The sequence below is a fragment of the Hemitrygon akajei genome, chromosome 15, assembly GCF_048418815.1.
Source record: "Hemitrygon akajei chromosome 15, sHemAka1.3, whole genome shotgun sequence".
Classification (NCBI taxonomy): domain Eukaryota; kingdom Metazoa; phylum Chordata; class Chondrichthyes; order Myliobatiformes; family Dasyatidae; genus Hemitrygon; species Hemitrygon akajei.
Window position 1 is genome coordinate 26,463,181 of NC_133138.1, and position 72,089 is coordinate 26,535,269.

The following is a 72,089-nucleotide window of genomic DNA, read 5'->3' on the forward strand; positions in this document are numbered from 1 at the left end:
TGATGTAGCCTGAGAAAAATGCACACTCAGGACAACGAATATTTCTTGGGACGTTAATTCCTTTATGTGTTTCAGATGTTTTAATGCAGAAAGAGGGTATCAAAATAAAAACAACACAATGAATTTAAAAACAGTTCCTGCTGTTACAATCTCAGCTTAATTTTGGTCCACACACTTGTTTATCAACCAGTTACATATAAATAAAACAAAATATACAAAACCAATATGGCAGTGGCAATTCTAAAAGGCAATACAAACAACATTAGACTCCCACCAACCATGTGATACAAAGCATCATAAATACCAATAAATACATCTCATCTTAGCTAAGAGCTATATTCACTTTGGCACACAATGTGCTTAACTTCCAAACATATATAGGTTAGACCCTGAAACAAGTCCTCGCTTATGCTATGTGAACAGAGACCAAATTGAATTGAATTGACTTTATTACTTACATCCTTCATTTACATGAGGAGTAAACATCTTTACGTTACGTCTTCATCTAAATGTGCAATTTATAGGAATTATAATAAATAATATGTACAACAGGACAGTCAATATAGCATTGAAATACAATTGTGTCAGCATGAATTAATCAGTCTGATGGCCTGGTAGAAGGAGCTATCCCGGAGCCTGTTGGTCCTGGCTTTTATGCTGCGGTACCAATTCCCAGATGGTAGCAGCTGGAACAGTTTGTGGTTGGGGTGACTCGTGCCCCCAATGATCCTACAGGCCCTTTTTTACACACCTGTCTTTGTAAATGTCCTGGATAGTGGGAAGTTCACATTTACGGATGCACTGGGCTGTCCGCAGTACAGTTCCCATACCAGGCAGTGATGCAGCCAGTCAGGATGCTCTCTTTTCTTTTCAAGACAGACAAGATGTGATTTTTGCAGAGCCTGGCACCTTTATACTTAACCTTAGGCAAATTCCTGAGATAAGTAAAGGGAAAATTAAAAGATACCTAGTCACAGCACGTGTGCTAATACTTAGCCAATGTAAAATGAAAAGGTGATAAACCGTTATGCAACTGCTATACTGCTTCTCTACCAGTAGGTGGCGGCAAACATCACATATTGTGAAAATATACGTGTCAGAAAATACAAATTGTGTGTTAATAAAACTACAAATTTAGTCTTTCTAAAAACCTTATTAAAAGCATAAAAAACAAATGTTTTTAGAGAAGGCGCAATTTGGGCTCTTTTAGGGGAATGAGGCAGAACAGGCAATTAAAGTGTCAACAGAGAAGCATTTTGGGACAGACACCATAATAATTTGAGTTTTAAAATAAATATGGAAACAGTTCAGACTGGTGCACAAATTAAAGTCCTTGAGCCAAGGCTGAACTAGAAGTCAATAGGTAGGAACTTGCAAATTTTGATTGGGGAAGTGTCTGCAGTTAATTTGAGGCTTTAAAAAGTGAGATGGGAGAATTCAGTGACAATATGATCTTGACAGAGTGAAGGCAAACTTGGCAGGATTAGGGAACCCTGGCTGGACAAGCAGCAAGGTAACATAACGGTTAGCACACTGCTTTCACGCCAGCGCTCACCCATCGGCGTTTAACTCCCACTACTGCCCGTAAGGAATATGTAAGCTCCCTCCATGATAGTGTGTGTTTTTAACCCATATTCCAAAGGTGTCTGGCTAGGGTTAAGGAATTGTGTCCATGCTGTCCTGGTGCTGGATGCATGGCCACATTTGTGGAATGCCCAGAGCAATCCTCACTGATTTGATTCAACATAATCAATATATTTCACTGTATGTTTCAATATTTTGATGTACATGTGACAAAAAAGCTAATCCTTATCTTTATTTCTTTCCCTTATCTTTATGAAGGAACATTGAGGCTCTAGTCAGGAAAGAGAATAGGCACAGCGTAGGGAATAGACAGCTAGGATTAATTTTGAAGATTTTGAAGAGGTGTAGGAGAACACTTAAGGAAACCCAGAAGGTAAAAAGGGCATGAAATTGCTTGGGAATTACAGTCCTCCTATTGAGAAATGGATTTATCTGTATGTGGATATTTCTTATCTACAGTTACCTTGGAGATGTTCATGGAAATTTAAGACAAGGGAGACGTATGGTCACGACCTGGAACATATCTGCAGGACAAAAGAAGAAGTGCTGGAGGACTGAGAACAGATTGAAGTGGAGAAACCTCCTGGGCCTGAACAAACGTATCCTAGGATATTGTGAGAAGCAATGCAAGAAATTACAGGAATACTGACAGAGATATTGGTATCATATTTAACCATGGGGTTAGTACCAGAAACTTGGAGCGTGCCTAATGATTTGCCTTTATATGGGAAGTTCTGCAGGGATAATTCAGGGGACTGCTGGGCAGTGAGATTATCATCTGTGGTGAGAAGGTTACTGGATTGGATTCGGAGGGATTCGATCTTCCAGCATTGGAAAGGCAAGGAATAATTGGGGATGGTCGGCATGGTTTTGTGCATGAGATATCAAGCTTCACAAACTGGACTAAGTTTTTTGAACAGATGACTAAGAGGATTGAAAAGGGCAGGGCAGAGAATGTTGTCTACATAGATTTTAGCAAGATTTTTGATAAGGCACCATATTTAGACATACCTGAAATGTTAAATCACATGTTGTGACTAAAACTGAGCCACGGAGAAGATGTAAATGGGAAATTTCTAAAGTCTTTTTTCACACAGAGAACGAGGGAGAGAGAGAGAGAGAGAGAGAGAGAGAGAGAGAGTGTGTGTGTGTGTGTGTGTGTGTGCTGGAGAATCCAAGAAATCTCACTCTCATGATTCATTTTATTCTCCTTCAACACAAAGATAACGAACCATTAACTACAGTTTCAATTGCTATAATCATCTATTAATATACGAAATATAGTCCAGCCAATCTACAAAATTACACATTTACAATGGCAGTGCATCCCAGCTGGCAGACCCATTTGAATATTCAATACTGGTACCTGTTCAAAAGTCTCTGAGTACAAACTGCAGACACCCAACATACAGGATTATCTCTTTTGCAGTCGAGGTCCAGCTCCAGCTTAACCTTGACCTCACCACCACTCTCCAATCTGGGTCTCCACCATCACACCTTGGTTCCTCAGAACCTCCATCCTCCTCCCACTGCAATCCTCTCCCTTACTCTGACACCTCCAACTTGCCACTCCTCTTCAATCCCAGCTCTAATCCTCATGTGTCTTCACCATTGCTTCCGACCTTTGCCTCTCTGAGGCTGAGCATTTTGTCCTCACCAAGGGCCTTCCCTTTGTCCCGCTTCACCTCAAACTCAGTGAGATCCACAGCTACCATGACACCGGGATCTTCTCCTGTTGTCTCCGTCTCCGATCCTATTTCGCTGGAAAGAATTCCACACCCCGCAGAGATGACCCCCTTCTCATGCCTCCAACCCTACTGCTCTGCTTGGACTCCCCGTTCTGGTTTTCTGCCTGCTCCGGATCTTTTTATCTCTAATTGCTAATGAGAAATCAACCTTACCACACTCCGAATGCACTGCCCTCCACTCTATCAATCCCGCAGACAAAGGGGGTGCTATTGTAGTGTGGCATACTGACACCTACCTTGCTGGCACCAGGCAGCAACTCTCATAACTAACCCTTGAGGAGGACCTCTCTCTCTGGACCTTCAGAAAACTGGTTCCAAAACCATCACTGACCTCACCAACTCTGGAGAACTCCCATCCGCTGCCACGAAACTCATGGTTTCTTTCCTCACACTCCTCTTCCTTTCCTTTCCAGGATATCAGAGATGTACTCCTTCTTCAAGGAATGGGGTTTCCCACCATTGATATTGCCCTCACCGTATCTCTTCCATTTCCCAAACATCCATGCTCACCCCATCTTCCCACCACCTGAATGGTGACGGGGTTCCTTTTCTGCTTACCTACCACCCCGCGAGCCTCTGCAGCCAACACAACATCCCCCATCTCCACAGGAGTCCTACTACCAAACGTAAGCAACCCTCTCACCCTTGCCTCGAAATGAGTTAGCTATTCGGTAAAATCAGGCAGTACTGTAGCTATAGGGGCTCGATAGTCAGGGGGCCAGAAAGGAATTTCTGTGGCCACAAAAGTGACACCAGGATGGAGTGTTGTCTCCCGGATGCTAGGGCCATGATGTATCGGAGTGGCTGCAGGACATTCTCAAGGGGGAGGGGAAACGGCCAGAGGTTGTGGGACATATTGGCACCAATGACATAAGCAGAAAAGGGAAAGAGGTCCTTTGCAGCGAGTATAAAGAGGCTGAAGAGAAGGACATCAGCTTACTCCCTGTGCCACAGGCTAGTGCAGTAGGGAATGGGGCAATAACACGGAAGAAGGAGTGGCTGAGGAGATGGTGCAGGGGGCAGGGTTTCATGTTCTTGGATCACTGGAACCTTTTCTGGGGAAGGGGTGACCTGTACAAGAGGGACGGGTTGCACCTGAACTGAAGGAAAGCCAATATCCTGGCCGGGAAGTTTGCGGATGCTACTCAGGAGTTTAAACTAGTTTTACAGGCAGCTGGGAACTGGAGCCCCAGGTCACTAAGGGAAGGATCAGACCAGAAGCTAGATATCAGGAAAAGTATTGAGAGGCAAAATTGAAATAACTGGTATGTTGGGTCAAATAGTTGGAAGTGTGTGTATTTTAATACTTGGTGTATAATGGGTGAGGGTGATGAACTTAAAGCATAGATCAGTACGTGGAACTACGATGAAGCATGGTTGAGAGAGGGGCAGGCATGGGTGATTAACATATGAGGTTTTTGAAGTTTTACAAAAGATAGAGAAGGAGGTAAAATGAAGAGGAGTTGCACTACAAACCAGGGACAGCTGCACTCAGGGAAGACATAATGGAGGGGTCAGACACTGAGTCCATTTTGGTAGAAATCAGGAGTAGGAAGGGTGCAATCATAGTCATGAGAGTGTACTGCAGACCCCCTAATAACCACCAGGACATTAGAGAACAGATATAAAATCATAGAGTCATAGCACAGTACAGACACAGGCCCTTTGGCCCATGTTGAAACTATTTAAATTGCCTACTCCCATTGACCAGCACTGGGACCATACCTCTCCATACTGCAAATATTCAAGTACTTACCCAAACTTCTCTTAAAAGTTGAAATCGAGCTTGCATGCACCACTTGTGCTGGCAGCTCATTCCAGACTGTCACGACCCTTTGAGTGAAGAAGTAATCAGATTAAGGAAATGTGTAAAAATAATAGGGTTGTTGTCAAGGGGGATTTCAAATTCCCTAATATAAACTGGGACCTAAAAAAGACATATTTCGGGAATCATATATGGTCTCCAAGTAGTATTCAAAATGTGGGATTGAGATAGCAAGGGGTTTAGATGGGACCAAATTTGTTAAGTGTATCCAGGAAGATTTCTTGCATCAAAATGTGGACAGTCTGACGAGAGGAGGTGCCGTACTGGATATGGTGTTGAGTAATGAGCCTGGCCTGTTGACTGTCCTTTCAGTGGGTGAATAGTTAGGCAGCCACAACTCCTTAACTGTCTGGATAGCTATAGATAAGGATAGGTATGGTCCCTGGGGAAGAGTTTAAATTTGGACTAAGGCAAGCTACGAGGGCATATGAGGCAGGCGCTAAGAAACGTTAATTGGGTACACCTTTTGTCTGGCAAGTCCACATCAGACATGCTGAGGGTGTTTAAAGATCCATTGCACAGAGTACAGGAAAGGTATGTTCCTGTTAGGAGGAAGGGCTGGGATGGACCTTGGATGTCCAGAGAGGTGATGAACTTAGTCAAGATGAAAAAGGAGAAGTATGTAAAGCTTCGGAAGTTAGGATCAAACAAAGCATATGAGCTCTATAAAGAACTCAGGAAATAACTATAGAAGGGAATTAGGAAAGCCAGGAAGGGCAATGAAAAGTCATTGGTAAGTAGGATTAAGGTGAATCTCAAGATATTCTATACGTACATCTGGAGCAAGAGGATAGCTAGGAGACCACTCAAGGATTAAAGGAGAATATTTGCTTGGATGCAGAGAATGTGAGTGAAGTGGTTAATGAGTACTTCAATATTTACCAAGGAAAAGGATATGAGGGACCAGGAGATCAGTACTGAGTGTTGTTACGTATCCCGTAACTGGATCACTTACCAGCAAAGATAGAGAGGTCCGTTGAAGTCTGATGGCACTATTTTTCAGAAGTTTTTATTTATAAAGGGGCACAAAAGTAAGGTTAATTCAAACATTCAGATAACATACGTCATCAATACTCAATCTAAAGCGCAAGTATAGTAATAATCAATAAGAAATAAGCTCTATCGTTGTCTAGGGGTAATATATTGTCCGATGTAAATATAAAAGTCTCTTGAGGTCACTGCAGTTACCGTCTTTTAGCAGCTGCCGTCTTTTGGGTGTCGCGGTGGTGCACTTTGTTGGAGAGAGAGAGAAATAGGCATAGAATGGAACAGTTACCCGGCGGGTTTTCCAACCTTTATGAGTTCGATCTGTCGGAGTCTCGTTGGGGGGGGGGGGGGGGGGGGGTGGCCGTTCACTTGTGGCCTCTCCTGTAGCTAAAGCCGTTCTTCCGTGGTGAGGTCGCCAATCCCAGGTAAGGAAAGGACGCACACGAGCCCCCCACCGGCTGTCACTATTAAACGCTGTCACAGGATTTCTAGCGTGTCTTCTGGTGCGTCTCTGGAGTACCTCCTCCTGCAGTCTCCTTTTTATCATGGCTGGCAGATTTGTAAATGTCAATCAAGGTAGGGTGATACAATCCCCACCCCACATTGCCCGAGGGTGTCCATGTCCCTGATAGCTGGCAGGTACTATAGAGTTGCAATTCACACAGGTGTCTCTAAGAACAATGGTCAAATACGTTGCATTGTCTTTCATTTCCTGGGTCCAAGACCCGAATTAATAGCGATCTTGTGATTCTCCGGAAGCAGGGGGCTGGTCCCGCACCCTTCGGCCCCTCAAAGCTGTGGTACATTCATAACAGTGTATAAATACATTAGATATCAAGGAGGAGGAAGTGTTGGGCCTCCTAATGTGTATTAAGGTGGATGTCTCCATGCCCTGATGGGATTTACCCCAGGTTATTGAAGGAGGCAAGAGATGAGATTGCTAGGCCTTCGACCAGTATCTTTGTGTCCTCTCTAGCCATTGGCAAGGTTCCAGAGGACTTGTGAGTGGACTTCAGTGAAGACTGAAGCAAAGTACTTATTAAATTCATCTGCCATTTCTTTGGCCCCCATTACTACCTCACCAGCATCATTTTCCAGTGATCCAATATTAACCCTCACCCCCTTTTATTCTTTATATAACTGAAAAAGCTTTTAATATCTTGCTTTATGTTATTGGCTAGTTTGCTCTCATATTTCATTTTTTCCTTCTTATGGCTTTCTTAGTTGCCTTTTGTTGGATTTGAAAAACTGTCCAATCATTCAACTTCCCGCTCATTTTTGCTACCTTTCTTTGGCTTTTACGCAGTCCTAGCCACTGTTGCCTAGCCCTGCCATTTGAGAACTTCTTCTGTGGGACATATCTATCTGCACCTTGTGAACTATTCTCAGAAACTTCAGCCATCTCTGCTCTGCAGTCATCCCTGCCAATGTCCTCTTCCAATCCACCTGTGCAAGCTCCTCTCTCATGCCTCTGTAATTCACTTTATTCCATTGCAATACTGATACATGGGACTTATGCTTCTCCCTCTCAAATTGCAGAATGAATTCAATCTTATTATGATCACTGCCTCCTAAGGGTTCCTTTACATTAAGCTCCCTAATAAGATCTGGGTTATTAAGCAACACCCAATCTAAGATGGCCTTTCCCCATGTAGGCTCAAGCTCAAGCTGCTCTAAAAAACCATGTCATAGGCATTCAAGAAATTCCCTCCCTTGCAATCCAGCACTAACCTGATTTTCCCAATCCCCTTGCATAGTGAAGTCCCCCATTACAAACGTGACATTACCCTTATCACGTGTCCTTCCCAGCTCCCTTTGCTATCTCAATCCCACATTTTGAATGCTACTTGGAGACCATATATGATTCCCGAAATATGTCTTTTTTCACTTTGCAGTTTCTTAACTCCACCCACAAAGATTCAACGTTCTCTGACCCTATGTCACCTCTTTCTAAAGATGTAATTCCATCTCTTACCAACAGAGCCACACCACTGCCTATGCCTTCCTGCCTATCCTTTTGATACAAAGTATATGCTTTGATGTTAATCCCCCAACTATGGCCTTTCGACCATGACTCAGTGATGCCCACAACATCATACCAACCAACCTCTAATTGCACCATGAGTTCATCCACCTTATTCTAAATGTTACACATAATTAAATGCAGCACCCTCAGTCCTATATTTTTCACCCTTATGAGTTTTGCCTCTGTGGAACAACTCAACTCTTTGCTCTGTCTGCATTGGCTTGTCCTTCTTTACATAATATTACATATTACACCATCTACTTGTTAACCTGCTGGCTCATCTTCAGCTCTATGATCCCGGTTCCCATCCCCCTGCTACAGTAGTTTAAACCACTCCTAACAGCTCTAGCAAACCTGCCTGCAAGGATATCGATTCCCTCAGATTCAAGTGAGACCCATCGCTTTTGTACAGGTCAAACCTGCCCCAGAAGAGGTCCCAATTATCTAGAAATCTGAATCCCTGCCCCTACTCCAATTCTTCAGCCATGCATGTATCCACCACCTCACTCTATTCCAATCCTCACTGTTGCATGGCACAGGAAGCAAGCCCGAGATTGCTATCTTTGATGTCCTGCTCCTCAACTTCCTTCCTAACTCCCTGTATTCTGCTTTCAGGACCTTCTCCCTTTTTCTACCTATATCATTCTTATCAATGTGTACCACGACTTCCGGCTGTTCACCCTCCCTTTTCAGGATATTGTGGACGTGTTCAGAAACATCGTAGACCCTGACAGCTGGGAGGCAGGCTACCATCCATGTTTCCTTTTCGCAGCCACAGAATCACCTATCTGTCCCCCAACTACAGAGTCTCTATTACTGCTGCCATCCTCTCCAGTTTCCTGCCCTTCTGATCCATGGGGCAGACTCTGTGCCAGAGGCACAGCTACTGTTGCTTCCCCCAGGTAGGTTCCCCCCCCCAACAGTACTCAAATGCAGGACTTATCAGTGAGAGGACAGCCACAGGGGTGCTCTCCACTATCTGAGGATCTCCCTTTCCTACCTGACAATCACCCATTTATCTGTCTCCTGGGGTGACCACCTCCCTGTAGCTCTTGTCTATCACCGCTTTACTTTCCCTAACAGTTCAAAGAAGATGAGTAAACCTCGCAGAGCACTGAGCTTAACCAGCCTGTACCTTGCTCCAGCCCCAACACCTTGACCTTTTAGATCTGACCTAACGCATAAATCATCCAAACCTCAGGCCATTCCTCACTCTCAGGACTGGGCTCTGAGGCTTTGCCAGATTCTCAGGCCAGAGCTCCACCACTGCGATTCAGGCTGTAGCTGGCCTTTCCAATTTGACGGTGTTTAAATCAGTCAAATTTTGGGTTGTTCCTTGCTCTCGGACCCAGGCCCTACTGCTTTATTTCGTTCTTGGACCTGGGTCCTGCCGCCTCGATTTGGCTCATACCCAACCTTTCCAATTCAGCCTGGTGCTTAAATCTAAACCTTGGGCCTTTCCTCGTTCTCAAGCCCAGGCCCAAACCCTGCGTCTCGACCCTAACTCATCTCTGCTTGCCTCATAGAAACATAGAAAACCTACAGCACAATACAGGCCCTTCGGCCCCCAAAGTTGTGCTGACCATGTCCCTACCTTAGAAATTACTAGGCTTACCTATAGCCCTCTATTTTACTAAGCTACATGTACCTATCCAAAAGTCTCTTAAAAGACCCTATCGTATCCGCCTCCACAGCTATTGCCGGCAGCCCATTCCTCGCACTCATCACTCTCTGAGTAAGAAACTTAGCCCTGACATCTCCTCTGTACCTACTCCCCAGCACATTAAACCTCTGTCCTCTTGTGGCAACCATTTCACCCCTGGCAAAAAGCCTCTGACTATCTACATGATCAATGCCTCTCATCATCTTATACACCTCTATCAGGTCACCTCTCATCCTCCGTCGCTCCAAGGAGAAAAGGCCAAGTTCACTCAACCTATTCTCATAAGGCATGCTCCCCAATTCAGACAACATCCTTGTAAATCTCCTCTGCACCCTTTCTATGGCTTCCACACCCTTCTTGTAGTGAGGTGACCAGAACTGAGCACAGTATTTCAACTGGGGTCTGATCAGGGTCCTATATAGCTGCAACATTACCTCTCGGCTCCTAAATTCAATTCCATGATTGATAAAGGCCAATATACCGTATACCTTCTTAACCACAGCCTCACCTCGGTTCTGCCACATGGGATTGCCTACAAGTCCTCTCCAGCAAAGGCCAAGCAATGGCTCGTTTTTAGCTCCTGGGCCTGGGCTCTGCCACCTTGATTTGGCCCGTACACGCCACTGCACAGCCATCTTGCACAGCCTCAGAATAGAAGATGACCTTTCAGAAAAGAGATGAGGAGGAATTTCTTTAGCCAGTGAGTGGTGAACCTGAGGAATTCATTGCCACAGATGGCTGTGGTAGTGAAGTCATTGAGTATATTTAAAACAGAATCTGATTGGTTCCTGTTACTAAGGGGATTAAAGATTATAAGGAAGAAGGCAGGAAAATGGAGATCAAAGGGAAAATAAATCAGCCATAATGGAGCATTTGGCCTAATAGTGGTACCTTTTGGTGTGAATCCCCCTCAGAGTTAAGCCCAGCATTCTGTACCATAGTTATATAATTGCACATTGGGACCAAATCTGCTCCCTAGCATCTTTTTGATGGTCGGGGACTGACCTCAACATGTCAGTTTTCAATAGTTGCACAGCTTCTGAAGGAGCATAATGCATAAGATGTCCTGCTAATATTGTGGGTTCACTGTGGTTGAATACTTTGCCCTAATGTCCTTTAAATTTCCCAGTTAGTTTACTTAAAGCAAGAAACAAAGGAATGACAAGGCCTTAAAACAATTGGTCCCAGAACTGAATCTTTTGTTACCAATAAATGGAACAATGTCAACAGATGTTCAGGAAGAACATTCCAATCGAACAACAAGTGGTAAAATATGCAAAATATCCATGCGGTGATTGGCTGTAGTCATAGAGAAATTATTACATCCTTGTAGCAGTAGCTATAAAGCTAAGTCTAGCCACCAAGGTTTGATTTCCTACTTTTGAGGCTCTACGTCGAGGAGAAGATGGCGCTTTCCTTTGCTGTCTTTTTGTTGTCTCTTCTCCTGCTCCACCAGCCAAGTGGTATAAGTATAAAATTAAACAAAACTTGTAACAAAAAAGCTGAGGAATGTACTTGAAAGTTAATGCTGTCACAGAAGAGAATTTGTCAAGGGCAAGTTGGGGCTGCTGAAGCTCATTTCTGAGGAATGCTAATTCATTTATTACACCGATTAACTCCAATGTTTTTTGCCGAAGGTAATGGGGAAATAGATTTAATGATGGGCTGTGCAGTCATCTTACAGCTCCAATAGTGATTCTGGTCTCTGTTGTGCATTTTGTAAGTGGTCCCTGTGAGTGTGTGAATTTCCCCTGAGCGCTTGAGCAAAGATGTGCTGGTAAGTACATTTGTGGCTCCTTCAAGTTGCCCCTAATGAAGGGGGGGGGGGGGGGGTGTGTGTGTGTGTGTGTGTGTGTGTGTGTGTGTGTGTGTGTGTGTGTGTGTGTGTGTGTGTGTGTGTGTGTGTGTGTGTGTGTGTGTGTGTGTGTGTGAGAGAGAGAGAGAGAGTTGGGTTAGGGAGTGGTGGTAGTTGATAGGTTATGCAGAACAGGATTAGTTCATAGAGAAATACTGAAGGAATGGGATTGACAGGATTGCACTGGCTCGGGCAGAATGGCTTCTGTCTATTTTGTGAAAAAATATGAAAATTATAAGCTTGTGTTTATGATAAAAAATAATATCCAAAAAGAGATAGCATGAATTTGTGAACTCCTTTTCTCTTGCTGTTTAGATGGCCTTACCTGGGAAAACTGCAGGAGTGATGACCAGATTGTCACATTGAAAACCATTTCTGTTCAACCAGATCCCATTAGTTTAGCGGGGCAAATCTCAGTCGAAGGCTCTGCCTATTTGGAGAGATCCATTTCATTTCTGAAGGTAAATAATAATTTATTGATTGAACACAATTAAAACAACCCTGCACACTTATCTGTTCAGTGGTGTCCGTTAATGAATGAATAATGCGTAAACTACAGATTATTAAAATTGCGTTTTCAAAATTCTTTGCAACCAGACCATTCAGTCTGGTGTGACAACAAGCCTTATATTCCATCTTGGTAGCCTCCAATCTGATGGAATGAATATCAGTTTCTCCTTATGGTAAAACAAACTCCACCCCTCTTCTTCTAAGAGGCCTCTTATCTCTTCTCACCTACCTATCAACTCTCCCTGGTGCCCCTCTTCCTTCCCTTTCTCCTATGGTCCACTCTCCACTCTTAACAGAATATCCTTCCTCTCCCGCCCTTTAGTTTTCCCTCCCACATGGCTTCACCTATCACCTTACAACTATCCTTCTTTCCCTCCTCCCACCTTTATATTCTGGCATCTTCTATTCTTTCTAGTCCTGAAGAAGGGTCTTGGCCCAGAACATTGATTGTTTATTCATTTCCATAGATGCTGTCTGACCTGCTGATTTCCCCCAGTTCCTTCTCTTGCCTTAAGACTCTGCTGTCTAGTAATTGACATCCCCTCCTTGAGAAAAACAATTGGAATTGAAATTGGAACTGGTTTATAGTTGGCAAATGTACTGACATAGAGTGAAAAGGTTGTTCCGCATACTGTTCATATAGAGTAGATCAAATCATTAGATGAGCACTGAGTAGTACAAGGAAATAAATAATAATAAAATGCAAAATAAAGTGTAACAGTGACAGAGAAAGTGCAGAGCAGGTGGACAATAAGGTGCAAGATCATAATAAAGTAGACTGTGAGGTCAAGAGTTCATCTTATTGTTCTAAGGAACTATTCTGTAATCTGAGAACAGTGGGATATAAGCTGTCCTTGAGCCTGCTGGTGCATTCTTTCAGGCTTTTGTATCTTCTGCCCAATAGGGAGGGTGAAGAGAGAATGTGTGGGCTGGGTGGCTATTTGACTATGCTGGCCGTGTTACTGAAGCAACGGGAAGGATCGACAGAGTTCACGGAGTGGAGGCTGGTTGCGGTGATATGCTGAGCTCTCTGCAGTTTCTTGTAGTCATCACCTCAGCAGTTGCCAGACCAGGCCATCACGTTTTCTGTGGTGCATTGGTAAAAATTGGTGGAGATAACCCAATTTCTTTAGCTTCCTGAGGAATTAGAGGCACTGTTGAGTTTTCTTGGCTGTGGCATCAACATGCTTTGACAAGGGCAGACTATTGGTGATGGTCACTCCTCGGAACTTGAAGCTCTCAACCCTGTTAACCTCAACACTGCTGATGTGGACAGGAACATGTGCACCCCCCCCCCCCCCCCCAGAAGATTTGGCTAGCTCTTTTGTTTGTTGCCGAATCTGTTGTGCTGCTATATCTGTGGTTGTGCCACCCTGCCCCAGCACTCCTTCTGTTCCACTTTTCCCACAGCCCTCTACCCTCTCTCTCCGCTCCACATTGAGCAATACAGGTCTTGGGCACCCTAGGTCTTTCTATGTGCTTAAAGCTTCTGCACAGTACTGGTTAAGGTTAGTAAATTTTAGACATGCTGTGTTGCAGCCAGAAGCATGGCAGCATTTGCTGGTGACTGTTGCAAGTGACGCACTTCACTCAGTGGTTCGAAGTTTCAACGTACATGCGACAAATATTGCTAACCTTTATAAAGGAAGTGCTAGCTGATGTTGTGGGAATATAAAGTAATCCACTGTGAAAAAGGTTGATTTTATATTTTTCCACAATCCATCCACATGCATTTGCTTATCAAATATAATTACTTGTAATCTGGGAAATGCATAACTGAGTTATTGAAACTGAGTATTTATTGTGAACAATTATACCGGCAATGAATTGGAATTTGGTGGGGGAATTATGTGTTTGACCAAAATCATGCAAAGTCAATGCAGTCAAAAGACAATTGGAAGAATAGAGGACACAAAGTACTAAAGATATGCCCCTGTCTTCAGAAAAAAATGCAAAAGTGGAGAATGGCTACGTGCAAATTACACTCAGTGATCACTTTATTAGTTACAGCTGCTCATTAATGCAAATATCTAATCAGCCAATCAAGTGGCAGCCACAGCCACTCAATGCATAAAAGCATGCAGACATGGTCAAGAGGTTCAGTTGTTGTTCAGACCAAACATTGAAATGGGAAGAAATGTGATCCAAGTGACTTTGCCTATGGTATGATTGTTGGTGCCAGAATTTGTGGTTTAAGTATCTCAGAAGCTAATAAACTCTTCTCTGGCTTCCAGCTGAGTACAGGTATTGATCATAACTGACATTTCGATGACAAACTCTGCCACCTTCATCAGGGAAGGTGCCCCGGTATGTCAAGTCTCCTGGGTATGTCAAGTCTCGTGGTATTTACACCCCCTTAGTCCTTCCCTCCTGATTGGTTAGTTCTCATCCAATCTGGTTTCTGCTCTCCCACCTTGTTTACAATTGAATTTCAGTTCTTATTTGGAGTGAGACCTTTGTCTGTGTTAAAATTCTTTTCCTCTAGTTTTATTTCAAAAGTTTCCCTCACCAAGCGGTCCCAAAAGTCTTTGGTGCGGCACAGTAGTTTTGTGCTGTCAAAGTTAATCCTAAGGCCATTTCAAATGCAGTGTTCTGCTACCCAATTTCTCCTGGTAACCCAAATGGATGCATCTCCTCGGCTCCATGATGCAGTTGAGGATATTGACTCCTGTGACTTCTATGCAAAACCGTCTCTAGTATTTAAAGAGAATGATGCGAGATGATGCGAGAATGATCCACCCCTGTGCCCAATAAAGTGGCCACTGATTGTATGTACATAATATCAATGTCAGTCACTTACAATAATAAGCTTGAAGCTTGGTTAATCCAATTACCTTCATTTGGCTGGTTATGCCATTGTCACCTTATACAGGCTGTTAGAAAAATATAGGTGACTGTTTCTAAATTATTCTGTTAAATAGGAATGATTGGAACTGCTGACTGTATTGCTTAGTGACCTCTGTATCTTTCAAGTCAAGTCAAGTCAACTTTTTATTGTCATTTTGACCATAACTGCTGGTGCAGTGCATAGTAAAAATGAGACAACGTTTTTCAGAACCATGGTTTACATGACACAGTACAAAAAACTAGACTGAACTATGTAATAATAAAAAAAACACAGAGAAAGCTATACTAGACCACAGACCTACACTGGACTGCATAAAGTGCACAAAAACAGTGCAGACATTATAATAAACAGGACAGTAGGGCAAGGTGTCAGTCCAGGCTTTGGGGATTGAGGAGTCTGATAGCTTGGGGGAAGAAACTGTTACATAGTCTGGTCGTGAGAGCCTGAATGCTTCGGAGCCTTTTCCCAGATGGCAGGAAGGAGAAGAGATTGTATGAGGGGTGCATGGGGTCCTTCATAATGCTGTTTCCTTTACGGATGCAGCGTGTAGTGTAAATGTTCGTAATGACGGGAAGATAGACCCCGATGATCTTCTCAGCTGACCTCACTATCTGCTGCAGGGTCTTGCGATCCCAGATGGTGCAATTTCTGAACCAGGCAGTGATGCAGCTGTTCAGGATGTTCTCAATACAACCCCTGTAGAATGTGATGAGGATGGGGTGTTGGGAGATGGACTTTCCTCAGCCTTCGCAAAAATTAGAGACACTGCTGGGCTTTCTTTGCTATGGAGCTGGTGTTGAGGGACCAGGTGAGATTCTCCGTCAGGTGAACACCAAGAAATTTGGTGCTCTTTACAATCTTTACCAAGGAGCCGTCGATGTTCAGCGGGGAGTCTTTGCTCCGTGCCCTCCTGAAGTCAACAACCATCCCTTTTGTTTTGTTCACATTAAGAGACAGGTTGTTGGCTCTGCACCAGTCCGTTAGTCTCTGTAAGCTGACTCGTCCTTCTTGCTGATGAGACCCACCACAGTGGTGTCATCGGCGAACTTGATGATATGGTTCGAGCTGTGTGTTGCAGCACAGTCATGGGTCAGCAGAGTGAACAGCAGTGGACTGAGCACACAGCCCTGGGGGGCCCCCGTGCTCAGTGTGATGGTGTTGGAGGTGCTGCTCCCGATCCAGACTGACTGAGGTCTCCCAGTCAGGAAGTCTAGGATCCAGTTGCAGAGGGAGGTGTTCAGGTCCAATAGGCTCAGCTTTCCAATCAGTTTCTGAGGGATGATTGTGTTGAATGCTGAACTGAAGTCTATGAACAGCATCCGAACGTATGTGTCTTTTTTGTCCAGGTGGGTTAGGGCCAGGTGGAGGATGGTGGCAATGGCGTCATCTGTTGAGCGGCTGGGACAGTACACAAACTGCAGGGGGTCCAGTGAGGGGGGCAGCAGGGTCTTGATATGCCTCATGACGAGCCTCTCGAAACACTTTGCAACGGGACGGTAGTCATTTAGGCAGGACACTGAAGACTTCTTCGGCACGGGGACGATGGTGGCGGCCTTGAAGCACATTGGAACAGTGGCGCTGCTCAGGGAGATGTTGAAGATGTCAGTGAGAACATCTGCTAGCTGGTCTGCACATCCTCTGAGCACTCTACCAGGAATATTGTCTGGTCCAGCATCCTTCCGTGGGTTGACCCTGCACAGGGTTCTTCTCACGTCAGCCACGGAGAGACACAGCACCTGGTCATTCACAGGAGGGGTGGACTTCCTCGCCGCCACATCATTTTCCACCTCAAACCGGGCGTAGAAGTTATTCAGCGCATTTGGGAGGGAGGCATCACCTGCACAGTCAGGTGATGTTGTCTTGTAATTGGTGATGTCCTGGATGCCCTTCCACATGCGCCGCGTGTCGCCGCTGTCCTAGAAGTGACTGTGGATTAGCTGGGCGTGTACACGCTTTGCCCCTCTGATGGCTCGGGACAGTTGTGTGTATTATTTTCAATATACCCAATGACTTGGCTTCCACAGCTGACTGTGGAAATGAATTCCACAGATTTACCACCTTCTGGCTAAAGAAAATCTTCTTCATAGGTTTGAAAGAGATTCCCAGTTTCATCCTTCCAAATTCCAGCAAGTACGTACTCAGAACCATCACATGCTCCTCAAGCATTTCATCCCTAAAATCATTCTTGTAAACATCCTCTGAATCCCCTCCACATCCATTATTAGATATTGTAGTCCTCTCAAATTGAATGTTAACATTGTATTTACCTTCCTTACTTCTGACTCAACCTGCAAGTTAACCTTTCGAGAATCCTGCATTAGGATTCCCAAGTCCCCTTGCACCTCCGACTCCTTCAACCTTATTTACATCTTTCCTGTAGGTCAGCGATCAAAACTACACACAGTACTCCAAATTAGGCCTCACCAATGTCTTATACAACTTCAACATAACCTCCCTACTCCTGTACTCAATACTTTGATTTATGAAGGCCAATGTGCCAAAAGTTTTCTTTACAACCCGATCTACCTGCCTAATAACAACAAGCTTGCTCAGAACTTACTCAGAACATCCATGGCTTCTGGTTAGCGCGTATAGTGATGGTCTTGGACAGAGTAACATCATCAATGCACTTGCTGATGTAGCTGGTCACTGATGCTGTGTACTCCTCTAAGTTGGTAGAGTCGCCATCGGTTGCAGCCTCCTTGAACATGTGCCAGTCAGTGTGCTCAAAGCAGTCTTGAAGAGTAGAGATGGCTCCTGCTGGCCAGGTTTTCACCTGCTTCTGAACTGGTCTGGAGTGCCTGACGAGCGGTCTGTATGCTGGGATTAGCATAACAGAGATGTGGTCTGAGTATCCGAGGTGGGGGCGGGGCTCCACCCGGTACGCATCGGGGATGTTTGTGTAAACCAGGTCCAATGCGTTCTCCCCCCTCGTTGCAAAGTCCACATACAGATGGAATTTGGGGAGCACTGACTTAAGGTTCGCGTGGTTAAAATCACTGGCGACAATAAACAGACCATCAGGGTGTGCATTCGCTAATAGCCCCGTACAGTTCATAGAGCGCCTCCTTAGCATTAGCGCTGGGGGGAATGTAGACACCGAATATAAGGACAGAGGTGAATTCCCGTGGCAAATAAAATGGTCTGCATCGAACTGCCACAAACTCCACTAGAGATGAGCAGTGTCTGGAACCCAGCACAGAGTTCTTACACCATTCCGTGTCGATATAAACACAGACACCGCCACCGCGGACCTTACCGGAGACAGCTGCATCTCTGTCCGAACAAAACAAAGCTAGCCCGTCTAGCTGGATGGCAGCGTCCGAAATCCCATCAGTGAGCCATGTCTCTGTGAAGACATACGCGGAGCAAACTCTGTACTCCGGCCGAGTATTACGTTGGAGTTGGATGTAGTCCATTTTATTGTCCAGGGAGCGGACATTGGAGAGCAGAATGGACGGGAGAGCCGGCCGGCTAGGGTTTGCTTTGAGCCTGGCACGGACCCCTGCCCGTTTGCCTCGCTTCTGCTTCCTTGCACATCGCTTTCGACGTCTCCATCTCAGGCTCCCAACATCAGGCAAGTCCGAGGAATGTAGGCCCGTTCCCCTCAGAAAGCCGACGTCGCGTAATTCAGCCAGCAGATCTTTGTGGAGGTTTGTTTTTGGGCGATCTCTGTATTGTAGTAGTATCTGGCGATGGTAGATAGCCGCTCTGTTATCCATGTGCCCTAATCGAAAATTGTGTATCAAACTTAAAATAGAAAATTAAATTAAAGTAACACCAGGTCTGAAAGGCCGCTGCTGCCGTGCCACACCACCTCAGTTTACAAAATTTGTCTGTGTTGCAACTGAATTGAGAATACAATATGCCATTTAGACTTGATTTTGCCCTACAAACCGTGCTGCCTAGTAACCACCAGTTTAACCCTAGCCTAATCATGGGATGATTTATAATGATCAATCAACCTACCAACTGGTATATTTTGGGGATATGGGAGAGAATTGGAGCACCCTGAGAAAACCTACGTGGTCATGGGGAGAACATATAGACTCCCTATAGATGGCGGCAGGAGTTGAACTCAGATCGCTGGTACTATAACTCTTTGTAAAGCACCACTCATCTGTCCTGTCTCAAATAACTCTAACTAACTATTTTTGTTTTTTTGTTTGTGGTTTTATCTCATGCTTTTAATTATTCAGAATGTAATGTCCAGCTATGTGAATTTTTTTAAATGTTTTGTTTCATTTAAGATTTTAAAAAAAGGAAAACTATGAATTAGTGACGCTACGTTCTGTTACTCCAGCCTGAGTACACAGTGAACTCTACATATCTTTGGGTAATTTTGGCTTGCCAAGTTCATTTAAGTCTCACGACTGTTCCTCTATGACATTAGCTTCAGGACTCAGCTATTCTTTCTAGAATGACACATCTTTTAGACTTTTATTCTATTTAAACATTTAGACACAAGGCACAGATCTTGCAATTACTTCAGTAACCTCCAGTACACGTTATTGGTTGCTGATCCCATAGAGTACATCAGACTTTCAGAATTCCAGCACTGCATTCTTAGTGTCATGTTTTTCCGAGCCATCTGCCCCCAATGAAAAGCATGCTAGCCAATGTCAATGCACCTGATCAGATGGGAGAGTGGGAAACTGGAGAGAAACATGCTCCCAACTCTGTATTTTCCATTCTTCCAAAGAGGATTTATTCCATTTGAAATGCAGTCTATATGTCTTCTTCCTCCTTCTTTTCCATTCCTTGTAATCTGTAAGGAGCTTCCTGCCACTATCTGTAAGGAGTTTCTATTCTCAGCCCGAAACGTCAACTGTATATTCCCTTCCATTGATGCCACCTACCTTGCTCAGTCCCTCCAGTATTTTGTATGTTAATTTAGTTGCCTGATCTCTTTGTTTCATCATCTTGCATTTGCTCATTAACACTGTAACACTTTATGGTCTAAACCAGATCACAACACCTAATTCCCGTGCGCCCTTTGAAGATATCATGTGCCTTGATGTACCAGCTGTTCCTTTGAACAGTTAAAACTAATATTAACAGAATTCATTTAACATCACAAATTCATCCTGTGATAGAAAACTGTAATGAAATATATTTCATTTTGGTGTTTGGCACAGAATATCTTTAAACTGAATTCAGTGGTATTAATACTGACCAAAACAATGTGCATAGAACACAATGGCTGGCTATGTCAGTCAAAAGATCTCTCAGTACTGTAAACCTCTGGTTAATGGAATAAGAAAACAATACCATAAGATATTGGAGCAGAATTGGGCCGTTTGGGACATCGAGTCTTCTCTACCTTTCCATCTCGGCAGATCTAATTTTCCTCTCAGCTCTAATATCTTGCCTTCTCCCTGTATCCCTTCATGTGTTGATCAATCAAGAATCTATCAGCCTTTGTCTTAAGATTTACATAAGGACTTGGCCTTCACTGAATTCCACAGATTGATCACCCTCTGGCTAAAGAAATTCTTCCCCATCTCCGTTTTGAAAGAACACCCCTCTATACTGAGATTTTGTCCTCTGGTCTTAGACTCTCCCGCTATAGGAAACATCCTCTCCACATCCACTTTATCAAGGCCTTTCACCATTGGATAGGTTTCAATGAGGTCACCCCTCATTCTTCTGAATTCTAGTGAATACAGGCCCAGAGCCCTCAGATGCTCTTCATAAGACAAGCCATTCAATCCTGAAATCATTTTTTGAATCTTCTTTAAACCCTCTCCAGTTTCAGCACAGTCTTTCAAAGATAAGCAGCCTAAAGCTGCTCATAATTCTCCAAGTGAGTCCTTGCTGGTGCTTTATAAAGTCTCAACATTACACCCTTACTTTTATATTCCTGTCCCTTTGAAATAAATGCTAACATTGTATTTGCTTTCCTCACCACAGACTCAAGCTACAAATTAACCTTTTGTGAATTTAGCACAAGGACTTCCAAGTTTTTGTTCTCCATTTTGAATAAAGTCATCCCTTTCAAACTCCCTATATTCTCCTTTCAGGACCTTTTCCCTTTCCCTACCTATGTCATTGGTACCGATATGTACCACGACCTCTGGCTCCTCACCCTCCCACTTCAGGATATCTTGGACGCGATCAGAAACATACTAGACCCTGGCACCAGGGAGGCAAACTACCATCTGGGTCTCCTGACTGTCTCCTGAATATAAAAGTGGATAAGTCTCCGAGTCCTGACAGGATATTCCCTAGGACCTTGAGGGAAGTTAGTGTACAAATAGCAGGGGCTGTGACAGAAATATTTCAAATGTCATTAGAAACAGGGATGGTGCTGGAGGATTGGGGTATTGCTCATGTTGTTCCATTGTTCAAAAAGGGTTCTAAGAGTAAGCCCAGCAATTGTCGGCCTGTAGGTTTGATGTCAGTGGTGGGTAAATTAACGGAAAGTATTCTTGGAGATGGTATATATAATTATCTGGATAGACAGGGTCTAATTAGGAACAGTCAACATGGATTTGTGTGTGGAAGGTCATGTTTGACAAACCTTTTTGAATTTTTTTAAGAGGTTACTAGGAAAGTTGATGAGGGTAAAGCAGTGGATGTTGTCTATATGGACTTTGGTAAGGCCTTTGACAAGGTTCTGCATGGAAGGTTAGTTAGGAAGGTTCAATCGTTAGGTATTAATATTGAAGTAGTAAAATGGATTCAACAGTGGCTGGATGGGAGATGCCAGAGAGTAGTGGTGGATAACTGTTTGTCGGGTTGGAGGCCAGTGACTAGTGGTGTGCCTCAGGGATCTGTACTGGGTCCAATGTTGTTTGCCATATACATTAATGATCTGGATGATGGGGTGGTAAATTGGATTAGTAAGAATGCAGATGATACTAAGATAGGTGGCGTTGTGGATAATGAAGTAGGTTTTCAAAGCTTGCAGAGAGATTTAGGCCAGTTAGAAGAGTGGGCTGAAAGATGGCAGATGGAGTTTAATGCTGATAAGTGTGAGGTGCTACATTTTGGTAGGACTAATCAAAATAGGACACACATGTTAAATGGTAGAGCATTGACGAATGCAGTAGAACAGAGTGATCTAGGAATAATGGTGCATAGTTCCCTGAAGGTGGATCTCATGTGGATAGAGTGGTGAAGAAAGTTTTTGGTATGCTGGCCTTTATAAATCAGAGCATTTGAGTATAGGAGTTGAGATGTAATGTTAGAATTGTACAAGGCATTGGTGAAGCCAAATTTGGAGTATTGTGTACAGTTCTGGCCACTGAATTAAAGGAAAGATGTCAACAAAATAGACAGGGTACAGAGGAAATTTATTAGAATGTTACCTGGGTTTCTGCACCTAAGTTACAGAGAAAGGTTGAACAAGTTAGGTCTTTATTCTTTGGAGCGTAGAATGTTGAGGGTGGACTTGATAGAGGTATTTAAAATAATGAGGGGGGTAGATAGAGTTGACGTGGATAGGCTTTTTCCATTGAGAGTAGGGGAGATTCAGACAAGAGGATATGAGTTGAGAGTTAGGAGGCAAAAGTTTAGGGGTAACACAAGGGGGAATATCTTTACTCAGAGAGTGGTAGCTGTGTGGAACGAGCTTCCAGTAGAAGTGGTAGGGGCAGGTTCAATATTGTCATTTAAAAAAAAAATTGGATAAGTATATGGACAGGAAAAGAATGGAGAGTTATTGGCTGAGTGCAGGTAGGTGGGACTAGGTGAGAGTAAGCATTCAGCACGGACTAGAAGGGCCGAGATGGCTTGTTTCCGTGCCGTAATTGTTATATGGTTATATGGTTACCAACATCGGCATCCACGACCTCCCCATGAACTGTTCTGTACTCTGATTCCTATACCCTGCAATGCTAGTTTGCAGCCTTAACAAACCTTCCCGCTAGGATATTAGTCCAATCACAAACAAGAAAAAAGATGCAGATGCTGTAAATCCAAGCACCACACAGAAATTGCTGGAGGAACTCAGTAGACCAGGCAGCATCTATGGAAAAGAGGAGTCCTGATGAAGGCTCTCGGCCTGAGACCTCGACTGTACTCTTTTCCATAGATGTTGCCTGGCCTGCTGAGCAACTGCAGCATTTCGTGTGTGTTGTTAGGATATTAGTCCCCCTCTAGTTCAGATGCAAACCATTCCTTCTGTACAGATCCCACCTTCCTTGGAAGAGAGCCCAATGATCCAAAATCCTTATGCCTTCCCTCTCTTCTAACCCAACTGCTTATGTAGCCTCCATCAGTCGTGGTCGACTGTGGGTACTGCACCTCTAGTAGTTCTCAGGAGTGGCTTCTCCAGGGCGCAAGCCAGGGCAGAGTTGATATGGAGATCCGTCTGTTGCCCGTGCAGTGGGCCCCCCCCCCCCCCATGCTGATGACAGGTTCCAAAGGAACGACAAAAGTCGATACAGTTTGGTCCCAGCAGCATCGCAGGAGTTGGCGTGCCGGTGCTGGGTACAGCAGTCAGCTGCCTTCGGGACTCTGACTCTGGATTTTTCTTCGGGGTTTACTCCCAAAGCCTTTCCATGAGCGGGTATAGCCACAAGGCAGCGGATGTTTGAAATCGGAGTTTCCCTCTCCTAGATGAGCTACCATCCGTGGTTAAGGAGCCCCATTTGCGCGGAGCAGCTGGTTTTAAGGCGCCAGTGGTCCGCCTTTGCCCCTTCTCCTGTCAGTGAGAACAGCTCCGCCGGGCATAAAAACTATGCCACACGTGAAGGCCAGGAGTTGGTCTTGGTTGTCAGAGGCTGTTTGTGACACTCGCCATGAAGAGCATTTGTTTAGCAGTGGGAGCTCATCCCCACTACCACCCTTTGGCTATGACTACCCTTGGAATATGAATACCCAACTCCTTAGACACATATTAAACTGTATAACTGTTCCTAGTTTTGGCTCCCTACCACATGGCACAGGTAGCAGTCCTGAGACCAGAACTCTGGAGGTCCTGTTCCTTAACTTAGCACCAAACTTCCTGAACTCACTATGCAGAATCTCATCCTACCCTTGTCATTGGTACCAACATGGACCATGACTTCTGGCTTTTCATGACGGCTCAATGCAAGATATCCTGGATCCTGGCACCAGGGAGGCAATCTACTATCTGGGAATCTCATTCTCAGCCACAGAACCTCCTGTTCGTTCCCCTAACTAAGAAATCCCCTATTACCACAGCGTGTCTTTTCTCCACTTTTCCCTTCTGAGTCACAGAGGCAAACACACAGCCCCACCCCCCCCCCCCCCAAACAGTATCCAAAGTGATATATGTGTTATTGAGGAGGTTGACCGCAGGAGTACTCTGCACTGGCTCCTTAACTGCTTTCCTGTTCCTGACTGTCAGTCTGTCTCCTGTGTCCTGCAACTTGGGTGTAACTACTTCTCTATATGCCCTATCAACAACCCCCTCAGCCTCCCAAATGATCTCGAGTTCATCCAGTCAGAGCTCCAAATCCTTACCACTGTTCATTAGAATTTGCAGCTTAATACACTTCTTGCAGTTGTAGTCATCGGGGACTCTGGAGGTTCCCTGCCTTCCCATATCTCGCAAGAAGAAGTTTCGACTGACCTGCCTGTTATCTCTACTGTCCTAGATGAGCAGATATAAAGAAAGGTAGGAAAGAAAACATAACCTTGAGTTTTTCTTTCCTTTGCTTTCTCTGACTGAAGCCTCAAGATGGCCACTCGGACTCGTCTCGGTGAGACACATGATAAATCAGGGGAGGGGTTACTTACTTTCGGAAAGATCCTGGATTGCACAGGACTCAACAATCATCTGGAAGCCAATTATTTCTTCCAATGCCCAACACTTTTAAAGCAATCCATCTCCCTCATATCCTATCAATTGAATACAAATGATCCCATGTTCTTCTTTTAAAGAGGTAGTTGGTGCTTTCCATTATCCTGGCCAAGATTTGTATGTTAATGGCAAATAAAGTTTAATTGGATATCACCACGTTGATACTAATGGGAGGTTGTATACCTGAAGCATCGGCTGTACTTATGCTAGGACTAAAGTACAACATTCAAAGTAAATTTATTATCAAAGTACATATATGTCACCATATACAGCCCTGAGATTCATTTTCTGGTGGGCGTACTCAATAAATCCAATAACTATAATAGAATCAATGAAAGACTTCACCAGCAGGACAAACAATCACGTGCAAAAGACAACAAACTACGCAAATACAAAAAGAAAGAAAATAAATAAATAATAATAATAATAAATATTGAATATTGAGGACATGAGATGAAGAGTCCTTGAATGTGAGACCATAGGTTGTTAGAACAGTTCAGTGATGGGGCAGTTGAAGTTGAGTGAAGTTATCTTCTCTGGTTCAAAAGCCTGATGGTTGAGAGGCAATAACTGTTCCTGATCCTGGTACCATGAGTTATGAGGCTCCTGTATCTTCTTCCTGATGGCAGCAGTGAGAAGGGAGCATGACCTGGGTGGTTGGGATCACTGATGATGGATGCTGATTTCCTGTGACGAGACTCTGTGTAGATGTGCTCAATGATGGGGAGGGCTTTACCCATGATTATCTGGGTTGTATCTACTACTTTTGTAGGATTTTCCATTTAAGAGTATTGCTGTTTCTGTACCAGCCTGTGATGCAGCCAGTCAATATACTCTCCAACACACATCTATAGAAGTTTGTCAAAGTTTTAGATGTCATGCCAAATCTTCACAAACTTCTAATTGAAGGCGCTGCCATGCTTTCTTCATAATTTCACTTACGTGCTACGCTCAGGAGAGGTCCTCTGAAATGATAACACCAGGGAATTTAAAGTTGCTGACCCTCTCATCTCTAATCACCTGATGACGACTGGCTCATGGACTTCCAGTTTCCTCATCCTGAAGTCTATAATCAATTCTTTGGTCTTGCTGACATTGAGTGAGAGGTTGATGATGTGGCACCACTGAGCCAGATTTTTAATCTCCCTCCTATACCAGACTCAAAAATATTTACTTCCCCAAATCCATCAGGCTGAACAGCACCTTCATCTATTAACCCACCCCACCATCACTACATCCATATCAGCTACTCTTCCCCAAAGTCTTACTTTATGTATATACAACCAGAGTACACTCAGTAAACACTTTATTAGGTATCTCCTGTATGTAATAAGGTGACCACTGAGTGTATGTTCATGGTCTTCTACTGCTGTAGCCCGTCCACTTCAAGGTTCAACATGCTGTGAATCCAGCAATACTCTTCTGCACACCTCAACTGTAACATGTGGTTATTTGAGTTACTGTTACTGAGTTCTTGTCAGTTTGAACCAATGTGACCATTCTCTTCTGACCTCTCTCATTAGCAGGGCATTTTCAACCACAGAACTGCCGCTCTCTGGGTGTTTATTGTTCATCGTACCATTCTCTGGAAATGAGACCGCTGTGTGGGAAAATCCCAGAAGATCAGCAGGATTGCTTTAATATTTATATTTATTGCTTTTGTTGTGTTTTTATGCTGCATGAGATCTCAAGTAACAATCAATTTGTTCTCCTTTACCCTTGTGTGCTGAACAATCTTCAACCTCAAATTTCTCTCAATGCAACAGTGGCAAAACTACAAGAAGCATTTAATCAGCTGTAGAGCACTGTGAAATATCAAGTTTATTTTGTTATGAATGAGGAAGTAACCCGTGATACTCTGTCTTTGAATTGTCTCAGGCTGAACTGAGAGTGGAGAAGAAATTTCTGTTTTGGTGGAAGCTTCCCTGTGACGTCATTGAATGCACCTGTGATATATGCCAGACTCTTAATCTGGAATCAAACTGTTCTCTCAGCAGTGTAAGTTATGTCTCTACAGTTGAATTCACACACGTCATGATGCATTTGCAATTAACAAATGTGAAAACAGTAATGGATTCTAGTCTCAAAAAATTATTCAAAAAATCATCTCCCATCCAGAAGTAAGTGCTATTTAAAAAAAAAATCATTCACTGATTATGGACATCACTGATAAAACAATCATTTATTGAATCACAATTAATGTGCCCAGAGTCACAAATAGGCCAGACCAAATGTCTATGTGATAAATCATCCGTATTTTTCTTAAACCAGTGCCTCAAGATTACAAGTCTTATATCCAGGAAGTGAGGCTGAGGGCTGAAGAGGCAAGGGTTGTATAATAATAATGTAAAATAACTGGGCAGAGTGTGTAATAACAGGAAGGAAGTTGCATTTCCCACTCGCACCAAAGACATGGAATCCTATGGTGCAGATGCATGCCATCCTTCTACTTTCTACACTAACCATATTTGTATGCATTGTTTGTGCTTCACCATACCAGGTCCACACCCACATCATGATTTATTGTCCTTTTCCAATCACCCTGCTCTTGGCTGATCCTTGTTGCAAATTTCTTGCCCCTTCACTTTGTCCATCTTTATCCTAGTTCACCCAACACTGTTGACTACACCATCACTCTCTCACGTCTGCAGAGCATTCACTCTTTCAGCTGCACAAGAGCTCCACCCTCCCATCTTCTTTCAGGTCCTGCTGAGCTCCATTCTGCCATCAACCCTTTCAGATCTACCCGAGCTTCACTCTGCCATCTCTCTTTCAGGTCTGACTGAGCTCAGCCCTGCGGTCACCCTTCCTGATTCACTTAATCTCCATCCTGTCATCACCTTATTAGGTCTGTCTGATCTGCACCAAAAGGGAACCAATCCATAAAGAAAACACAACAGCAGGTGAACTGTTCAGGACATGCTGTTCAAAGAAGCAATTTTATAATAAAACATATTGAACGAACTCTAGATATAAACTCTATTAGCATGGAATGGTGAACCAGCTATTTCCAAGACATGACTCCATCAGAGACTAGAATTCATCAAAATAAATCAAAAGTGAAAGTTGACCTGTTCTTCATAGTCCCTGGATCTAAATCTTGTAACTCAATATTCCACAGCACTGAGACCATTTTCACTAGGACCGCAGCAGTTCAATAAGGCAGCTCATCTCTCGCCTATCATGGGGAATTGGGGATGGCCAATAAATGCCGCCTTTGCTAGTATTGCTCACACCCCAGAAAAAAATTAGAAAATACTGGCAATAAAGCACAGCATTTTCCACGAGTATTTCCTTTCCTTCTCAAGGTTGAAAGGAAGTCAGAACAAATAATCAGAACAGTGAAAATTGATTTTGATTTGGAATCTACAGCCATCTGCGGAAGGCCTGTGTCCCTCTGAGCTAAAAATGCTGGGCAGATTGCATTCTGGTTATTTTGGAACAGTATTAACGTGGATGGAGTCTGTCACACTACTTATAAATAAAATTTGGAGGCATATAAATAGGGTAAATGCAAGCAGGCTTTTCCACTGAGGTTGGGTGGGACTACAACAGGAGGTCTGAGTGAAAGCTGAAAAGCTTAAGGGAAACATGAGTGGAAACTTTTCACTTAGAGGGCCGTGAGAGTGTGGAACAATCTGCCAGCGTAAGTGGTGCATGTGTGGCAAAGAGGGCAAGCTTCAAATGATAGGGGAAACCTGATAATGGGGAAAGTAGCTGGGTGGAGGAGGGGGGATTAAGTATGAAGCTGAAAGATGATCAGTGGAAAAGGCTGAAGAAGAAGCAATCTGATAGGCAGGGAGAATGGACTAGGGAAGAAAGGAAAGGAGGAGGGACACAGTGGGAGGTAAAGGGCAGGTGAGAAGAGAAGGTGTAAGGCATGAGTTAGAATGTAGAATGGAAAATGAGAGAAGGAGGAGGGAGAAATTATCACCATGGGATCTGGTATTGGCTCCATGGGATGGCATGCAACTCATTGTAACATAAAATAATTCATAAATCAAAGAAAGTACTCCAAAAATAAATGGTGCTGTAAAGAAATTGTGTATATTGTAGTTGTGTAAATCATAGAATATTTGTAGTAGTTTATTGTGGAAATGTGTGCCAGCTGTTGTTATTTAAGAAAGGGGAAAGAGAGAAGCTGTGGGATTGTAGATTGGTAAATTTCATATATGTACAAAGACATTATTAGCGTTTGTAATTGCTGACAACAGCCAGAGATAATTTTTTACTGAGGTGATGAATCTGACTGGTTTTTTTTTGAAATGGTAATAATAGATTAGATTTGGGGTTACAAGAGACTGCAGATGCTGGAATCTAGAGCAACAACCAACCTGCTGGAAGAATTCAGTGGGTAAAACAGCTTCTGCGGAAGGAAAAGAACTGTTAAAGTTTCTGATGAAAAGCCCAGTATCAGGATGGCTGGATGAAAACTAACAACAGGGTAGACTCCAGGGAAGAAGCTAATGCTATTCTGAGGCCTCCTTCGTCAGGATCAACAATGGATGGTGCATCCTAGCTGTCTAGATATGGAAACCAGGGCAGTACAATTTGGAGAGCAAACTAACAACCATGTAGCAGGCTCCCCCTTTCCACGCATCTGATGAACACAAAGGAATGGGAGAAACTGATACAGTTTGGCACCAGCAGTGTCGCAGGAATTGCCAATCAGTATTGAATTCAACGTTGGACTGACTTAGGAACTCCAGCTCTTTTTCCCTTAGGGTTTACTCCTGAAGCCTTCCACATGGCTGAGTGTAACCACAGGGCAGTGGAAGTTGGGGATCAGTGTTTTCCTTCTCCTAGATGAGCTGCCAAGCATGGTTGATGAGCCCCTTCAGCCCAAAGTAACTGGATTAAGGAGCAAGTAACCTGCCTTTGCCCCTTTTCTTGTCAGTAGAAACAGTTCTACCAGGTTCAGTAGCTAAGCCACACGTGAAGGCCAGGAGCTGGACTTGACTGTGAGAGGCTCTTTGAGATGCATGCCATTGGAAGCATGTAATAGGTGGTGGCAGCTTATTCCCACTAACCCCCAACCCCCCATCCCCACCGGCTATGACAATGTTAAGAACCGTATAACTATTGTAAGAAGACAGCATTGATTCTTTGATGTCTTCTTTTCAGCTTGATAGGCCCAATCTTCTCTAACCTTTCTTCATCACCCAAGTTTGAGATTGGAGAGTAGCCCCTACCTTTTTGTAACAGTGTTACCAGCCCTTGGCTATTCGAGACACTCACCACTGGGAGCATTTAATAGGTAAATTAAGAAAGGCAATAAAGATAAACTATGAAACTTATCTTATGTCAGTGGTAGGGACATTATTGGGATTGGATTTATGATCACTTGGCAACCCAGGGACTGATTTGGGGGAGTCAGCAAGGCCTTACTAATCTGAGTTTTTTAAGAGGTTACTAAGGACATTGATGGGTGGTAGATGTGGCATCAGGTCGGCTAGTGATGTAATAGCATCAGCACTGGACTTCGAGGCAGATAGTCCTGAGTTCTAATCCGGCTGGGTCCCAAGCTGGGCGGTAGCAGTATCTGCACAGAGGAAAGGGCTAGCAATCAACTTCTGTATCTTGCTACAAAAACACTATAGACAACTACACTTCCATAGGGTTTCCATGAGTCATCGACAACACTCAACAACAACAGAAATGGTAGACATAGATCTTAGCAAGGGTTTTGATGAGATCCTGCATTGTAAGTTGTTCCAGAAAGTTAGGGCACGTGTGTCTTGTCCAAGCAGATCCAAACTAGGCCTGGTGTTAGGAGGTAAACAGAGAGTAATGATTTAGGGTTGTTTTTCTGACTGGAGGTCTGGAACCAGCGGTGTGCCACAGGTACTGGGAGTGTCTACATTACTGCGAAGTAAGTAGTAATTAAACAAGTTCACACTGAAGTTGTACGAATAGGTAGTTTGATTTAGAAAAGTTCAATATATTTGTAGACAATGTTCCTTTTAGTCTGTTGTCAAAATGAAAATGGGCCGAATGAAAATTGAATTTACATCAATAAATATATAAAAATTGTGCCAAAATGCTGGAAGATCTAATTGGCTGAAACATTTCAAATACAGCCAAGGAATCAGCAGACAGTGTACGTAATAATGACTGAAATTCAATTTGTGTGATTTAGAAGGATGTTAATTAACTTTAAATTATGCACTAATAACTAGGGAGTGATCCCTAAATCCAGGCCAATATTTATCATTTAGTCATCATTGCTAATGTCAGACTGTATGGTATCTACTTTATGTTGGCGTGCCAGCTGTTATATTTAAAGAATTATGGATTTGTTACAGCACAGGAAGACCCACTCTGCTCTCTAGCAGAGCAACTCACCATTTCCACCTCCTAACCTCCAAGCAGTAGCCTTACAACTTTTTTCCTCACCATATCTAATCCCCTCTCTGGGAACTATATCCTCCACACTGAAGGCACTGCAGTCCAGAGAAATAATTAATTCTGTTCCACTTTATTTTCTACCAGAAAATTGTATTTTTTTGCCTCTCACCAAAGTTCAAAGTTCAAAGTAAATTTATTATCAAATTACAACCCTGAGATCCATTTTCTTGTGGGCATTCACAGTAAATACAAAGAAACACTATAGAATCAATGAAAGACAGCACATAACAAGACTGACAAACAACCAATGCGCAAAGACAACAATCTATGCAAATACAAAATGAAAAAAGGACAAAATGAAATAATAATAAATAAATAAGCAATAAATATCAAGAATATGAGATGAAGAGTCCTTGAAAATGAATGCGTAGATTCTGAGAATAGTTCAGTGTTGGGGAGAGTGAAGTTGAGTGAAGTTATCCCCCTTTGGTTCAAGAGCCTGATGGTTGAACCTTGTGATGTGAGTCCTGGGGCTCCTGTACTTTCTTCCCAATGGCAGCAGCGAGAAGAGAGCATGGCCTAGAAGGTGGGGGTCCTTGACGACGGACGCCGCTTTTCTGCGACAGCGCTCTCTGCAGATGTGCCAGAAGGAACAACCTCCCACAATTCACTATTTCCAGACTTCATAATTTTTATACATCAATGAGATTTCCTCTCAACTTTCTCTTCCAGCAAGAAAACAGTACCAGCCTCTCCAATCCATCCTTGTAACTGGAGACCCTCATCTCAAGAACCAGTCTCCCAAATTGCTTCTGGATCCCTCCCAATATTTCCACATCAATCTGATACTGAAGTGAGCAGCATCAAGCACAATGCTCCCCCTGAGACCAAACCGGACATTCTTGAAGTTTCAGCATAAATCCCTAATTTTATACTCTATGCCTCTATTGATAAAAAGCAGGATTGTGCATACCTTATTAATCATTTTCTCAGCTAACCTTGCCATTTTCAGTGACTAAGCCCCTCTGATCCAGTATCCTCTTTAAACAGTGTCCTTTATTTTATATACTGAACCCTATATTGTCACTTCTCATTCTTCCTACCAATATGCATTACCTCATACCTCCCCACAATAACAATTCAAATGTCTGCTCATTCTATCAGCCTGTTGTATCCTACTGCAGTCTTTCGCTCTTCTCCTTTCATTCACAACAATGGCTATTTTTGTGTCATCTCCATATTTGGAAATTGTGGTTTGCATTTGAGGTCATTAATATGGATCAAAGGAAGCAGTGGTTCTAATACCAATCAGAATCAGAATCCTTTATTATCGCCGAGTATGAGGACACACACAGGGAATTTGATGCCGGTTTCCCTGAGCTCTCTCTGTACAGAATTAAAAGCAAACAAAACAATAGTGCAAATAATCATAAACTATATACAATGAGGTCCACCTCATTGAATGTACAGGTGGACTTGATTTATAATAGACTAAAATTCAAGTGTTCATAAGACTGATGGCATACGGAAAGAAACTGTTCTTGTACCTATTTGTCCTGGCATACAGTGATCTAAAGCGCCTACCAGAAGGAAGGAGTTGGAACAGGTGATGTCCAGGGTGTGATGGGTCTACAATAATGCTGCTTGCTTGCTTCCTGACTCTAGATGCATATAAGTCCTGGATCGAGGGCAGCTTCACACCAATAATCCTTTCCGCAGCCCTGACGGTTCTTTGGAGTCTATTCTTGTCTGGTTTGGTAGCTGATCCAAACCAGACAGTGATGGATGAACAGAGAACAGACTGGATTATTCCTGAATAGAATTGAATCAGCAGTTCCTGAGGCAGGTTGTACTTCCTGAGTTGACGTAGGAAATACAACCTCTGCTGAGCCTTTTTGATAAGAGTGTCCGCGTTGGGTGTCCACCTCAGGTCCTGGGAGATTGTGACACCCAGAAATCTGAAGGTCTCCACAGCAGACACAATACTGTTGAGTATAGTGAGTGGGGGGAGTATTGGGGGGCTCCTCCTGAAGTCCACTGTCATCTCCACAGTCTTGAGCGTATTTAGCTCCAGATTGTTCTGACCACACCAGAGGGCCAGCCATTCCACCTCCCGTCTGTATGCAGACTCATCACCATCTCGGATAAGGCCAATGACAGTTGTGTCATCTGCAAACTTCAGGAGTTTAACAGATGGATCCTGTGAGGTGCAGTCATTAGTGTAAAGGGAGAAGAGCAGTGGGGAGAGCACACATCCCTGGGGGGCACCACTACTGATTGTCCGGGTGCTAGAGATGATGCTCCCCAGCCTCACTTGCTGCACCCTGTCAGTCAGGAAGCTTGTGATCCATCCCTGGGGAACATGACTGCAATCTGAAAACAACCATTCACCACTTCTATCTGTTGCCTGTTATTTAGTCAAACTTATATCCATACTGTCAAAAAAAAGTTCAAAGGTTCATTTATTATCAAAGTATCCATGCGGTATACAGCTCTGAGATTCGTCTTCTCCATGTCAATGTCCCTTTAATGTCTTGTGCTTCAATCCTTCTGATAAAATTGTGTGTGGCAACTTATCAAAAGATTCCTGGAAGTCCTTATAAATTATTTCAACTACGGGACTCTCATCTACCCATTAACTCATTAAACATGGGTTAAGTATGATTTTGTAAATTGTGAGAGGGACACCGGCGAAAAGCAGTGTTATTGGTGGCATGGTTTCATAGCAGTTAGCACTACACTATTACAGCTCAAGAAGTTCCAGAGTCTAGAGTTGAAATCTGATGCTGTTTGCATGTCCTCCCCATGGAATGCATGAGTTTTCCATGGTGCTCCAGTTTCCTCCCACAGTCCAAAGACATATTGGGTAGGTTAACTGGTCATTGTAAATTGTAAAGCGGATATGTTGTGGGTTGCTGCGGCAATGTGGCTCGAAGGGTCAGAAGAGCCTACTTCATGCTGTATCGCTAAATAAATAAAATTTTGTTGCATCCTGAGAAAGTGAAAGGCTCTTTCCACTTGATAGATTATTCCACCTATCAGCTCCCAGCTTCTTACACCATTACCACTACTCTCTCTGTCATCTGCCTATCATAAAACGACAAGACATAGAAGCAGAAATAGGCCATTTGGCCCATTAAGTCTGCTCCGCCATTCCATCATGGCCAATCTATTATCCTTCTCAATCCATTCTCCTTTCAACCTTTTACACCCTTACTTATCAAGAACCTATCCACCTCCACTTTAAATATCCCCTGTGACTTGGGCTACACAGTCGTCTGTGGTAATGAATTCCAGATTCACCACCTTGCAGCCTGGATCCTCTTATCAACCATCAGCTCTTGCATCACCTCATCCCATCTCCTTTTTATGCCATCTATCTCCCCTCTTTTTTTCCAGTCCTGTTGAAGGGTCTTGACCCAAACCTTCAACTGTCCATTTCTCTCCATAGATACTGCTTGACCCATTGAGTTCTGGGATCACTCTGTGTGTGTTGCTCCAGATTACTAGCATCTGTAGTCTCTTTTGTGTCTCTGTAATAGAAATTTGTTTCTTGTTTTTATTTTTTGTGTGTCTTTAGTGTTTAAATTAGCCCTTGTCTGTATTAGCATACTGTCTAGATATAAAAAAGGAGGAATTGTGCTCACTCTCATCTTTTTACATTTCAGGGGTATTTCAACTTCCCACCAACAACACTTAATGTTCCACAACAAAATCTCTCATCATTTTGGACTAATGGCCAATACAGAGTCACAGTTCTTCTGAAGAGTTCTGGAAAAAATGTTGGCTGTGTTGAAATGAACTTCAACATTGAAAATAATTAGCAATAGTTGTCAGTATTTGATGACAAGAAATTCCGCAGCCCATCAAGAGCTGTGGGATTTTATCCCAAGACCTTCCTTTCCCTATTCCTCCGGCACCGAGTTTTAACATTTATTCTTACGTGTTGTGCTGGTGTCAGTTTTTGTTCCTAGAATGTACCTTTTCTTACTGCATTTTTTAGAGTAATCAACCTTGACTTACAAACTCTTCATTACAAACCAGCTTCTCTTCCTTCTTCGATTGTTTCCTGAAGTCAAGGCTGACTTGCTTCCACTCCAGTTCTGTGGGCTCTGAGGCTGCTGAAGGGATCTGTGTGGAGCCTACAGACTGCAATAATTGGAAGTTATCAATCTCCTTCTACTGTTTTCAACTGTCTCAGGTCGTCAAGTCACCTTTTATTGTCATTTCAACCATAACTGCTGGTACAGTACAAAGTAAAAACGAGACAACGTTTTTCAGGACCATGGTGTTACATGAAACAGTACAAAAACTAGACTGAACTATGTAAAAAGCAACACAGAAAAGAAACTACACTAGACTACAGACCTATCCAGGTCTGCATAAAGTGCACAAAACAGTGCAGGTATTACAATAAATAATAAACAAGATAATAGGCACAGTAGAGGGCAGGAAGTTGGTGTCAGTCCAGACTCTGGGTATTGAGGAGCTTGGGGGAAGAAACTGTTACATAGTCCGGTGGTGAGAACCTGAATGCTTCGGTGCCTATTCCCAGATGGCAGGAGGAATAAGAGTTTGTATGAGGGGTGCGTGGGGTCCTTCATAATGCTGTTTGCTTTGCGGATGCAGCCTGTAGTGTAAATGTCCGTGATGGCGGGAAGAGAGACCCCGATGATCTTCTCAGCTGACCAAGTGTTCTGAAAAATTCAGGATGTAGTACGACATGAAATACGATGTTGTCCCAACCATTTAACCAACTCTAAGGTCAACCTTACCCTTCCCTTCTACATAACCCTCCATTTTTCTTTCATCAGATCCCTATCTAGGAGTTTCCTAAATGTCCCTTCCAGGCAATTATATTCCTGTACCATAGATTTCTCTGTTCTACAATACTCTCCAGGGCCTGCCATTTATTGTGTAGTGCATCCCTGGGGTTAACTTATTAAAAAGTACCATCTTACTCTTGTCCAAGTTAAATGTCATCTGTCCTTCCCTGCTCACATCCCCAGTTGATTTTGATCCTGTTATAACCTTACATATTCTTCACTGTCCACTATACCATAACATTACAGCACAGTACTGGTTCTTCGGCCCTAAATGTTGTGCCCACCCTTTAAACTACTCTATAATCAGTCTGGCCCTTCATTTTTCTTTCATCCATATTCCTATCTAAGAGTTTCTTAAATGTTTCTAATCAATGTTCCCTCTAATTTGTAATGACCAGTGTGCAAAAATCTTGTGCTGCGCATTTTTTTTTCCCCACTAACAACAACATGTGTACACTGAATAATGTCTTCAATAAGAACAGAATAAATAAGCCGGTTCTGAAATCTGGAGACAAAACATTGCAAACTCCACATTGCCTGCATCAGAAACCAGAAAAGGAAATGCGATTGTGTACAATCATGAAATATACTTAACATGCCAATGAGGTAGAGGATGACTACCTTTTGTGTGCAGTTTAAACTTTGTGCGCTAGTAGCAAAAGAGCAAAAGATGTGTGCACGCGCATTCTAGAGAGAACATTGTCCCTAATGTATCTGCCCTATACCGCCCTTGACAATATGTTCCATGCACTCACCACTCTCTATGTGAAGACCTTACCTCTGATGTCCCTCATACCATCTTTAAGTGACTATTTCCCAGGGATTGTGAAATACTCGTTTTTCATTTTAGGAAATCAGGGACTAGAAATGAATCACTAGGACTCACAGATGCCTTTCCTCAGAGAAGCTTTAAGAAGACGCTGACATCCTGGTAGTTTCTTCCTGTGACAGAGCTTGGACTAGATTAGAGACATATGAAGCTGCAGATGCTGAAATCTGGTACAACGAACAGCCTGCTGGAGAAACTCAGCAGGTTGAACACCCATGTCAAATTTAGGGTCGAAAGCCTGCATCAGGATTGAGAATGGAGAGGCAAGATTGCCAGCAAAGAGAGGAGAAAAGGAGTGGTGAGAAAGTATTCTGAAGTGATTGGTGGACTGAGGAGGGGTACAACATAGCAGGCAGGTAGTGACAGGTAGGGAAGAACTGCTGAAACATCGACAATTTCTTTCCTCACACAGATGCTGCTCCATCTGTTGAGTTCCTCCAGCAGACTGGTTGTTGCTTGAATGGAGTATCTGTCTTGATTGTCTGGTACTGGGTACAAAAATGTCTGCTTGCTGGAAATGACTTGGTGTAGCTAAAGCCTTGTCACCGGAGATTTTGGCCTGGAAGCATATGCTAACATTGAATTTTATGGAGATAACAGTTATAGGGTCTTTCTAGTTCCTTGTGATGTCCACTGTAGTTTACAGGAGAGTACAAATCTACTTCTGGTGAATTCTCATGTTTGTCTGAGGTTTTAAGTCTCAATCTTTCAATATTCTGTTGCTCAGACTGTCAGAAGGGAATATGTGGATGGAAGGTTTAGTCGCTGTGGTGTAAGAGGGAGCTCATGTGATAGGTTTTCTTGAGTCTCACCATGGATCAGCATTGTCACAGAGCAAGGTTTTACAGAGGCCAGAATGATAGCACACTTTAGTTTTACGTATGCTTAGTGCAAAGCTCATCCTCTTACAGACTTCGATGAATGAGTCATTGATCATTTGGAGGCTGGTGCCTGAGTGTTCACGGACTGTTTCTAGTCATTATCTGTGTGTATTGGACTTTGGTGGCTAAAACTGGAGTGATGACACAGATGCAGCTTAAAATGAACATTTCCTTTTCATTCTGCAAATGAGCTCCGGAGCAGTGAGATGAAGGTGAGCGAAAGTATTGCAGCAAGAAAGACTGAAAGGAAGAGAGGATCAATGTGATGGCTCAGCTCTGCTTTTCCAATCTACACTGAGATTGGAACCTTTGTTTAGAATCATAGCAACAAACACAAAATACTGGAGGAACTCAGCAGGCTAGGCAGCATCTATGGAAAAAATACAGTTGACGTTTCCAGCGAAAACCCTTCGGTAGGACATAGCTTGCATGTCATCATGAACACAGCATAGGTCTTTCAGTCCAACATGTATTGCTGACCTTAGAACCTACCCTAAGATCAATCTAACCCATCCTTCCCACGTAGCCCTCCATTTTTCTAACACCCATGTGTCTATCTCTTGAAATGAAATCTCACATTGCACTTGCCTTCCTTACCACTGCCTCAATCTGTAAGTTAACCTTTAAGGAATCAGCTCATGTACCGGGCATCTCATACGCATCTATTCCGGGCGCCTCGCACACACATGAGGGATCCCTGATACCTCCAGTTGGGCCAGAACCAGCGCAACCTCCGTCCCCTGTGCAATCACCACCTCCGGCACCTGTGCAATCGCAGCCGGAGCTACGTAGATCGCAGCGAAAGATTCGACCACCTGATAGACTTAACCTGTAAATATACTTGTAAGAAACTTCGCCACCTGGGGACTCTTTTTAAAAAGGGGGGGTGAATGTGGTGAACTACATATACCTGTCTGGACTGCTCCTGTGGCTCCTCCCACAGACCCCTGCTGACTGCTCCTGTGGCTCCTCCCACAGACCCCTGTATAAAGGCGATTGAGGCCTGATGCCCGGCCTCATTCTCCAGGATGTAGTGTTGTTCATTCTTCCAGTCAATAAAAGCTGATACCTCGCTTCTTACGTCTCAGAGTGAGTTATTGATGGTGCATCAAAGGAATCAGGATTTAGAAAGAAAGTCAGACAGCTAAAAGGCATAGATAGACAAATCAGACCACAGCATGTGCATGTCAAGTTCTTGGGCTTGGTATGACGTCCAGTCAAGAACCAGTATTATCAAACATTTTAGGAGTATCTGGGAACATTCTCAGAACTGTTGGAATTCCAAGTACCCAATTATCCTAAAACAGGATTTCCTTTTATTGATCTCAATAAAGATCACAGAAATAAGGCAATTGTAAAAGGGATTAGTTAGCTTCTAAATACAGAGATATTGTTTCCATGTGAGCATAATTTAAAAATTTAATTCTCAAATTAAATAGGACCCCATGTCCTAGTGTGACGGACAATCTGCCATTTGGACAATTTGTATGCCGGCCCAGATGAACAGGAAACTCCTCTCTCCGTGATGCTGAGGCTGTGAGACTGTCCCAGCTGCTGTGCTTCGTGTCTGTGAACTTGGTGGTGATATGATGAACTGAGTACCACGGCTTTGGGCCTACGTTGGGCTGTTCGGAATCCTGCTGGTGTTGCTCTCTTTTACTGTTTGCATGATTCAATTTTTCTCTTTCGCTGCACGCATTTTGGGTTGTCTTTATTTTTTTTAATTGAGTTCTTTTGGTGTCCTTGCCCTGTGACTGCCTGTAAGCAAACAAATCTCAAGGTTGTACAACTTACACATTCTTTGATAATAAATGTACTTTAAACTTTGAATAGCTTTAACTTTTGTAGTGCCTTTCCACGGACAAATATCCTTGTATATTTGACACAGGAATTGCCCAACCAATTGCTGCCTAAATATGTAAAGGTATGTTTTGGCAGAGGGAGATGATTTTACAGAGGTTTTTTTTTCAGAAATGAGAGGTAAAATGGTTTAGCCAAGGAATTCCAGAGTGTAGGATCTGAGTAGTTGATTAATTCATAGCACATCTGGAGCACACCAATCCTCTGGGTTCCAGGAGTGAATGGTTTGAGAAAACAGAAACAGGCCCTTCAGCCCATCTAATCCACACTATACTATTATTCGGCCTAGTTCTATCAAACTGCACCTGGACCATAGCCCTTCATACCCATCCCATCCATGCATCTATCTAAATTTCTCTTAAATGTTGAAATTGAACCCACATCCACCACTTCTGCTGGCAGCTTGTTCCACACTCTCAGCACCCTGATTGAAGAAGTTCTCTCTCATGTTCCCCTTAAACTTTTCCTTTTCACCCTTAACCATGACTTCTAGTTCTAATCTCAGCCAACCATTTTGGAAAAAGTCAGCTTGCATTTACCCTATCTATGCCACTCATAATTGTGTATACCTCTATCAAATTTCCCTCACTCTCCTATGCTGTAGGGAATAAAATCCTAACCCATTCAACATTTCCTTATAACTCAAGTCCTATCAACATCCTTGGAAATTTTCTCTGCACTCTTTCAATCTTATTGATATTTTTCCTGCAGGTGACCAGAACTGCACACAATACTCCAAACTAGGCCTTACTAATGTATTATATAACTTCAAAATAATGTCCCAATTCCTGTACACAATATTATGATTTATGAAGGCCAATTTACCAGAAGTTCTCTTTACAACCCAATCTACCTGGGGCACCATTTTCAAGGAATTATGGATCTGTATTCCCAGGTTTTTCTGTTCTACTGCTCTTCTCAGTGCATACCGCTCGCTGTGTAAGTCCTGCCCTGGTTTGTCCTCCCAAAAGGCAACACCTCACACTTGTCTGCATAGTTCTTGAGGCAAACAACACTTTTCACTGTATGTTTGGATGTTTTGATGTACATGTGACAAATAAAGCAAATGTATTCTATTCCATAAAACCATAAGATATCGGAGCAGATTAAGGCTATTTGGCCCATCGAGTCTGCCCCACCCTTTCCTCATCATTGATCCAATTGTCCTCTCAGCCCCAGTCTCCTGCCTTGTTCCCATATCTCTTTATGCCCTGGCCAATCAAGAATTTATCAATCTCTGCCTTAAATACACATGGAGCCTTGGTCTCCACAGCTGCCTGCTGCCTGCGGCTAACCACTCTGTGCCTGAAGAAAATCCTCCTCATCTCCGTTCTAAAAGGACACCCCTCTATTCTGGTCTTAGACTCTCCCACCACAAGAAACATCCTCTCCACATCCATTCTATCGAGGCCTTTCATCATTTGTTAGGTTTCAATGAGGTCACCCTCATCCTTCTGTATTCTAGACCCAGAGCAATCAAATGCTCTTCATATGACAAGACATTCAATCTTAGAATCATTTCCATTAACCTCCTCTGAACCTCTCTCCCTTTCTTACTTGACTTGAAGTGGCTCTGATGGACAGCAATGCTCTACGTGACCAGCAGGTGGCTGCAAAGCACCAGATTCTGAGCACAGTAGAATGAACAGAGAACAAGAAGCTGTTCTGAAACCTAGCAAGTGTAAGACTAATAAAGCTGTTGAATCATAATAATTCCAGTCGAATAAACACGGGCTATGTTAACTACCGTCAATTTATTTGCTTTTCCTAATGCGTTGCATTGATCAATCAAAGTCGGACAAAGTGACCTGCCCAAATATAACGACCATGGACAGATTCAAAGCCATTGCGCAACCACCGACTGCGACTCCAGCCTTGAACTCCAGGCCGGGCCTTCACATGCTGCGATTGTGTTTCCCGTCTCCCCCTCCCCCACCACCACTCTGCAATCCCCTCTCCCTCAGATCCCATCGTCAGCTCCTGGGCCCTCAGAGGCTCCATCTTCCTCTCACCCCAGCCCTTCCCTCTCCAGTGACGCTACCAGCCTCCCTCCCCCCTCTGATCCCATCTCTCATCTGTGCCGGGTCTTTACCATTCCCTCCGACCTTCAACTCTCTGAGGTAGAGCGCTCTGTCCTTGGTAAGGGCCTCACCTTTGTCCCCCTTCGCCCACAGGAATTCCAGTTCCCTCATTTTTACTAGCACCGGGATGAACTGACTCTTGATTAGGGCCTACCTTATGTGGGGATTGAGAATTGTTGTACCATCCAGTTTGAGAACTAAAGTGTTGAAGAAGTTACATGCAGGTAGCTAGGCATGGTCAAAATGAAACCATTGGTTCTAAGCATGGTCTGGTGGCCTGGGATTGTCAGCAGATCGGACAGCTTGCCATGCCCTGTTTGGGATGCCAATACACCCAAAAGATGTCAAGAGCAGTGCACTCCAAAACTAACAGCTCATCAGCCAAGCTGTTCCTGAGCTGTCCCTCGCACTCACACTTGAATGTCCTGAAACCCATTCTCAGAAGGAATATGCAGCTGAGACAAACTGAAGGTTCCTCATACAAGAAAGTTCAATGTTTCACTCCTGGACAAACAGTCCTAGGATGGGACTACAGAGATTGTCAAAAGTTGGTACTTGGAAGGATTAGGGACAGAACTGGACTATTCTCTTACACTGTGGCGAATGCGTCTGATGTCATCTGGAGACTGTGCGTCGATCAGTTGAGGAGAACATAGTCAACTGTTAGAGAAGAAAGGTCTCCAGAGCAGTCAGAACCACTTCCTGCCATCCCAGAGTCAACTCCAACAATCACCACACAGGAGGATCCAGAGTATGAGATTGTTTCACAGCCACAAGTCTCACCTGCCAAGGAAAGACATTTTTTCACAAGAGTAAGAAATTCTCTAGAGCGATTAAATCATTAGGTCTCAGTGGGACAATTTAAAACTTAACCTGTTATTTGATGTCTATATAGTGGTTGTATTATATAGGATACTGCGTAAGATGACTAGAGAGGAATAAGTTACATATTTGAGTTAAGGTGCATTCTATGTTGTGTTGGAATTTATAGCAAAGCAGGGAGTAGTGTAGTATATTTAATATTTCAGTAATACTGTAAATATATTGTATGATTAAGCATTCTTTGTTTACGTAATTCATTGTAGGTATGAGGTACGTGAATGGCATACGTCATTAGCCACCACTTCATATGTGAGTGCCTCACTAAAGAAAACTGTGGTAAATATTCAAAGCAACATACACAAAGTGCTGGAGGAACTCAGCAGGTTTGGTAACATCAATGGGAAAGAATAAGCGGTCGACATTTGAGACCAAGACCCTTCTTCAGTACTAAGCAGACAAGTTTCCTGGGCTTTTGTGGGTTTTTTTGGATTAATTTCTGGAGTTATAAAACTTCACATTTGGTATGTCACCAAATTTCTACAGATATATCTGGACTGGTTGCATCTCCACCTGGTGTGGAGACTCCAATGCACAGGACTGAAGGAGACTGCAGGACGTTATAGACTCAGCCAACTCCATCATGCCATAGCTGTCCCCAATAAAGAGGACATCTCCAACAGGTGATGCCTCAAGAAGGTCGCATTCATCATTAAGGACTCTCACCATCTGGAACATGCTCACTTCTCATTACTGCCATCAGGGAGGAGGTACAGGAGCCTGAAGACCCACAGTCAACATTTTAGGAACAGCTTCTTCCCCGCGCCCCCACCATCTGATTCCTGAACGGACAATGAACCCACAAAGACTACCTCACTCTTCCTCTTTTGCACTATGTATGTATTTTCTTACATTGTAACTTATAGTAATTATTTTATGTTTTGCATTGTACTGCTGCCACAGAACAACAAATTTCGCAATATACATCAGTAATAATAAACCTGATTCTCTGTAACGTACTGCTGTCTTAGGCAAGCACCTCCAAGAGGACCACAACCATGGTGGGACTATGATGGCACTAGACAGCAGCTTCATTGAGCTCATCTGTGGAAACACCTTAATTTTTATCTTTAACATCTCTTATTTTCCTTATCAAGATGGATGGGATTCTGTCAGTGCCCTTGACCTGCAGCTGCACTCAAATTGTGGTTCTTCACAGTGAAGGTTCCTGCTCCCATGACTCACCGATTGCCCATTTTTCTCGATTTCCCAAGGGCGCGGCCTAGAACAGGGGTCACCAACCCTTTTTGCACCGCGGACCGGTTTAATACTGACAATATTCTTGCGGACCGGCCGACGGGGTGGGGGATGTTAATCACAACCAGAATATCGGTGATAAGTCAACTATAAGTCACTTATTGGCTAATGCACTCAATTTTGTTTCTAAAACGGTTTATCTAATGAATTTAATATTAAACACACAGCACATATTTTCCTTGTATGAATATAGTGATAAGTCAATTATAACTCACTTATAAGTCAATAGCATCATAACGTTTTAAGTAATGTTTGGATATTAAACACACAGCGCATATTTTACTTGTATGGACATATAAAATGATTACAACACACCAATATCGCTGAATCAGTGGGAGCCCTGGCCTTGTTTCCCTGCAACAAGATGGTCCCATCGTGGGGCTGATGGGAGACAGTGATACTTGAAGGGGGTTCCTTATGTCTAGTCCATTCTGCAATTTAGTTTTCGTGGCTCTCAGCACTTGCTTCTGTGTTACTTGCTCACGTTTTTTTCACTCAAAAAACTCAGTGGGTTTGTCTTTAAGTGCAAGGTGCTTGGACTCAAGGTGCCGAAGCAGTTTTGAGGGCTTCATTGCCTCAATAGACAGCCTCCGGGCCCGAACTCCATCTTCCTGCCCAACCACTGCCAGACGCCTTGGCCAGGTGCGGCTGGTTGAGGGTGGGGTGAGAGGACAAAGTCAGGGCTGGAGCTCCCTGTACCGGAGCCGCGGCGGTCGCGGTCTGGAGAGAGCGACCGACTGAGCGAGGAGTGTGACAGGGCGTGCGCCCGCCCCCCGCCCCCCCCCGTAGGTAGGTAGGATCTATCAGCCGACGCTGGAGGGATGACTTTCAGCAGATCACAGCGAGGTAGCTACTCTGCTACTTACGAAACCCTGAGCCCGAATTAGGTCATCAGCGAATATTTTAGCACCGGCTTCCCCACGAACATTCGGTGTGCTAAACAGGTTTAGAGGCAGCGCCCATCTGTCCGCGCTCCAGGCCAGTAGCAACGGCACTTCTCACTGGCCGTGTGAGGCAGCCGGTTACCCGAGGCCAACCTGTGATCCCTGGCGCTAGGGTATTTAGACAACTGATGACCTCACGTGTGTTCAAGTTCAACAGTGGGCGTGACGGGGAATGAGAAAAGTTGCAGCTGACTCGTATCGTTTCATAACGCCAAATCATATTGTTTCCTCGCAGCCCGGTAGTACATGCTTTGTGGCCCGGTACCAGTCCACGGCCTGGTGGTTGGGGACCACTGGCCTAGAAGACGAGTGCGCCTTTGGGGTTCTGAGGCTTTGCAGCCCTGTGGACAAGTCCAGTCTATACCAGTGTCACTGACTGAAGCGTTGTGAGAGAAACAGGAATACTGGGGACAGCAGATCTGCTGTCGGAGGTCTTTCTATTGGTGAATCGCGTGCTCTCTCTCTCTCTCTCTTTCTCTCGTTGGTGGGGAAGAGTTTGCTGCTGATTCTTGAGTCAGAGAACTAAAAAACAAAGCGATGCAACAGACTTTAACATCGTAATCAGTGAGTTGTTTTGTTTTTATCGGTCTCCCCTCTGGCTGTGTAGCACCTCTCTGCCCCTTTATTAGGGTGAGAAAGTTTGTGGCATGTCGAATTGTTGGGTGAGCGATTATCTTTTGTTGTAAAGCAGATCACGGTCGCTCTTGGGGCCTTTGCTATTGCCTGCTTGGTGAGTGGTGGGCGCTGATGCTTTTTGCTGAAAAACGTGAAGGAGAGGGAGGAAGAGGGGGAGTGGAGGGTTGATGCTTTGCTTCTGCTTGTGCATGGAAGGGGGGACATTGGGGTTCTAACGTTTTTACTGTCACTCATTCTTTGGGGTGCTCTTCTGTTTTGTGGCTTTCTGTGAAGAACAAGAATGTCACATTGTATATTGTATACATTCTCTGATATTGATTGGAACTGTTGAACGATCGAAACCCTGTCATGGTTCGGAGGCTGGCGTGCCTCAATGACCCAGAGAGTTACATTGGCTGGAGTCTGGGCTTTGCACTTTGGCTCTTGGCTGGGTCACCCATGCCAAACAGGTCAAAGGGTAGAGGCCAAACTAAGAGTGGTCCCACCAATCCTCATCAAAAATATTGTTATGGAAACAGCAATGAAGAATCCTGCTACTGTATATCTATATGTTCGATGTTATGGACAGACAGGTGGAAGACTTTCATTGCTGCCCTAAATGCTAGCGGCATAATGGACAGTAAGTAAGTTAGGCAGTGAGGTTGCCCTACTAGTCTGAGATGCCTTGTGAAGGATGTTTTCTATGTTGTGTTTTAGGGCTAGCCCTTGAATATTGATATTCTGTTCTGTAAAACAGTTCACCATCCTAAGCCATTGTTGTTCAGGATGCAACGAGGAATAGAGTACGTACAGGTTGATGGAGCAAATCAACTGGTCAGGCCCCATTTACGGAGGGAAATTGATGGTCAACATTTCAGCTCAAGGCCATTCATCTGCCTGGGATTTGGAGTCAAAGAGTCTTAGAATCAGACAGCGCTGATATAAGCCCTTCAGTACATCTTCCCCACGCTGGCCATCCAATACCAATCTATACTAATCCTATTCACCAACCATCGATCTGCAGAATGGTTATGCTTTGGTGATTCAAGTGCTTTTCCAGAGGCTTCTTAAATGTAGTGAGAGTCTCTGCCTCCACCAGGAGGTATATTCCAGATTCCAACCACCCTCAGGGGTAAAAACACTTTTTCTCAGATTACCTCTCAGCCTCCCATCTTGTACCCCAAATCTACATCAGCCTGATGCACAGTTTCCGCCAAAATGTCAACACCTCCTTTACCGGCTTGAGATATTGCTCATGCCACTACCACCCTTCAGCCGACTGTTTGTTCGAACATCTACTTTCAGACAATTCTGTCTGCCAACCTGGCCTGAACACTGGTACCAACACCAACTCAATATTCAGATTCATTCATTGATCACATGTAAATCAAAACATACTGGGTGTCATGGGTAACCGTAGTTTGTAACAGGGTCCAGAAGAGACCCTATGAACTGTGCTGCTATTAAGAGAGAGAGAGGGAGGTGTCCGGCACAATGAGAGAGAGAGAGAGACAGAAACTGCTCGAAAGATTGATGTTATGGCTTCTCTGCAAACTGTTTACCTTTCCCCCGAGGTCACTTGCCTGCTTGTAACGTTCCTGCAGAAAGAGGAGGGCGGAGCAGGTTGATGTACAGCTGGTGTCCAACATGTGGAGATAAAAAGGAGATCCACACAGACAGACACACCACGAGACACACAGTTCGGACACTGAATGAGCTTTGTTACACCCACACAAAGGTGGGGTTTTGGAGGATCGATTCGGGGGAATCAATCTATGAATCACAGTGTGAAAAAGTGCGATCGGTGGGAAATTATTTGTGTCCACCCTTGCCTGGGTGATAATTCCCCCACTGAAGAATGGTCATATATGTTATGGTCATAGTCGGTGACCACAACAGGATTTCAGAAGACAACAGGAAGATCGACGGCATCACCTCTCACCTCTCTCTCTCTCTCTCACTCTCTCTCTCTCTCTCTCTCTCTCTCTCTCTCTCTCTCTCTCTCTCTCTCTCTCTCTCTCTCTCTCTCTCTCTCTCTCTCTCTCTCTCTCCATTACTCAAATAACTACCTCGAAATGAACTGAACTCTCTCTGTCATCGTAAGACTGTACCCATTTACCCCTAGGTTTGAAAGAGCCCAGTTTTGTACCTATTTCCACACTTATGTATATGTATATCATTGCTAACCTGTTTGATATATTTGCATTTATATTACTATATTGCTTAGTTACTGATAAACACTATTAGTTTATAGCAATACTGGAACTCCTGAGTGTTTTCCATTTCTGCTGGTTCTGCAAGCCGGTCACGGGGTACGTGACTGTGTGTAAAAATGATTTGAAAGTGTAGAAGGGTTACAGCTCCTGTGCTCAGCGGCCAGCTGTAAGGGCGGAGGGTTTCAGACTCATTTAACACCCTACGCAAACTAAGGTTGTGCTGGGCACAAGCCCACAAGACCACATATTCCAGTGCTATCATAGCAGGCCCACAATGCTCAGCAGAGCTGCACAACAACAATAAAATGAGCCCCTCACTCACCCACCACCCAGTTCCACACACAGACAGGCCTCCAACTCCAGGGGAGGCCGCCACTGGACTTCCAGCTGGCAGACACTGGGATTCCCAGAGGACTCACAGATTCATACACCCAGGACCTTGAACATCCAGACCCAGCTTGCTGACCTAGGGGCTCACCGGCCCTCATGCCTCCTGTCTGCATGGACCTCTGGTGCCAGACCTGCCAACCTGGAGGAATTCACCGACCTGCGTAGTGGCGAGGGGGTCATCAGCCCTTGACCTTGCTGGTCTTTGTCCACAGCACTTATCAACCCATCATCTGTCTGTGTGGATCGCTGGCCTTTGAACACTGAGTCCTCCAACCTGGATTCCAGTCTGACCTCTAACTTACCCACATCCCTGACCCTAAAACGCTAACCTGACTCCTAGTTCCCCATTCTCTGCCAAAAAACATCCTTGGGAACATAAAAAAACAGCTAAATCTAAGACGCAACCTCAACGGACATCGCTGCTTGGTGCCATCTTGAACAGAAGGTGAACAGAATGTTGGTACCACTGTAAATTGCCCTTCCTCATTCTCATTAGGATCACGACTGGTGGGATGAGAAGCACCCCGCCAGGATGGAGTGGAGCAGGATGAGAGGTAGACATTCCAACTCCACTAGGAATTAGTGTCGAAATTCCAACTAAAATCACGAATGATAGCTTTGTGTTTATGGAATGTTTATACAAAAATTAAGCACTGGGCAGTTGAGTTCATTTCAGTTCAATTTAGCGCCATGTTGCTTGTTGACTGCAGGTCACAGACGCAGTCTGCACTGATCAAAATAGCAATACAAACAAGAATAACCAGAAACCAGAAACACGTCGAAACATGAACTACGGACTCCATAGAACATAGAACATAGAAATCTACCAGCACATTACAGGCTTTTTGGCCCACAATGTTGTGCCAACCATGAAGCCTACTCTAGAGAGTGCCTGGAATTGCCCTACCGCATAGTCCAGCCCACAAACCACATCGATTAAACCTTGTCCAAGACCAAAGACTCTGGCAGCATCGAATGAGAAGGAGAGAGAGAGAGACTGGTTAAATGCAGGCAGACAGCACAGAACACCTGGTCACCTTCCGCTCTCGTTCCCGTTTATTTCAAGCCTGCCCAATGCTTTAATCATCGAGATTGGTGAAAAATGGAGTCAGTCGTGGGTTTGTGCCTAATCTCCAGGCTTTCAGGGTGCACACTCCACTCCCAACCTCACTGAACTCCCTGGGAAACAGCAAAGCCACAGATCGCTCTGTCAGTCTGAAAGCACACCATCAAAATGTAAATCACAGGTTCCAAGCTTAGTAACAGAATCATATGTGAAAGTAGAGGAAGCAAGAGAAGCAGTTTCATGGACTATCTGCAGGGCATCGCATTTGGCAGTATTGTTCACTGGTACCATCTTCTCCACATAGCACGAAGGTCAGGACTGAATCAGGGTCACTTGAACTGTGAAGCAGCAGCCCAAGGGCCAGAGCTCAGCTGAGCCAATCCCTGAAAAGGCCTCCATTAGACATAAGAATTGTCAAATGGTTATGCAAGTATCATATTATTTCACTGTTGGATCATTGCCTTCTGTCACTCTGAAGTAAAAATTAACATGGATGTGACCAGATGGAATCCTCTCAGCATCAGTGCTGATTGAAAATCTCTTTTCATGGGGAGCAACCAACCCAGATTTCTAATCCTCCCAGTAATGATTCGTTTGGTATAATAGTACCACATTTAGTCCATGCCTGTCAAGCATAAGAGGTTTGCATTGCTTCTCATCTGATTTGGCCAATCTGTTTTAACAATGACACCACATCTGCCGTACACTCAGTTACCAGAATAGACTGGGAGAGAAGCATTATCATTTCAAGAGTCACTTTACGTAGAATTACAGAGAATTCACAGCATACACTCAGCTCAGTTGTGCTTTGTCTCTATATGATTCTCCTTCCTCCCCCTCTCTATCTTGTCAGTTAGTCTTTTCTCTCTTGTAGTTTGGCATTTTCTTCCTTAATTCTCCTTAAAGCAGGGGTTCCCAACTTTTTTTATGCTGTGGAACCTTACCATTAGCCGAAGGGTTTGTGGACCCAAGGGTGGGAACCCCTGCCTCAAAGGAACCCTAGTGAAGTTTCACAAGGGACCTGATAAAAGTGTACAACATTATGAGGAGCAGAAGGAAGTTCAAAGTAAATTTATTACCAGAGTACATATATGTCACCACATACAACCCTGAGAATCATTTTCTTATGGGCATTCACAGTAGAACAAAGAAGTACAACTGAATCAATGAAAAACTAAGACAGAACAGCAGCAAATGTGCAAAACTGTGCAAATACAAAAAAAAGTAAATAAATTATTTTTAGAATTGGGAGTTCAGTTAGATGGTTCAAAAGTATGCTTCTTAAAGGGAAATTACAGGCTGCAGATTGCAGTGACAGCGGCTCAAAAGAAGTATATCTAGTAGTTTGGTGAGCTGCCTGAAAAATGTTGTGTGCTTCCTGTGCTATCTGGCACGAGAAGGGCAGCTAGTAAGGAGACACCCGAATCTCTGTAGTTACGGAAAATCCTGAGCAGCAGTGCCAGTTGTAAGATTGGAGTTTGATTTTCACTGCAGTAGAGCATAGAACATAGAATAGTACAGCACATTACAGGTCCTTCGGCCCACAATGTTGTGCCAACCCTCAAACCCTGCCTCCCATATAACCCCCACCTCCTGCCAAATCAGTTACTAAATACATAAACTTAAACTGCGGCTCTTTAGACTTGGAGAAACATAAGCAATTTAAAGCAGGCAACTTACTCAGTAAGTTACGTTTTAAAAAAATAAGCTGCAACTGCATGCAGCCCACAATCTACCTAGTCTTAAAACACAGGAGCAAAACAAAGTCCCACGCATGTTAATGCAGTAGCTGATTGGGCAGCAAAGAGAGTCCTCCCCCATTCAGTCATGACGTTAGTCAGGAACATATTTAACTGGAGGTTTGTCAGTGCAGATTTCAGAAGGCACCAAGCTCGCTACCAGGTGAATGCTGCGTGGTTGGGCCAGTGGGCAGCCCCAGAACCACCATTGCCCATTGCAAGAGTACTTCAACCCTGTCGCCCGCTCTCACTTGCACGGTGTGCCCGGTTCACTGACGCTGACATGTCGGGCCCTCCGCTCGCTCCGGCGCCACCTCAACTGCGCTCCAAGGGGAGCAAAGGGGGAAGTGCAACCGATTAAATGCCCGCACAGATGGTGCAAACCCGGCTCAGGGATTATGCAACAAATAGACTGAGTCAGTGGAAGACAACACCTGGTACTTTTATAACTCGCTGTAGGAATATTTTCACCTGGATTATCAACTAGTAAGAATGGTAGCACCGGTTCCCCACTGCGAAGTTCAACATTCAAAGTACATTTATGTCACCATATACTTCCCTCAGCTTTATTTTCTAACAGGCATTTACAGTGGAACAAAGAAGTAACAGAGAAACAATGAAAAACCACACACAAACAACCAATGTAGAAAAGAAGACAAGTTCTGTAAGTACAAATAAATAAATAATACCGAGAACATAAGGGGTAGAGCCCTTGAACTTGAGGCCTTGGGGATCTGGTTGAAGGGTAATAACTGTTCCTGAACCAGTTAGTGTGGGACCTAAGGCTACTGTACCTCCCTCCTGATGACAGCAGTAAGGAGAAGCATTGCTTGAATGATGGGGGTCCTTGATGATGGATACCGCTTTCTTGTGTCAGCACTCCTTGTAGATATGCTAATGGTGGTGTAGGCACTGATGAATTATGTCTCTCAAGTATTGACTAAATTAAGATCAACTAAAGCCAACAGGCAGCAAGGTGAATATAGTGAAAGACTTATATAGAACAGAAACAGGCTGATCTGCCCAACAGTTCAAAGCCAACAAGACATTGAGTTCAAAAGCCCGGAATTTATGTTTCAGCTTAGTAAAACACTAGTTTGGCCACATGTGGAGTTTACATATGGTTCGAGGAAGGATGTTGAGGCCTTGGAGAGGATGCAGAAGAGGATTACCAGGATGCTGCCTGGATTAGAGGGTATATGCTCTAACAAGATGTTGGACAAACTTGGGTTGTTTTCTCTGGAGGCTTAGGGGAGTTCTGATAGAGGTTTAAAAGATTATGAGAGGCATAGATAGAATAGAAAGACAGCATCTTTTTCCAAGGATTGAAATGTCTAATACTAGAGGGCATGAATTTAAGGTGAGAGGAATGTTTATTTACACAGAGTGGTGGTTGCCTGGGGTGATGGTAGCGGCACAAGAAAGCAGGGTTCCCAACCTGAGGTCCACAGACCCTCTGATAATGGTAGGGGTCAATGGTGTTAAAACGATTGGGAACCCCTGCATTAGTGGGTGTGTTGATTGATATTTCAAACAATGCATTTTGTATATTTTGATGTGCACATGATAAAAAAACTTGAATTTTGAATCTTGAATCTCACCTTAAACCTTTTGCCTCCACAGATGTTGCTTAGCCCACTGAACTCTTCTAGCATCCTGCCTTTTTGTTCCTGATTCTAGCATCGAAGACAGTCTGTTTGGTCTTCACCTTCTACCTTGTCAGGCCCTTATACGTTTGAATAAGGTTACTCCTCATGCTAAATTCCTAGGAATACAGATCCAAACTGTCTAGTCTCTTGATAGGAAAAGTCTTGCAGTGCAAATATTTGAATAGTTAATCTCCAGTCAACTGCCTCCCATGATACTGTTAGGTAAATGGGCCCAGCCTGGGTGCAGCATTTCAAATGTGCCCTCACCAACACCCTTCAGTTGTAGCAAATCCTCCCGAAAATTCCAATTCTTTGGATATCCTTCTTAACTCCTTGTTGAACTTAACTATTAACATTTTCTGATTCTTGTATTAGAACATCTAGCTAGGCAGAGAAAAAAGTAGAACACAGAGTACTCAAGAAACAGGTACTTTGGCCCACATTGTTATGTCAAACAAGTTAATGTAACCACAAGGCTGTGGGACTGGGCGGAATCTCAGGGCGAGTACTCAGGATGTGTGCAGCACAACTGGCAGGTATGTTTACTGATATTTTTAATCTCTCCGTCTCCCAGTGTAGAGTGCCCTCCTGCTTCAAATTATCCACCATTATCCCTGTACCAAAAAAGATCAAGGTAACGTGCCTGAACAACTGGCATCCTGTCGCACTCACCTCAATAATAAGCAAATACTTTGAGAAGCTGGTCAAGGATTACAGCTGTAGCATGCTACCACCCAAACTGGACCCCTTACAATTCGCTTACCGACACAACCGATCGCCAGACGATGCAATAGCCACAGATCTACACACCGTCCTTACACAGCTGGAGAAGAGGGATGCTTATGTGAGAAGGTTGTTCTTGGACAACAGTTCAGCATTCAACACCATAATTCCATCCAGGCTCGACAGGAAGCTCAGAGGCCTTGGCCATCACCCTGCCTTGTGTAGCTGGATCCTGGACTTCATGTCAGATTGCTGGCAGGTGGTAGGAGTGGGCTCCCTCACCTCCACCCCTCTGACCCTCAATACAGGAGCCCCTCAGGGCTGCATAGTGAGTCCCCTCCTTTACTCCCTGTATACCCATGACTGTATCGCCACCCACAGCTCCAATCTGCTAAGTAAATTTGCTGACGACACTACATTGATTGGCCTTATCTCAAGCAATAATGAGGTGACCTATAGGGAAGAAGTCATCTCTCTGACACAGTGGTGTCAAGGAAACAACCTCTCCCTCAATGTCGCAAAAACAAAGGAGCTGGTAGTGGATTACAGGAGGAATGGAGATGGGCTATCCCCTATTGACATCAATGGATCTGGGGTTGAGAGGGTAAACAGCTTCAAGTTCCTTGGCATCCACATTGCCGAGGACCTCATGTGGTCTGTACACACCAGCTGTGTGGTGAAAAAGGCGCAACAGCACCTCTTTCACCTCAGTTGGCTGAGGAAGTTTGGTATGGACCCCCAAATCCTAAGGACTTTCTATAGGAGAACAAATTGAGAGCATTCTGATTGGCTGCATCACTGCCTAGTATGGGAACTGTACCTCCCTTAATCGCAGGATTCTGCAAAGTGGTGCGGACAGTCCAGCACATCTGTAGTTCTGAACTTCCCATGATTCAGGACATTTACAAAGGCAGGTGTATAAAAAGGGCCCGAAGGATCATTGGGGACCCGAGTCATCCCAGTCACTATCTATTCTAGCTGCTACCATCCAGGAAATGGTATCGCAGCATTAAAACCAGGACCAACAAACTCAGGGACAGCTTCTTCCACCAGGCCACAAGACTAGAATTGAGACATGATTTTGAGACTGAGACAAGAACAGGGTTCTTAACTAGATACTGGACAAGAACCTGATGGGACTAGATGACAATCCAAATGAGACGGAAATCCTAAACACAATCACAGACTGAACCAAAGTTGAGCTGACAATTTAGCACCAAACCTGAGTTCAGGTGCTCTTTAAATATATAAATCTTGGCACCAAAACATGGCTGGTGATTTGCAGAGTGGGCCAGAGGCTTTAAAGGGACTGCGCCGGGTATCGTTACTCCGGAGAATTGGAGCGTTTAAACCCCGGAGGCTGCAGGGTCGGGTGCGTACCATAACACTAATATCTTTGTCCACTACCATCCCCGGAGATCATTCCAGGCACCCAAAAGACTGTGTCTAAAATCCTGTCCCTCCTATCTCCTGTGAACTTTACTCCTGTTGTTGTAATGTGAGTGTTATTAAAAGTGAGTTAATACTAATCGGGAAGCTGTTGGTAACAAGAAACTGGTTCCGGGGTCAGCGGGGTTTTATTTCTGGTGTGCATTGTATATAGTTCCTCCACCCATGCCACACGAGGTACCTGGAAGCCTCTGTATTGTAAATATCATTTGCCGTCCCGGATAAAGATGCTCTTTAGGCCATAAAATTGTCGAGTGGTCCTTTTGTAAAGTAGAAGTTACCACATATTTTTGGTGACGAGGTGAACTGGTTTTGTGGATGTGTCGGCATGTTTTAAACAGGATCTGAAAGCCTCTGTATTGTAAACATCATTTGCTGTCCCAGATAAAGGTGTTCTTTTGGCCATAAAATTATTGAGTGGTCCTTTTGAAAAATAGAAGTTACCACACCTGTCACATTAAATGCATGCTCTTCCAGGGATTAGCCATTTCTACCCTGAGAAAAAGTTTCTGGCTGTCTACTCTATTCCTCTCATAATCTTACAGAATTCTAAAAGTCTCTCCTTATCCTCCAATTCTCCAGAGAAGACAACCCTATTGTGTTCAACCTCTCCCTCTAGTACCTACCCCTCCAATTCAGGCAACGACCTGGCAAACCTCTGTTGTGCTATAATGAGGCAACCAGAACTGAATGAAATTCGCCAGATGTGGTCTAACTAGAGGTTTATAAAGCTGTGACATAACTTCCTAACCCTTCAATTCAGTGTCTTGACTAATGAAGGCAAGACTATCATAAGCCTTCCTTATTGTCCCAGCAACCTGTGTGGCCACTTTCAGTAGACCTGGACCCTAGGATCTCTCTGACCATCAGTGCTAGTCAAAGAGCCGTAGAACACTACAGCGTAAAAGCAGGCCCTTTGACCCATATAGTCTGTGCTAAACTGTTATTCTGCCTATTTCCATGGACCTGCACCTGGATCTGAGCCCTCCATACCCCTCCCATCCAAACTTCTCTTAAATATTAAAATAGAAACTGCATCCACCACTTCCACTGACAGCTCACTCCACACCCTCACCACCCTCTGAGAGAAGAAGTTCCACGTCAGGTTCCCCTTAAATATTTCACCTTTCACCCTTAACCCACGACATCAAACTTTAGAGTCATCCACTCACAGTGGAAAAATCCTGTATGCGTTTACCCTATCTGTACCCTTCATAATTTTGTATACCTCTATCCAATCTCCTCTCATTCTTCTACTTTCTAGGGAATAGTGTCCTAACCTATTCAATCTTTCTCCACAAAGCAGCTTCTCAAGTCTCAATAACATTCTTGTAAATTGTGTCCACGCAATGATTCTGAACTTTCAGTAGCCTGTCTCTTTAAATCTCCACCCCCCAACTTAACCTCGAGGTCATAGGTTAAGCATGAAAGGTGGAATGAGACGTGAGCAGAAGTGGTGGTTGTGGATTTGATTACAACATTTAACAGAAGTTTGGATAAGTGTATGGATGGGAAGGGTATGGAGAGTCATGGTCCAGGTTCAGATCCATGGGACTAGGTGAAATAACAGTTTAGGAAGGAATTGATGGGCCAAAGGGCCTGTTCCTGTGCAATTGTGCTCTATGAATCAATGACTGAACAGGAATGTTCAGCAAAGAATGTTTCACTCCCATTCCAATTCAGACACAACCGTCCATGGCTTCTATACTGCCATGATGAGGAATCTCTCAGGTTGGAGGAACAACACCTCATTTTCTGTCCAGGTAGCCTCTAACCTGATGCTGTGAACATCAATTTCTCTAACTTCTGGTAGTTTCTCCCTCCTCCCCCTTCTTTCTTTTTCCATTCTTCATTTTGGCTCTTCTTACCCCTTCTCTTCTCATCATCTGTCTGAAACCTCCCTCTGGTGCCCCTCCTCCTTTCCCTCATGGTCCACCCTTGTCTCCTATCAAATTCCTTCTTCTTCAGCCTTTAACTTTTTCCACTTATCACCTCTATCCCCCCCACCCCTGGTCCCACCTATCACCTGCCCCCACCCCTGATCCTGCCTATCACCTGCCCCCACCCCTGATCCTGCCTATCACCTGCCCCCACCTTCTCATTCTGGCTTTGTGCTCCTTCCTTTCCAGTCCCGATGAAGGGTCTTGGCCCGAAACTTCAACTGTTTATTCACCTTCATAGCTGCCGTCTGACCTGGTGAGTTCCTTCTGCATGTTGTGTGTGTTGCCTTCAGCCACTAACCCACCCTACCACACATCCCCCACAATTATTTTATCATTTTGTGTCAGTCACCTTATGGACAGACACCCTTGTGAACATACAAGGGGTGATTGATAAGTTTGTGGCCTACGGTAGAAGGAAATGAGTTCTTAACTGCAAATTTTCTGCATTTTCACTCAAAGAGTTGAACTACACATGCATATAACAAGAGCTGTATAACTCATCTCCTTCTAGGTAAGGCCACAAACTTATCAATCACCCCTCATACAATCTATGTAGATGAGCTATTTTATGTATTTGCACATATTTATTGTGTACTTTTTATTATTATAGTGTTCTGTATCTTATTGCTTTTTTTTGTGCTGCATTGGATCCAGAGTAACAATTATTTTGTTCTCCTTTACATTTGTGTACTGGAAATGACATTAAACTATCTTGAACCTTCTCCTCATAACCTTTGACACCCTTACTAATCAAGAACCTATCAAACTCCACTGTCATACCTGTTGGAATCAATTGTTTTTCAACCTTTTATGAAATATTAGTTGAATTAATGTAAGACTAAATTCATAGTTTTAATCATGTTAGTAAAAAGAAACCATAATTTGTATCTTTAACAGACTCATATATTTTTCACAGTATGGTGGTTCATCCCCCCTTACTGGCAGGAGATGGTATAGCAGTTACATAGACCTTTTCATTTGTAATTGGCTAAGTATTAGAAACATAGAAAACCTACAGCACAATACAGACCCTTTGGCCCACAATGCTGTGCCGAACATATACTTACTTTAGAAATTACCTAGGGTTACCCATAGCCCTCTGTTTTTCTAAGCTCCATGTATCTATCCAGAATTCGATTAAAAGACCCTATCGTATCTGCCTCCACCACGGTTGCCAGCAGCCCATTCCACACACTCACCACTCTCTGTGTAAAAAACTTACCCCTGACATCTCCTCTGTACCTACTTCCAAGTGCCTTAAAACTGTACCCTCTCATGTTAGCCATTTCAGCCCTGGGAAAGCCTCTGACTATCCACACGATCAATGCCTCTCATCATCTTATACACCTCTATCAGGTCACCTCTCATCCTCTGCCACTCCAAGGAGAAAAGACTGAGTTCACTCAACATATTCCCATAAGACATGCTCCCCAATCCAGGCAACATCCTTGTAAATCTCCTCTGCACCCTTTCTATGATTTCCACATCCTTCCTGCAGTGAGGCGACCAGAACTGAGTACACTACTCCAAGTGGGGTCTGACCAGGGTCCTATATAGCTGCAACATTACCTCTCGGCTTCTAATATTAGCACATTATACACGTGTTATAATTGTTTTAATTGTGTTCCAATTAATTGGATCACTTCTATCTGAAGGTGTTCTGTTATCTCGAGTATAAAGGTGACAGATTTTTCAAAGGCACCATCTTCTCCTTTTCTTCTTTACATTGAAACATTTTGCTTCTGAGCTCCTCATTCAGTTTCAGATGTTTGTATCTTTGTTCAAACATTAAAATAAATGGTCATGAAGGATGAATGAATCAAAGTTTCTTGTTCATTCCCAAACTCCTAAAAGAGCCCAGGGAATGAAAATTACAGAGGTCCGACATACCCATAAGACCATAATACATAGGAGCAGAATTAGCCCATCTGGCCCATTGAGTCTGCTCTGCCATTCAATCATGGCTGATCCCTTTTTCTTTTCCTCCTCAACCCCAGTTCCTGGCCTTCTCCCCGTAACCTTTGATACCATGACCAATCAGGAACTTATCAATCTCTGCCTTAAATACACCCAACAGCCTGGCCTCCACAGCTGCATGTGGCAACAAATTCCACAAATTCACCACCCTTTGGCTAAAGCAATTTCTCTGCATCTGAAAGGGCGCCATTTTACCCTGAGGCTGTGCCCTCTTGTCCTAGACTCCCCCACCATGGGAAACATCCTTTCCACATCTACTGCTTCTAGGCCTTTTCAACATTCAAAAGGTTTCAATGAAATCCCCCCTCATCCTTCTGAATTCCAGGGAGTGCAGACCCAGAGCCATCAACCATTCCTTGTACGAGAACCCTTTCATTCCTGGAATTATCCTTGTGACCCTTCTCTGAACCGTCTCCAATGCCAGTACATCTTTCCTTAGATAAGGGGCCCAAAACTGTTCATGATACTCAAGGTGAGGCCTCACTAGTACCTTATAAAGCCTCAGCATCATGTCCTTGCTCTTGTTTTCTAGACGTCTTGAAATGAATGCTAACATGGCATTTGCCTTCCTCACCACTGACTCAACCTGCAAGTTAACCTTTAGGGTGTTCCTCACAAAGACTCCCAAGTCCCTCTGCGTCTCAGATTCCTGGATTTTCTCCTAGCTTAGAAAATAGTCTGCATGTTTATTTCTACTACCGAAGTGCATGACCATGCATTCTCAGCATTGTATTTCATTTGCCACTTTCTTGCCAATTCTCCTAATCTGTCTAAGTCCTTCTGTGTCCTACCTGTTTCCTTAACATTACCTGCCCATCCACCAATCTTTGTACCATGGCAACAAAGCCATCTTTTGCATCATCTAAATCATTTATACACAGCATAAAAAGAAGTGGTTCCAACACGGACCCCTGCGGAAAACCACTAGTCACTGGCAGCCAACCAGAAAAGGATCCTTTTATTCCCACTCGCTGCCTCCTACCAATCAGCCAATGCTCTAACCATGTTAGTAACTTTCCTGTAATACCATGGGCTCTTAACTTGGTAGGCAGCTTCATGTGTGGCACCCTGTTAAAGGCCTTCTGCAAGTCCAAGTATACAACATCCACTGCATCCCCTTTATCTATCCTACTTGTAATCTCCTCAAAGAATTCCAACAGGTTCATCTGGCAGGATTTTCCCTGCAGGAAACCATGCTGACTATGTACTATCTTGTCCTGTTTCACCAAGTACTCCATCACTTCATCCTTAACAACTGACTCCAACATCTTCCCAGCCACTGAGGTCAGGCTAACTGGTCTATAATTTCCTTTCTGCTGCCTTCCTCCTTTCTTAAAGAGTGGAGTGATGTTTACAATTTTCCAGTCTTCTGGCACTATGCCAGAGTCCAATGATTTCTGAAAGATCATTTCTAATGCCACAACCATCTCTAACGCTACCTCTTTCAGAACCCTAGGGTGCAGTTCATTTGGTCCGGGTGACTTAAGTACCTTTAGAAGTAGAAGCTAAATGATAGCTTTTGTGGGAGTTTGGCCTGTTTCAGCTTTCTAAGGAAGAAGAGTCTTTGTTGTGCCTTTTTTACAAGCAGCGAGGTGATGGTCCATGTCAGCTGTTTTGACAACATAACTCCAAGGAACTTTAGGTTTTCCACACTTTCCATTACCTCTCCATGTATATGGAGGGGGGGGGGGGGTACTCTGTCCTTTGTTCTCCTGAAGTCAATGATCATCTCGTTTGTTTTAGAAGTGTTAAGGACCAGGTCATTGTCCTTACATCACTCCGTCAGATGATCCACCTCGAGCCTGTAGGCTGTTTCATCCTCATCCGAGATCAGGCCAACCACTGTGGTATCATCTGCAAATTTAATTATGGAATTGGAGGTGTAGATGGGGGTGCAGTCATGTGTGAAGAGTGTGTAGAGCATAGGGCTCAACACACAGCCCTGCGGGTACCTATTTTTAAGATGAGGATGGTAGAGGTGTGCTTACCAATTCTGACTTGCTGTGGTTGATCTTTGAGAAAGTTCATGACCCATGAGCACCGGGAGGAACCAAGGCCAAGAGTGTTCAGTTTGTTGACCAGTTTATGGGGGATAACTGTGTTAAATGCAGAACTGAAGTCCAGAAATAACATCCTCACATAGATGTTCGGTTCCTCTAAGTGAGTCAGAGCAATATGGAGGGCTGTTGTGATTGCATCCTCTGTGGAGTCGTTTGTCTGGTAGGCAAACTGGTGTTTGTCCAGATCAGGTGGGATTATAGCCTTAATGTGTGAGAGCACAAGTCTCTCAAAGCATTCAGCAGTATCCAGGCAAATTTAAATATTAATTTACCCTAAAACTAAACTTCTGTATTTCAAAGAAGTCATTTGGTTTGAAAAATGCTCCAAGTAAGTCCCTATACACTGCAAGACTTTTACTGTTGGCTCCTGGTAGAAGATGAATTGGCTGTACTGACGTCTTGTTTAAGGTTTCATTATGTTCACAAGAGGCAGGAAAGAAATTAATATTCAGGTACTGTATTGCCTCTTTTGATACACAATGATTTTTATCGTACTGTATTCTCAGTTTAGAATCATAGAGTACAGAAACAGGACCTTTGGCCCATTAGTTCATGCCGAACTGTTGTTCTGCCTAGCCCTATTGTTGTGTCTGTAGAACTACATATCAAGTAAATAAAAGCATACGCATAGACAGAGAGAGAGAGAGAGAGAGAGAGAGAGAGAGAGAGAGAGAGAGAGAGAGAGAGAGAGAGAGATAACAATACACATGTGTAGTCAACAGATCAATGCAAATAGCTAAGTTATCATATGTAGCGCTAAGGGGAGTCATTGCTCTAAAAGAAGTAGATCCATACATTACACTTCATTCCCCTTTAAAATTAATGTAACATACTGTATATGTAACAAAACATTGAATTTCCCTTTCACAAGCCATATTCCAAATAAACATGCTTTCACAATAACAGTCCATAACTAACTTCACTATACTAAAGATTCAGACTTTTGGGTGGCATTCTGTTTCTTTCAGGATGGCGCCTTTGAATCTGTGGAGTGGCATCAGATTTGGAGGGTGCCTTGTCAAAGACAACTTCCTCTGTTGCAGGTGTCACATTGGCTGTAAACATGGAGTCCGTGAATGGTCCAGCAAAGTCAATATGCCCTCTTTGCCATGGTGACAACGGCCACTCCCACGGGTGTAATGGTGCCTCTGAGGGTTCATTTTCATCTTTGTGGCTTTCAATCTGTCTATCTCTTCCCATCCACACCACATAGCTCTGGGGGAGACTCTTCATCTCGACTGTACCCAGGTGTCCTTCATGCAGATTCACAAACACTCTGGTGCACATTTTATAGGGAACCACAAGACGAGATCCACCCATCAGGGTTCTTTAACATACATAAAGTTAGTCTTAACTCACTGAGAAATCTGGAAACATCCTTGCATGGTAATGTCATAGACTTTCGGCAACATCGGGTCATTCCTTGTTTTTCAGAATTGGTTCCTGTCAATATTGTGTGAAATACTTCTGCTGGGTCACAGTATGAAGATTTTTCTTCTTCAGCAACAGATGTGACAGGCCATCAACATTGCTGTGTTGTTTCGTATCCTTGAACTCTATGTCATCGGAGTGGCCAACGTTGTTACTGGTATCAGACATCACTGCAAGGCCCTTCCTGGGATGGAAAATGGACACAAGGGCTGGTGACCTGTCACCAGAGTAAACTTTTGTCCATTGAGGTAGTGTTGGAACTTCTTTATTCCCCATACTAGACTGATGACCTCTTGGTTGATCAGTGCGTAGTTGCATTCTGCGCTCATCAGTGATCTTGAAGCAAATGCAATCGGACATTCAAGTACATCTTTCATAGTGTGTGACAAAACGGCACCAATGCCATAAGGGAACACATCACATGCCAGTCTGATGGACAGAGATGGGTCATAATGGGTGAGCATCTGATGTTATTAGTCTCTTTGTTTCCCGGAATGCTCTTTCACATCTTTCTGACCATTCCAACTTTGCTCCTGTCTGTAACAGTGCATTCAATGGACTGTAGCAATGTTTGGGAAAAACCGTTGGGAGTAGCTTACAAGGCCCAAGTATGACCTGAGTTGTGATACATTTTCCAGTTTGGGCACCTGTAGCACAGCTTCGTTTTTTTATTATGACTTATGTAAACGGTGCTTGTCTATGACATGTCCACAATGTGAGATTTCATTCTTGAAAAACTCACGTTTCTCTCTCTTGGCACCAGACCATACCCACTCAGCCTGGTAAGCATCTTACCAAGATTCTGGAGGTGCTCTTCATCATTCTTGCCAGTCACAATGATGTCATCAAGGTAACATTGTGTTCTTGGGATATCTTGGAACATTTTGTCCGTTGCTTTTTGCCAGATTGCTGGCGCTAGTGTGAGGCTAACGATGAGACGATTATACTGGAAGAGTCCCTTGTGAGTGTTGATTCTGAGGAACTTCCTGCTTGCCTCTTCAATCTCCATTTGCAGATTGGCTTGTGACAAGGCTTTCTTTGAAAACGTCTCCCTGCCTGCCAAAGATACAAAACTGTCTTCTATTCTTGGCAGGGGATACTGCACAGTATGCAGCACAGGGTGGACGCTCACTTTGAAGACCCAGCATATCTGAACAGCTCCAGCCTTCCTTTTCTTGATCACCAGGACAATGAGCATGGCCCATTCACTCCACTCAAATCCTGGAAAGAATGCCAGATGCCTTTAGTCTCTGCAGTTCAGCATTCACTTTAGGAAGTAGTGCATAAGGCACTGGACGTGCTTTATGGGATCTTTGTGTTGCTGCTTCATCCGGTTCAGTTCTGGCTTTCGTGCCTTTAAGTTCACCGATACCCTTGTCAAACCCTTCTCATTAGTATTAAGCAGCTCTGGCAGTCTCTGGTTAGTGCTACAATTTGGACTGCAATCACCTGTTGATGATGCATTGACAGCTTTGATTGTGTACTAGTCTTGCTGGATTTTTCTCATCCATTCATGACCAAAAAGTGCTGGCTGTCCACTTTTCAATACATAAAGCTCTAACTGCTGTGTTTAGCCTCCATACGTCACATTCACTTTCAGTTTACCTTCGGGAGACACTTTTTCACCTGTAGAAGGTCTTAAGCATCACCAAGGTCTTTTTTTATGGTAGCTTAGAAAACAGTCTGTTATAGCCAGCCTTAGAAATTATAGGCAAAGCTGACCCTGTGTCCAGCTCCATTTTTAGCTTTACACCTGACATATCTGTTGTAATCTATGTGACTTTGTTATCTGCTTCAGTAATACTATGCAGTTCGAGGCACGACAGCTCATCTTTCTCAGACTCTGTGTTGTCTGATTCTGTTCCACATTTAGTCTCTTTATACATTTGTTTAGTTTTGTGTTTGAAATTGTTCATTCTTTGTGATTTCTCTCTTTGGTTGTGCTATATATCTGATGTACACACTCACTCTATGTGACCTTGTCTGTGGCACTTCCTGCAAACTTTTTCTTTGAACCAATAGTTATTTGCATAATGGGAGGATTTGCCACATTATTGGCTTTTGGCACCATTCAGGGACTTATTGCATATTTCACATTCTAAACTCTTATTCTATAGTTCTGCTGCATTCTTTGCTGCAGTCTCTAACGATATTGGTGTGGTTAATGCCCGTTCTAAGATTAGGCTTCATTTTGCTAGTGGCCTCTTTTGAGTGCTTTGACTATCCATGCCACATATAAGCCTGTCTCTTAATGTATTAGAATTAAGTTACAGTATTGGGAAAGTTTGTGCAGTTCTGCAATGTATTCAGAAGTACTTTCATCCTTTGACTTGTTTTATTTGTAAAACCTAAATTTCTCAGCTATTACCAGCAGTTTAGAGCTCTAATGTTTTTGTAAAATTGCAAGTGTCTTTGGTAACATACCAAATCTCCTCAAACAACTAATGAAGTGTAGATGCTGACATGCTTTCTTTGTAATTGTATCAATATGTTGGACTCAGAAATGTTAACACTCAGGATCTTGAAACTGCTCACTCCTTCCACTTCAGATTCCTCCATGAGGACTGGTGTGTATTCTCTCATCTTACCCTTTATGAATTCCACAATCAGTTCTTGTACTGACTGACATTGAATGCAAGGTTGTTGCTGAGACACCATTCAACTCATTTTATATATCATTCCTGCACACTTTCTCATTAATATTTGAAATTCTGCCAAGAGTAGTTAATAATCAGGAAATGTATCGCTGGCATTTGAGTTGTGCTACAAAGAGTCATACTGTAAAGAGAGTAGAGCAGTATGCTAAGCACACTTTCCTAGGTGCACCAGTGTTGATTGTCAGCAAAGTGGAGGTATTATTACTGCTCCACACAGACTGTGGTCTTCTGGTGAGGAAGTCAATGATCCAGCTGCAGAGGAGGTACAAAGGCTTGGACTTGGGAGCTTTTCAATCAGAACTGTAGGAATGATTGGGTTAAGCGTGGAGCTGTAGTCAATAAACAACCTCCTGACATTATGGAACTGAACACAATATTCCAAGTGTATTCTAACCAGAGTTTATTATAACAGCAACATTAACTCACAGCTCTTGAATTCAATCAACAAGCTAATGAAGGCCAACATGCTCTGCGGCTTCTTAACACACCATCAACTTGTGTTGTAAATTTGAAGGACAGAGTCATAGAACACTACAGCACAGAAACAGACCCTTCAGTCCATCTAGTCCATACTGAAATGTTGTTCTGTCTCATCCCATCGACATACACCTGGTCCATAACCCTCCACATTTTTCATGTCCATGCACTTACCCAAACCTTTCTTAACTGTTGAAATTGAACCCACGTCCACTACGTCCTCCGACAGCTTATTCCACACTCGCACCTATCTGCGTCCTGCTGAAGGGTCTCGGCCTGAAATGTCGCCTGTGCTCTTTTTCATAGATGCTGCCTGGCCTGCTGAGTTCCTCCAGCATTTTGTGCACATTGCTTGTTACATATTTGAGTTGAGATGTATTCCATATTGAGTTGGAGTTTATATGAGGGGTGATTGATAAATTCGTGGCCTGATGTAGAAGGAGTCAATTTTAGAAAACCTAGCACATTTCTTTTTCAACATAGTCCCCTCCTACAAGTACACACATAGTCCAGTGGTCATGGATCATACGGATCCCTTCTTTGTAGAGGTTGGTGTCTTGGACGTCCAGAAGTGGTCCACAGCAGGGCTGATTGATAAGTTTGTGGCCTACAGTAGAAGAAGATGAGTCATACAGCTCTCATTACATGCACAAGCAGTTCAACTCTTTGAGTGAAAATGCAGAAAGTTTGAAGTTAATAACTCATCTCCTTCTACCTTAGGCCACGAACTTATCAATCACCCCTGCTGTGGACCCCTTCTGGAGGTCCAAGACACCAACCTCTACAAAGAAGGGATCCGTATGCTCCATGATTGCTGGACTAAGTGTATAAATGTAAGAAAAATAAATGTGCTATGTTTTCTAAATTTTACTCCTTCTACCTTGGGCCACAAACTTATCAATCACCCGTCGTAGCTAAGCAGAGAGGAGTTTTGTGCAATTAATATTTCCATCCATAAGTCTATAAGACATAGGAGCAGAATTAGGCCATCTGGCCCATTGAGTCTGCTCCACCATTCAATCATTTTTTTCTCCTCCTCAACTCCAATTCCCAGCCTTCTCTCTGGAACCTTTGATGCCTTGTCCAATCAAGAACCTATTAATCTCTGCCTGAAATATACCCAACGACCTGTCCTCCACAGCTGCATGTGGCAACAAATTCCAAAAATTCACCACCTTTTGTCTAAAGAAATTTCTCCACATATCTGTTTTGAAAGAGTGCCTCTCTATCCTGAGGCTATGCTCTCTTGTCCTAGACTCTCCCTTGTATAAGGTCCTACCAACACCTGCCTCCACAACCTGTCTACTAACTGTTCTGGCACTCTGGTTCCCATTCCCCTGCAGCTCTCGTTTAAACCCCACCATGCAGTCTTATACTCCATCTGATGGTATGAATATCAATTTCTCCTTCTGGTGAACAAAGTCACACCCCCCTCCATCCTTCATCTATTTCCCACTCTGACCTTTTACTACTTCTAATCATTCCATCCCTCTGGGCTCCCTCCTCCTTCTCTTTCACTAATAATCCATCCTCCTCTCCTATGAGATTCTTTCTTCTCCAGCCCTTGACATTTCACACCCACCTGGCTTCACTTATCTCCTTCCAGCTAGCCTCTTTCCCTCCCCACATTTTAATTCAGACATCTCCCCCCCTTCCTTGTCAGTCCTGATGAAGGGGCACAGCCTGAAACGTCAATTGTTTACTCTTTTTTCATTGATGCACCCTGACCTGCTGAGTTCCCCCAACATTTTGTGTGTGTTGCTATTATCTACAAGTTTGGCTGTAGCAGTCAAACTTTGAAGCAAAATGTATGCTTATAACCCTAATTCACTTAGCAAAATTGGTACTCACTTCTCGTTGGTTATTTCTTCAAAATACTGTTCCAATACTGTTCCAATAGCTCAGTATACATGAGCCAACTACCCAATGAATAACCAACATTGTCAATCTTTCCGAGGTAACCATCCATAGTATCACCCGGTACTCAGAATTTATGAACCCTGAATTATTTCATTTACTGCCTTAAAAAAATTCCATCATGCCTCCCCTTCCGAAGACTGTCTCACAACATGCTGAACTGTGCCAAGATTTTTTTTTGACTTTGAACATCTCGCTCCACTTTATCAGGTCAGTAGCCATCTCAGATTCACTTTTAAAATACCTTGATGCCAATGTTATATTTTGGAACTTCAAGACATTAAGTTGATTCCAATGAAACATGGGATCTGAAAACTTAGGGGTAGTTTATTCTTAACTTTAATGAAGTGTACACGTCACGTGGAAGCATGATGTCGCTTGCAAATAATGGATTTTTACATGTAGCCCATAATTACTTATTTGAATGAACAAGAATGCTTTATCAACCAATATATGCACAAGATTATTCAAATATTCTTCAAGTATTAAATACACAACATGTACAAGATGCTTTATGGCTGATATTCAGAGAGCTCTTCTGACTTCCACTGTTTCGAGTTTCTCAACATACTCTAATCTCTCATATCTGGGTCAAAAGTGGAAGATCTGTATTGGACTCCATTTGCCCCAGATTTTGTCCATTCACAATGGAAATGGCAGCATTAAATTACAAAAAAAGCTACTGCCTGTATTAATGGCTCCTTGTATTTTAATGCTTCCTTTTAATTTGAAAAATCAGATGAGTTTTAATTTCAAGACACATTAAAACATGCTGAGTAACTTTGCTTCCCAGCCCTCCTTGTTGGAATCAAATTGGTAACATCCTGCTATTTTGTATAATCAGATCCCATAGGTACTTTTTGTTCCCTGTCACTTAGCCAGTCTTCTAGTAAGGTCAATCATTGCCATTAATTCTCTGAGTTTCAGCTTACAACTTTTGTGATGAACATTTCGAAGTGGCTTGTGGAATACTATAGAAGTAAAACTATTGATTCTCCTTTGTCCATTACATTCAGTGCAATCATCTTTCCCGATCAAGAAAATTTCATGGGACTTCTGGGTCCTCCTCTAAGAATTCAGCTGCAGAGTTGAATGCACAGACTATTTGCATTAATAATGATATTCAACATGTCATGCAAATTATCTGAGGAGTGTCAGGAGTCTCCACGAGATCTATGAAGGGGACATGGAACACTGTAAATCAAAGTCATACTCTTTGTTGTTAACATCAACATTAAAAGTTTGCATTCAATGCTCTGAACAAAGTTATATTCATAGATTTGAAACTGGTTGGGAATCTATATGCATTAAACTTCTACATGGTTATACTGTAATGATTGGTCACACATGAAGTGACGTCCAGTGACTGCGAGCATAAAACAGAGCAGCAAGCTAAGCTTAAGAGCTTTTCACTTCAGTCTCTGAAGTCTAAGGAAGATGGCTCTTCATTTCAGTATCGTTTTCCTGGCCATTTGCTTACTCTGCCAGATGAGAATTGTAAGTAATTGTCTCAAGGTAGGTTGTATTCTAATGGAAATAATGGAATGTGTTTTGAAACTTATCTCTTACAAAACAGGAGCTGAGAAATCTTCCTGATGCTCTGCAGCCCTAAAGTTCCACTTACAAGCTAGTGGAAACTACTAAAGCAACACTTCTTTGTTTCCTTGAAGACGATTAGTCTTTTCTTTTTCATGTATGAAAGGAACAGAGAAAGTCTAGATGCTTTTGGAAATATGGAAGGTTAATTGAAAGCAGCCAGAATGAACATAGAAAGATGAAAAGTGAAGAAAAAGGACCTAGAACTTTCCCAGTATATATGGAAAGAGCAGCTTGAGAGGAAATTTCCATAGCATAACTAACAGGGGACTTTAAATTCTATTCTATTCAGTCAACAATCTATATGGATAGGAAGACTCATGGCTTGGTGTGGGCCAAGTGCCTTTCTCTGTCCCAGCCAGCTCTATGACTCTGTGACACTAGACTGTCTGTACTTTAGGGAAGACATTTCCATTTTGTAAGATTTATAATCTCTTGTTTTCTATCTTTGAACATGTGCACTTTCAAAACATTCTGTTACTTTGTACACAATGGTACGTACAGCCAGATTGGAATATGTTTGAGAGACGGACTGTAGATGCTGGAACCTGGAGCAGCAAACATTCTGCTGAGGAAACCAAGGGGTCAAATGGTATCTGGTGGGTGACGAGTATAGGGAGGTGTTGTCCTCCTAGTTCACTACCAAAGTGTTGAGTGGGCATAGACACAAGGCAATAGAGGCTTCAGATTAGAGATTTCCTTTTCTTAGGTGAACTGCCAAATGTGGCTGATGAGCCCCAAGTGCTTGTCTAGATGTTACTTAAATGCTGTCACCAATTTTGCCTCTGCATCGCTCTCTAGTAGTACTACAGATATGGGCCAACTTGAATGACAAAGATCCCCCTTAGGTGCCCTCTGAGTCGCTTTTTACTTACACTATATCTAAGCCATTTATTTTTATTCGTCTTTGACAAGGGGAAAGGGTCCTGCAATCTACCCTCTGTATAACCTTGTATACCTCAATTTTGTCACCTTGTAATCTTCTTAGCACTTGGAATAACAGGTTTAACACCTTCAGTCTCTTTTCACATCCTAAATGCTCCTTCCCAGCCAACATCCTGGTGTACTTCCAATGTGTTCTCTCCAGTGTGATCACATCCGTCCTGTAGTGTCGTGACCAGAACTGCATGCAATATCAGAATCAGAACCAGGTTTAATAACATCAGTGTGTACCATGAAATTTGTTGTTTTGTAGCGGAAGTGCATTTCAATACAAAGTAACAAAGACAATAGATTACAATACTGGTGTCAGAGTCAGAGGCAGAGTAGGAGTGAGTGAATCGTAGAGGAGTCGGTGCAGAGAAGCTTCTGCGACTGCCCAGCTAAACTGGGAGTGAGGGTGGGTCGATCAAAGCACCGAGTCGATTTGGAAGGGTCAAGAAAGGCCTCAGGCTGGGTGGCAGGTTATTGCTGCAGTGGGGTCGCAGTCCTAGTGAGGGTCAAGAAACAGTGTTTGAATGATTTACATGCTGGCCCAGACAGACTGATAAGGCAGGGTGTTGGGACCGGAGACGAGGATCAGGCCAATTCCATTTCAACCTTCACAATGTTTACTCCTCTCTTCGTGGTGCTAAGACTGTGAGTCTGTTCTGGCTGCTATGGCTTTGTGCCTACGAAATCTGCTGCAATTTTCTCTGCTGTGTGAAGAACTGAGACTCCAGCTGTTCTGGTTGCCAGGTCTACATATTTTACTATTTACATGATTTGTGCATTTTTTCCCTCTCTGTGTGTATTGGGTGTTGGACTTTTTCTAAAAATTTGATTTTTTTCAGGTTTCTTGCTTTGTGGCTGTCTGTAAGCAGACGAATCTCAAGTTGGTATAATTTATACATCCATCGATAAAAGATGTACTTTGAACCGTGAAGTAATATATATATAGTATAAAAATAAATTAAATAAGCAGAACAAAAAGAGAGGGAAAAATACTGAGGAAGTGTCCATTCAGAAATCTAATGGCAGTTGAGAAGAAGCTGTTCCTGAATCGCTGAGTGTATGCCTCCAGGCTCCTGTGCCTCCTCCTTGATGGTAGCAATGAGAGGAGGACATGCCCTGGGTGGTGGGGGACCTTAATGATGGATGCTGCACTTTTTTGAGGCATCGCCTTTTGAAGGTGTCCTGGATGCTGGGGAGCCTAGTGCTCATGATGGATCTGGCTGAGCTTACAACTTTCTGCAGCTTTTGCTAATCCTGTGCAGCAGCCCCAGATGGTGATGCAATGAGTAATAGTGTTCTCCACGTTACATCTCAGAAATCTGTGAGTGCCTTTGGAAAAATATGAGTTCCCCTCAAAATCCTGATGAAATGTAGCGGCTGTCATACCACATTTGCAATGGTATCAAAATGACGGATTGATCCTTAGAGATGTTGACACTCAGGAAATTGGAATTGCTCACCCTTTCCACTTCCAATCTCTCAATAAGAACTGTTGGGTGTTCAGTTGACTTCCCCTTCCTGAAGTCCACACTCAATTCCTTGGTCTTACTGACATTGAGTTAAAGGTTGATGCTGTAAAATCACTCAATCAGCTGATCTAACACACACAAAATACTGGAGCAACTCAGCAGGTCAGGCAGCATCTAAGGAGAGGAAAAATGAGTTGATGCTTCAGGACTGGAAAGGAAAGGGGGAATAGGCCAGAATAAGAAGGGGAGGAGTACAAGCTGGTAAGTAATAGGGGCAAGGTGGGTGGGTGGTATAGTAGGGATGAAGTAAGAAGCTGGGAGGTGATAGGTAGAAAAGGTAAAGGCCTGAAGAAGAAGGAATCTGATTGGAGAGGACAGTGGACCACAGAAGAAAGGAAAGGATGAGGGGCACTAGAGGAAGTTGATGGAGCAGGTGAGAAGAAGAGGGGAATGGAAAAAGAGAGAAGTAGCAGGGAGGAGAAATTACTGGAAGTTAGGTAAGTTAATGTTCATGCCATCAAGTTGAAGTCCACCCAGACAGAAAATGGAGTGTTGCTCCTACAGTCTGAGTGTGCTTCACTGTGGCTGCAGAGGAGGTGCTGGACAAAGTGGTTGGAGTGGGAATAGGAATGGGAATGAAATTGAATTCGGTAGCCACCAGAGAAATCAAACGTTTGCGGCTGACGGAGCAAAGATGCTGAATGGAGCGGTCCCCCGATCTCATGGTCTTACAATGTAGAGGAGGTTGAACCAGGAGCACTGCACACAGTCGATAACCCTGACAAGCTTGTACCATTTATTGCTATTGTCTACTTTCTCCTCTTAGTCAGAAACCACTTATTGGCACACATGTAAAGCAGACACTCAAATAGTTCAGATCGACTCTGTCAAAGTTGACCCTCACATTGTGCCCTCAACTGGAAATGTCACTCTTGAATGGAGCGGCAAGATGAAAGAGAGGATCGAGGGATTGAAAGTAAGTGAGCATTAATCCTATCCATTCTGCAGGACTGCTTTCTGATTTCACATAGGTGAAGCTGTGTTTGCACTGATTCT

At 43.5% G+C, this 72,089-nt stretch overlaps 1 protein-coding gene across 1 annotated transcript; it reads left to right on the top strand.

Moving 5' to 3' along the window:
- Positions 1-11,180: 11,180 nt before the first annotated feature.
- On the top strand, positions 11,181-35,973 carry gm2a (ganglioside GM2 activator). Its single transcript, XM_073067962.1, has 4 exons — positions 11,181-11,296; positions 12,004-12,149; positions 26,700-26,819; positions 34,838-35,973. Exons 1-4 carry the CDS (start codon positions 11,239-11,241, stop codon positions 34,991-34,993), a joined length of 480 nt encoding a protein of 159 aa, XP_072924063.1. The 5' UTR covers positions 11,181-11,238; the 3' UTR covers positions 34,994-35,973.
- Positions 35,974-72,089: the final 36,116 nt, after the last annotated feature.

Bases quoted from the DNA above. Each gene is read 5' to 3' on its own strand.
- gm2a (XM_073067962.1), top strand. From the start codon at position 11,239: ATGGCGCTTTCCTTTGCTGTCTTTTTGTTGTCTCTTCTCCTGCTCCAC. The intron at 12,150-26,699 runs GTAAATAATAAT...GAATTGTCTCAG, and splicing joins GATCCATTTCATTTCTGAAG to GCTGAACTGAGAGTGGAGAA. The intron at 26,820-34,837 runs GTAAGTTATGTC...TTTACATTTCAG, and splicing joins CAAACTGTTCTCTCAGCAGT to GGGTATTTCAACTTCCCACC.